Below are 68,889 nucleotides of genomic sequence, written 5' to 3'. Positions count from 1 at the left end.
AATCATCTTCCACTGTTTTCCCAGGCACAATAACAGGGAACTGGATCAACAGTGGAGCAACTGGGACTCAAACTGTCACACATATGGGATGCTGATGCTACAGGCAATGGCTTTACCTGCTAAACCACAACATCAGCCTCTTGGTAGGTCTTCAAATTAGCAGAGGGGTGAGCACGTGCAGCGGTTGGGAGAATGGCTCTTGAGACACCTGCAGTCTGTGGGATCCAGTGCTGGCTCAGCTTCCCATGCCAGCTTCCTGTTAATGCACAGCCTGGGAGCCAGCAGGGATGACTCAAGTACTTGGGTCCCTGCCATCCTCTTGGGGGTAGCAGATTGAGTTCTGAGTTACTTTTATCTACTCCAGCCCCGGTTACTGTAGGTCTTGGCGTAGTGAGTCAGTAGACAGATCTCTCTCTGCCTCTCAAATACATTTTTAAAAATTAAAACAAAATTAATAGAAAAACAGAAAGGACAAGAGGGTTCCAGGCAGTCCCAATTCCAGGCAGCCTAGGTCTAGATGGAATGTGTGCAGCCATCTCCCCTGCATTCATTTGGCGCATACTCCCCAGCATCCCGTTAGGCAGTGGTTCTCAACCAAGGTTGACCCTTTCCTTCCGGGGCACATGCTTATATTTGAAGAGACTTTGGCTAATCTCCACTTGGGTGGAGGCTGTTATTGGCATCTTGTGGGTAGAGGCCAAGGACACTTTGAAACACCCTACCTCCACAAGACAGCCCAGCACAGCAAGCAATTCCCCAGCCCAACAAGTCGGGAGTGCCAGGGCTGAGAAACCACGCCGGTCAGAGGGCACACTTGGAGGTGGAGTCTTCAAAAAAGCACACTGTGGGAAAAAAAAAATGTACATGGATTTCAACTTTTCCTGCACCAAAATAAATGTATCTTTTCAATTTCTTTTCTTTTTTTAAATCAGTATATTTGCAAACCAGAAGGACAGAGAGAGCAAGAGAATCTTCCAACTGCTGGTTCACTCTCCCTAGAATGGCCGCAGTGACTGGGGTTGAGCCAAGTGCATCCAGGTCTCCCAGATGGGTGGCAGAGACCCAACCACTTGGGCCATCGTCTGCTGCTTCTCAGAGTGTACACCAGCAGGGCAGCAGGATAGCTGAGCGCTCGACCGTGCTCTGACCCTGCTGCTCCATGTGGAATATGTACATCGCAAGTGGAGGCTCCACCTGCAGCACCCCAACACCAACCCTGAGTTCCTTTTCCTGTGGATCTTTCTGAATACCCCCTATCCATCCAGCCTTAACTGCGAAGAAGACTGAGGGTCAGAAAGTGCAGCCACTTACTAATTTGGCTTTGGGCAAATGAATCTCTTCGTGCCTGAGTTTCCTCATCTAGAAAGTGGAGATCACAGTGCTTGTGTCAGTACTTGGCATAACCACTAAATAAGTCATGCTGGCAACACACTTAGAACAGTGCCCAGTGCAGAGTCAGAGTTCCATGAATGTTTCCTAAAAATATCTAAATAAATGAACACTCTTGCTTGGGATACGCAGCAAAGGGGTGGAGGAATAGGAATGAAAGCCTGGGTTAAAAAAAAAAAAAAGAATCTGAGGACATTTAAGGATACAGGGGCTGGAAGACAAGAAGCCTTCTGGGGCTGGAAGGCCCTGTGCACAGCTGAGCCACATCTGCATGGCATCCCAGGTCTCCTGGGCCATGAACTCCTCTCAGATCCTGCTCCCTAAAGGCAGCTTCATCTTTCCAGGTTCCAGCGATAGGCACTGCCGCCCACTTCTTGATAAGCCTGCCACGGTAAGCCCTGATCAGCCTTCGGTGGTGGCTCAGGACCAGTTCCCAGCTCCCACCCAGACGATCTCCCTCTTTGAAGGCCAACTGATCAGCAACCTCAATTCCATCTGCGGCCTCAGTTCCTCCCTGCCATCCAGTGTGTGCGGATTCCAGGGCTTAGGACTCAGACATCTTCGGAGTAGGAGGGACTGCTACTCAGCCTGTCACACTCACCAACAGGGAGCAGTGGGGCCGTGACACCACCTGCCCCCCCCCCGCCCCCCTCCCGCCTCATCCCCGCCACACACAGACATAGCAGCACATGCTCCCTCTAAAGGGTCCAGTGGCCACTCTACCCCAGTTGGTGTCATCACGCACGCAGTTCCGTGTGACTGGCTCGGCCACTATTTCAAGTGAAGCCAGAAAAGCAGATTTTCAGGTGAACTTTTCTAATTCTGAAATTACTGGGGCAGGGTTAAAAAAAAAAGTCACAGGCTAGATTTGGCCTGCAGCCATGCAGGTGTGGCCTCTGCGTCCACCTGCACCCCATCAATTGTACTGAGATAGTCCCAGGCATTTGAAGGCCCTCAGGGATATCCACCCAGCTGGGTCTGGGGGTGGGAAGAAATTTGGTCAGGGGGTATTGGGTACTGGAGCGTACACCTTGGGGGAAAGTTCAGACGGAGAAGGGACCTGCCATCTCCCTAAGGGACCAGCCATCACCTGCAGGAAGCAGTAGTGCATCAAAGGGAACAGGAAGTCAGGCTGGGGCAACCCGAGGAAACCAGGCAATGCATGGTGGGCCTCACGCCTTGAGTGCTTGGGACAGCTAAGTGCAGCCTTTCTCATTTCAAAATGGGTCTGGTTCTTCTGCTCCCGCGGGGCAGGGAGGACTTGACATACGGTGGGAGGCCGAGCTTGAGAAAGAAGCGCATCACCTTAGGCCTTTTCCTGATGTTTGACTTTTGAACCAGGTGCAAGTATTTCCTATTGAAAACAAGAACTTGAAATCCTTTCATGCACTTAGAATCTTCTAAAACACAAGATTTGGCTGCAGAGATGAAAACATGAGTGCAGCTGTCCTGGTGACTGTACTGCCCCTCCCGGAAGCGGGCAGGTGCGATCTCGCACAGGAAGGTTTGCAAATGGTGAGTGAGATGTGCATCACGCTGGCCGTTACTCTGCACCAGCCAGCTATGCCCAGGGTCACGTCCCTTAGCCTCACGTGGCAGGACCCCAATAAAACGTGCAGGCAGGGCCCGGCGCGGTGGCGCAAGTGGTTAAAGGTCCTCGCCTTGCACGCCCGGGATCCCATATGGGCGCCGGTTCTAATCCCGGCAGCCCCGCTTCCCTTCCAGCTCCCTGCCTGTGGCCCGGGAAAGCAGCAGAGGACAGCCCAAAGCTTTGGGAACCTGCACCCGCGTGGGAGACCCGGAAGAGGCTCCTGGCTTCGGATCGGCATAGCATCGACCGTTGCGCTCACTTGGGGAGTGAATCATCGGACGGAAGATCTTCCTCTCTGTCTCTCCTCTCTGTATATACGCCTTTCCAATGAAAAAATAATAAAAATAAATCTTTAAAAAAAAAAACGTGCAGGCATTGTCTTCAGTTCTGTACGGTGCCAAGCTAAGGCTCTGGAACCAGTTGCCTGTACCCTCTACACTGCATGCACACTTCTCTCTGAACCTCAGTTTCCTGACCTGTAAAATGGGAGGGAAGGTAACACCTTCATGAAGTTGTTAAGAGGATTAATGAGTGAATGTGCCCAAGGTGTTTGGAACAGTACAAAATCAGTGGCCACAAACGCTGATATTTGTTAGTATCCTCATTGTTTTCTTAACCTTGTTGTTCTTTTTCTTTTAACAAATTGAACTTGAAAGAAAGAGAAAAATCCTCTATGCACGGATTCACTCCCCAAACAGCTGCAAAAGCCAGGAGCTAACAAATCCATCTGGGTCACCCACGGGTGGCAGGAACTCAAGTTCTTGAACCGTCTGCCATTGCTTCCTAGGGATGCTAGCAGGGATCTGGCTCAGAAGCTGAGTAGCCAGGATTCATAGCGGCCCTGTGATATGTGTTGCATGTGCCCCAAATGGCATTCCAACCCATTGCACAATGCTATCCCTCCATTTAGCTTTTGAAGAAACTGTCAGACTAGGACCTGGTGCGGTAGCCTAGTGGATAAAGTCCTTGCCTTGCGTATGCCGGGATCCCATATAGGCACGGGTTCGTGTCCTGGCTGCTCCACTTCCCATTCAGCTCCCTGCTTGTGGCCTGGGAAAGCAGTCAAGGATGGCCCAAGGCTTTGGGATCCTGCATCCCTGTGGGAGACCCAAAACAAATTCCTGGCTCCTGGCTTTGGATCAGCTCGGCTCATGCTGCTGCGGCCGTTTGGGGAGTGAACCAACATATACAGAAGATTGTTGTCTCTCCTCTCTGTAAACCTGAATATCTGGGGAATGAACCAGCAGATGGAAAAATCTTTCTGTCTCTTGATCTCTCCATGAATTTGATCTGCCTTTCCAATAAAAATAAATATTTAAAAAGCCATCAGACTGTTTTCCAAAGTTTTATATTGTATTCTCACCAGGAACCTACGAGCTTCTTGAGAGAATTAACGAAGTGCTGACCTTGCACCTGATCATGGTAAACTCTCAATAAACTACAGCTAGAATGAATCGAAGTTTCTGTAGGATCAGGCACAGCCACGGGCCCCAGAGTCCTGCTGCTCCTGCCCCGGAGAGAGGGCATCTCAGCATGACCGTGGCACCAAAGCACTGATCAAATTCTCCCAGGCACCACCCAGTCATGGTCTCATTCTTATGCTGTTAGCCTGGCATTCAGTGCTCCACAGACACCCTGCCTCCATCCACTTACTCAATTCCTTTTTTTTAAAAAAAAAAATTATTTTTCTTGGAAAGGCAGATTTTACAGAGAAAAGGGAAGACAGAAAGACCTCTCATCCACTGGTTTACTCCCCAAGTGGCCACAATGCCAGAGCTGAGTGCTTGATGGGAGACGATTAGCCAATAGAGCCATTGCACTGGGGCCCTACCCAATCTTTTTTTTTTTAAGATACTGTTTTTATTTTTATTTTTATTTTATTATTTTTTAAAGATTTATTTTTATTTATTTTTTTTATTGGAAAGGCGGATATACAGAGAGGAGAGACAGAGAGGAAGATCTTCCGTCCGATGATTCACTCCCCAAGTGAGCGCAACGGCCGATACTATGCTGATCCGAAGCCAGGAGCCTCTTCTGGGTCTCCCACGCGGGTGCAGGTTCCCAAAGCTTTGGGCCGTCCTCCACTGCTTTCCTGGGCCACAGGCAGGGAGCTGGAAGGGAAGTGGGGCTGCCAGGATAGAACCGGCCCCCATATGGGATCCTGGGCGTGCAAGGTGAGGACCTTAACCACTTGCGCCACCGCGCCGGGCCCTTTTTATTTTTTTTTTAAAGATTTATTTTGTGGGCCCAGTGTGGTGGTAGTCTAGCAGCTAAAGTACTCACCTTTAATGCACCAGGATCCCATATGGGCACCTGTTTGTTGCCGGCTGCTCTACTTCCCTTCCAGCTCCCTGCTTCCGGCCTGGGAAATCAGTAGAGGATTACCTAAAGCCACCCATGTGGAAGACGTAGGAAGAACCTTTTGGCTCCTGGCTTGGGATTGGCTCAGCTCCAGCCATTACAGCCACTTGGGGAGTTAACTAGCAGATAATCTTTCCCTCTGTCTCTCCTCTCTGTAAACACGACTTTCCAATAAAAACAAATAAATCTTTAAAAAAAAAAGTATTTTTTTGTAACAGGTTAAGCTACCACCTACAACACCATCACGCATCCCTTAAGGCACCAGTCGAGGTCTCAGCTGTTTCACTTCCAATCCAACTCCTTTCTGATGTGCCTGGGAAAGTACTTGGGCCCCCACACCCACATGGGAGACCTGGAGAAACACCTGATCGTGTGAGGCAATGAAGCATCAGATGAAACATCTCTCTCTCTCTCTCTTGAGCAAGTTCTGCTCTTTCTTCCTCTGTCACTCTTTCAAATACATAAATCTCGTAAAAAAAAAAAATAAGCAAAAGATTTCTTTCATTTAGTAGAAAGAGTGACAGAGAGAGGGAGAACAGCAGAGAGATGCTCCCTTCATTGGTTTACTCGCCAAATGGCTGCCATGGTCAGAGCTGGAACACCACGTGTCTCCCACACGGGGAGAGAGCAGTCAGGTGCTTGGGCCATTTCCTGCGTCTTCTCGGGCACATGATCAGGGAGTTAGCATGGAAGTGGAGCAGCTGGGATTTACACCAACGTTCGGACGAGTGATGCCAGCATCACCGGCTGCACTATGACCCCAGCTATCACCTGCCCAGGCAGGGTGAGTGTCCCTCGCCTATCGCTTCTGCCCCAAGGAGCTGATCGGCACCTCTGTCCCTCCCATTCTGGGCTCTCCCCCTCCTGACTTGCTGCCTTTGAAAACCTCAGCTGACTTCAAAGCTTAGCCCTTCTCCTCTCTCACGTTGGCCCTGATTTTATTTCTTTTTAAATGGTTTTTATTTATTTATTTGAAAGAGTTACAGAGAGGGCGAGGCAGAGAGAATATCTTCCATCTGCTGGCTCATTCCCCATTTTGGGGAATGGGGGGCCAGGAACTTCATCCGGGTCTCCCACATGGGTGGCAGAGGCCCAAGCACTTGATCCATCCTCGCTGCTTTCCCAGGTGCATTAGCAAGAAATAGGAATGCATGCGGAACATGCATGGGACTCGAACTGGCACACACATAGGTTGCCAGCTCTCTAAGCACTGTCTTAACCTACTACACCACCTCATCAGGCCCCCATGCCTTGAATCTCCTTCACTAACCAGGTCAGCAATGTCCAATCAGTAGCAACTAACCATGTGTGTCTATGGAGCACTTGAAATGTGGTTAGTCCAAATTGAGAAGTGCTGAATTATAAAATGTACACCAGATGTCAGGAATTTAGTATGAAAAACAGTGTCGAAATAAGGGTTTTCAGGATTGATTACATGATGAAATGGAATCACATGATGGATATTATTGGGCTAGGTAAATAAATTATTAAAATTAACATGGAGGACCGGTGTTGTAGCCTAGCAGTTAAAGTCCCTGCTTTGCATGTGCCGGGATCCTATATGGGCACCGGTTCTAATCCCAGCGGCCCCACTTCCCATCCAGCTCCCTGCTTGTGACCTGGGAAAGCAGTTGAGGATGGCCCAAAGCCTTGGGACCCTGCACCTGCATGTGGGAGACCCAGAAGAGCTCCTGGCTTCAGATCAGTGCAGTTCCGGCGCTTGCAAGGAACAAATTTAGCCAATGAGCCATCACGCCGGGCATTCTAACATGGGAAGCTGAAAGGTAGGCATCCTAGTCAGTGTCTTAAGTGTGGTATCAGGCGCTTGCTTGCTTCACAAATCAAAAAAATCTTTGTCATTTTTATTTATTCGAAAGGCAGAGTGAATGAGAGATGTTCTGTGGCTCCCCCATGCCTTCAGCAGCAGTGCTGTGCCAGACAGAAGCCCGGAGCCAGGCACTCTGTATGGGTCTGACACATAGATGGCAGGGTCATCTACTATGTTAGTAGGGAGCTCCATGACACAGTCTGATAGGACAGGCAGGATTCCCAAGCGGTGGTTTCACCGGCTGTGTCACAGGGCTCACCTTTTCACAAACTTTTTAAAGTAACCTCTTATGTATTTTTAAATTTTCGGATAGCTACATTGTTCAGAAAGGTAGTGAACGTGGGGCCAACGTGTATAACGGGGTAACAGACCATGTGAGGCGCCGACATCCCATACCGGAGGGCTGGCAGGAGTCCTGGCTGCTCTGCTTCTGATCTAGCTTCCTGCTAAGATACCTGGGAAGGCTGCGGGCGATGGCTCAAGCCGCTGGTGTGAGACAGGATGAAGCTCTCGCTTCTGGCTTTGTCCTGGCCCAAGCCTGGGTGTGGAGAATATTTGGAGAGTAAACCTGCAGAAGGAAGATATCTCTCTGTCCTACTCTCCCTGTCACTTTACCCATCAAGTAAATAATTCTTAAAAAATGAAAGATAGTGAAATTATTGTTTTAAAACATTTATTTGTTTGAAAGGTAGTTGCAGAGAGAGAACTTCCATGCACTGATTCGCTTCCTAGATGAATGCAGTGGCTGGGGCCAGGAGCCAGGAACTCCATCAGAGTCTCCCACATGGGGGGCAGGGACCCATATACTCGGGCCGTCTTCTGCTGCTTCTCCGACATACTATCAGGGCACTAGGTTAGAAGCAGAGCAGTGAAGACTTGAACTAGCACTCTGGCCAGTGTCATAGGCAGGGCTTAACCTGCTGTGCCAAAACGCCAGCCCCACACTTATTTATTTTTAAAAAAGATTGATTTTTATTGAAAGGTAGATATACAGAGAGGAGGAGAGACAGAGAAGATCTTCCGTCTGTTGATTCACTCTCCAAGTGGCTGCAACCACCACAGCCGAGCCTATCTGAAACCAGGAGCCTGGAACTTTTTTTTTAAGATTTATTTTATATTTATTACAAAGTCAGATATACAGAGAGGAGGAGAGTCAGAGAGGAAGATCCTCCATCTGATGATTCACTCCCCAAGTGAGCGCAACGGCTGGTGCTGCGCCGATCCGAAGCTAGGAGCCAGGAATCTCCTCCAGGTCTCCCACGTGGGCACAGGGTCCCAAAGCTTTGGGCCGTCCTTGACTGCTTTCCCAGGCCATAAGCAGGGAGCTGGATGGGAAGTGGAGTAGCCGGGACATGAACTGATGCCCATGAGGGATACTGACCCTTGCAGGCGGGGGCTTAGTTAATGAGCCAGCCATTTCTCTGGACCATTGCATTTCTATTGGACAGTCCTGGTGATGTCACGGCCACACTGACAGCTTCCACACCTATTTCCCTCTCTTTAATGTCTGTTACCTGCAGCAGCGCTCATCACAGTCCTGTGGGTGGATGTCATGAGCTTCTGCTCTTACAGATGAAGAACAGGAAGGGGTACGTGACCACCACAAGGACACAGTCCCTGCACGGCAGATCCAGGATTCAGATTTGAGCTGTCTGACCCCAAAGCCCCTGCTCTTCCACAGAATTCTGCTGCACAGTCTAACGAAGCATGGAAAGATTTAGTGTGTTAGCTGGCTGGGACTGGGGTGACTGGGGCACATCTCTGTTCTATTCTGTTTGTTTTTAAATATCTGTTTACTGTTTGAAAGTCAGAGTTACACAGAGACAGAAAGGTCATCCATGGGCTAGCTCCCTCCCCAAATGGCTGCAACAGTCAGGGCTGGGCTGAGCTACAGCCAGGAGCCCATCTGGATCTCCCACATGGGTGCAGGGACCCAAGCACTTGAGCCAGTCTCAGCCACTTTCCCAGGTGCTTTAGCGGAGAGCTGGCCTGGATACGGAGCAGCCGGGACTTGAACCAATGGCCATATGGGATGCCAGCATTGCAAGCAGCTGCTTTACCACTTCTGCCAGAGTGCTGGCCCCAGTTTTTTGAACTAGACCAGTGCTGTGCGGTAATTAATCATGCTAATAAGAAACTGACTGAATGCTTTCACAAATACAGAATGAGGAGGCCAATTATTGCATAGAAATAATGCATTTGGAATAAATCAGATCTCAGGATCTGTGAGAAGCCTGGCAACCACAAATCCAAGCAACCACTTCATCTGACAGGTAGGGAGACTGCTCCCCTACCCCAACCCACCCCCTGCCAGAGGAAGCCACTGGCACAAGATTGCGGTCTGGTAGCAGTGCCAAGCACCCAGGCTGGGTTTCCAGATCCCCGCTGTACTTCACTTTCCCGAAGCTGAAGGCCTCTACCCTCAGCCACCTGGAAGGCCTTCATCTCCACCCACTGCCTTCCTCCCCCAAGCCCAGGTCCCAAGGGCTGGAGAGGGGGGCCCGGAGACCCAACCCACTTCCCATCAGTATCTCAAGGCCACTCTCCGGTCCTGGGCCAGAAATCCCTTTCCGAGATTTAAACGGAGCGGAAATGGTTTCGGAAGACCTGGAAGTCTTCAGGAACTCGGAGTTCTACTGGGGGTCCCAAGGACTTCCCTGTCTGGCCTCCTCTGTGTCCCCTCTGAACCATCTTCCCGGGTTCCCGCCTTCCCTCCTCCCAGCCCTGTCTCCTCACAGGCAGGAGAGAGAGCGACGGCGTAGGTGCCAAGTGCCTTACTCTTGCGAGCCAGCCTGGGAAGCCAGGGCCGGGGGCGCCGCTCAAGAGCTGTAGAGACAAAGGGACGCGGGGCGCGCGTCCTAGAGACGAGGAGGGAGGGGAAAAAATGAGCAGCCAGCGCTGCCCAGGGAGCCCACGGGCGGCCAGGGCGGCTCGCGGAAAGCCAGCAGTTGGAGGAAGGGCACAGAGGCACCCAAGGAGGCGATGAGAATCTGAGAAACCCGATGGCGCGATTGGGGGAAGAAACAGAGACCGCGGCGGCGCCCGACAGGCGCTCAACGCCCAGGGTGCGGGCGCGGGGGCGCCAGGGCCGCGGGGGGCGCGGGGGTCCCGGGGGGCGGACCCTCCTCCCGGCGCCGGGCCCCGCCGCGGCGTCCGAGCAGCCACATTCCTCTGGGTTTCCCACACACTTGCCATCAAAGAGTCCCCAAAGCCCCAGCTCGCCGCGCCCCTCCCCCGCCAGCGGCTGGAGAAGCTATTTTTCACCCCCTCCTGGTCTTTAATCTGTTGTGGGGGAAAAGAAAGCAGCTTTTGTTGAACGAGGGGCTGCGCGGGGGGCGGGGAGGGGGCGCTGGCGATTGTGTGTCCCGCAGCTGCGCACCGTCACCGCCGGGGGTGGGGGGCGCGGGGTGCAGGCGGGGAAGGCCGGGAAGGTCGAGCAGGGCCAGAGTGGGGGCAGCCGGGGCGCACGGGCGAGAGCGTGGCGATGGGCGAGGCGATGGAGGCAGCGGCCACCCGGGCGCTCTTGCGCATTGTCCTCTGGGTCCTGTCCTGCACCTGGTGGATTTGGCCAGGGAAGGACAGAAAGGAGAGCGCTGAGGGGACCGCACCTCTTAGGGAAGATCGTGCATGTTCTGCGGGGGCTTCCAGAGAGACGTGTATTGTGACAGGCACAAGTCTGCAGAATGCACCGGTCACCCGTCACCCGGGGCCTGCCACATGCATTCCAGGAGGGCCCCTCGCCGAGCCCCGCTTACTCAGCGAAGGAGATACACGCGCACAGCCGGAGCTGACTTTAAAATATGAGCTTCCTTCCTCTCCCACCCCCTCCAGCTGGTGGCATGACTCATAAACTCTGCACTCTGGCAGCCCTGTTGGGCCGCTCCACAGCTGTGTGACCTTGGACAAGTCACCTTGCCTCTCTGGTCCGCGGTCGATGTGAGGATAGAGGGAGTCTGCACCTCAGATCCCTGGTCGCCGGCGCTCAGTGGCTGGGGGCTCCTTCTCAAACAGGTGCGCACTTGGGCCACCAGCAGGATGCTGCCGGATTGCTTGGCTTTGACCAGCAGGACGTGGGTGCTCTCTGGGACAGCTGGGTTCCAGCTCCAAAAGGAGCTTGGAAGTGAGGGAAATCCACCTCTCCAGCAGGGTCAGTGGGGCCCCTGTCCAGCTCTGTCCACTCCTCTCACAACCCCTTCACCCTGGCAGGTTTTCACCTGCGGTTAGGACACAGGCCAACCCAGGACACCACCTGGGCTGGGTAAACATGGTTTTGCAAGTTTGGGGGTCTTTTCTTGCCCTAGCTCCCACTGCCATTCTAAAGGCTTCCCTGAGCTCCCAATCCAGCTGTCTTAAGCAAAGAAACTTATGGAGGGGGTGGGGGTATACTCAAAATTAGAGTTATCCAGCATAACCCACCCCACCCCTGCACAATGTGGTCTCTCGCGAATGATTGCAGGGCTGGCCCTGAGTTCTGTTGGTCTTAGCTACCTGCCACCAGGGGCCACAGCACTCAAAGACACTGGGACTAGAGAATCAAACAGGGCTTGATTGCAGAATGAGCTGGCAATAGCCCTCACAGGTGGCAGGAACTGTTCAGTGGAACCGAGCATGAAAGGGCTTGGGGACACAGTGAGGCCTCCACAATAGATTCTCCTAGAGCTGTCCCGCCACTGTTTGTGAACTCAGAGCTAAATTCTCACATAACCTGCTGATGCCCTCCAAAGTCTAGACATGCCAGACAATTTGCTGGACCAAGAAAGGAGGCCAAAGCCATCCTCAGCCTGGCAGTACAAGGGCAGGGATTTGGGTGTACGGACTGGGAGCTGGTACAACTTCACCATCCCTGTCACCAGCAGTGCCTGAGCCATCAGCCCAGGTCAAATCCCTATTGTGGGGTCCCCGACAACCACCAGCTGTGTGAACAGATGTTTTTGAACTTTAGTATTTTTGTCTAGAAAATGATGATACCATGCACCTCAGAGAACTCTGCCAACAGAGTATGCCAGCTAGAATGTAGAAGGCACACATCATGGAATGGCTCCTCCAAACCAGTTCCCTTCCTGCTGCCCTGTGGGGCCCGCCCCTCCACTGCAGAGCAGAGGCCAGGGCAGCCATGGCAGCACCATGGCCAGAAGGAAGGGGCTGGGTACCTTCATGGAGTTGCTGCGTGGCCAAGCCAGGCCTGCTTTGGGTTGAACGAGAAGTTCCAAGCAGGTTTCTAAACACAGGAATAGCCATTCTGATCTTCGGGAACAAACATCCCCTAAAGCATGGGCCGGAAGGGTCTTGATGGGAGTGGGGTAGGAGTGGGAAGGACTTGAAATTTCTAAGAAATGCCCAGTGCTTTCTGAGTCTCTTTGCATAGAAAATGGTGCTTCCTCTAGTATCGCCAGCACTGTGTACGGTCTTCCCACCTCAGAGCTATCCTTCCTTTTTACTACTGTTCTTGTTGTTGCTATCGTTTATGTGAAAGACAGAAGGAGAGCGCCTGGGAGTTGGGAATGCAACCCAGGGCTCTCACGTGATCTGCAGAACCGGGTCATTCGAGCCATCACTGTTCTTTGTCTCCCAGGATTTGCACTGGTCGGCAGCTGGATTTAGGCACTGCTGTATAGGATGTGGTTGAATTAACTGCTGGGCCAAATACTACCCAGCTCCCCACTGAACACACACACACACACACACCCTTGCTTCTCTCCATATAGATTAAAACTCTCTGGGTCCACAACACCATCCCAAGAGGAAAAGCAGAGATGCAGGAGGACCCAAGCTTTGGGATCAGGCAGAGCAGGAGGTGCATCTCAGATCTCCCACCTACTAGCTGGCAAATCTCAGACAGGCACACTAGCCTCTCTCAGCCTCCATCTGCCTCGTCTAGAAACCTGGTCAAGGAGATGATATCTGAGAAGGTGGAGAACTCGGCAGTTTGGATTGAGCGAATGACGTGCAGAGTGACAGCACTGAGGGCTTCTGGGCTGTCCCCAGAAAACCTCTAGAGAATTCATGACACTGTTCACACTCCCGTTTGGATCAGCCTCTGCTGGAGCAGCTCGATTCACCTGGTGTCACCAAGCCCCGCCGGCAGAGGCGGGATCACGTTAGAGCACAGAAACATAAGTGATCTAACGGGAGGTGTGGAGACCCAGCTGGTCAAGCCACTGCTTGGGGCACCTGTATCCCACAGCACAGTTGAAATCCTGCCAAGGATGCTGGTTAAATAAAAGATTAGGGTTCCAGCCACCAACAAACTAGACCAGGATAGGGTTCCTGGCTCAGCCTCGGTTGGCTCAGGCATTTGGAGAGCAAACCAGTGGATGCAAGATCTCTTTCTCCATCTTCCCCGCCCCCACTCCTATAATTCTGCCTTTCAAATAAATCTTTTTAAAAATGTAACTAATTGCCTTCCAACGCACTTCCTGTCCCTTGCTCCCTTTCATCTGTTCAACTATGAGGCAAGTGGCTGGTTACTCTCATCCCAACCGTCCAGAGGCGACAACCCAGGCATAATGAGGGGTAGGTGGCCTGGGCAAGAACAGGAGCCTGGTCTTGTCTGTCAACCCCCTGTGTGTGCCTGCTACCATCTGGACCCCAAGCAGGACTCTTGGGGTCCCACTCACCAGGGAGAAGGGGTGTGCTCCAGGCACACACACACTTTGACACGCACCTGGCACCTGGCAGGCAAACAGGTACATACTAATGCTAATGAGGCTAGGGAAATGCTAATGAGAGTTCCCTAGGGCAGGTGGGAGGGTGGTGTCAAAGACTGGGTTCTAGCCACTTCTCAGCCCCAGGTGTCCCAGGAACGTGGGCAAGTTTCTGAGATCCCGGCCATCCCCACATCTACATCATAAATAGGGTCAAGATGCTACATACATACAGAGCTAGGGAGATAAAGGCTTAGCAAACAAACAGCTTCGAAGTCAGCAGCAAAGACCCAACACACCAAAAAAAAAAAAAAATGCTTAAGACAAAACAGTGTAACTGCAACAGTTCTGCCAACTTTTCAGACACTCAGAGAGCACAACATTGACTTAAAAAAAAATTGGCAAAAGACGACTCGGTTCCTGGAAATGCTTACAAAATGATTCCTGCCATTGGGAGGAGATAGTTAAAAGGACTTTAAAAAGAAGAAGAAAAGTTATAGAGATCGATAAAGGGGGCCAGTAGAGAGAAAGGCAAAAAAACAAAAGAGCTGAGAGCGAGAGGGGGCGAGGACCGCGGAGGCCCCCGAGTGAGGGCTGAGAGCGAGAGGGGGCCAGGACCGCGGAGGCCCCCCGAGTGCGGACGGCGCGGAGCCCCGGCGGCTGCAGCGCACAACCGCGGGCGGCGGCCCGCCCCGCTCTCGGGTGTCGGGCGCTCATTGGCGGGGGCGGCCGTCGCCGGCCGGTGACTGCCCGAGGAAAGGTTGCCTGGGGCACGCATCCCTGTGTGAACGCATGACGTCCCACCCTGGCGCCAGGCTGTCTGGGGCTGAGTCTTAGATCAACACAGCTGTGGGACCGGGACCCACAGCTGGGCAAAGGAGCGGATTCCTCAACAAAAAATAGGATTGTGAGAAAAGTTCTGAAACAAAAACAGCGCAGACAAAAGCCTTAATGACATCCTTTCATAAAAATAAAAAATGCAAGAGGGGGGGAAAAAGCTGGTAAAAGGCGCAGAAGTGGGAACAGAAAGTTCATAGGCATTCGGAATCAGGGGCCGAGGCCCTGCCACCGCCAGACGAGTTGCAGAAGGCCTGAGCTGGCCAGGGCAGCAGCCATTGGGAAAAAGAAGGCTCTGGAATTTGAGCTCTGTAGTGTGCCCCATCGAACCCCGCTGTTGCTTTCAAAACTGGATCTTTCAGATGAAACCTCCTGGAAGGCTTGTCGCCACCCTCCCCCCCCCAACTATCTATCCTCCTCAACACCCGGAAAGCAGAACCTTAGCAAGGAAGTGGGTCTTTTCTGTGCAAGCCCGAGGCAGCCCCAAAGGAGTAGAGGAAGAGGGATAAGAGAATCTGGGTGGAGCAAGCCCCTACTACACTCCTGGCCCCACGTTTGGGCCCCCCAGGCTTCTAGCAGAGGAAGTTGAGTTGGGGAGAGGCTCTCAGTAATTGCCAGAATGAATGAGGTTAGCCGGAAACTCCATTTCAAAGATGGGAAAACTGAGGTCCAGAAAGTTCACAGTCAATAGATGCGAAGAACGGGGAGTTGAACATGCATCTGTCTGTTCCTGAAGGCCGTGATTGTTCTAGAACCCTCTCTCAGGCTTGGCCAATTTGCACATATGACTGCAAGGCAGAACCAGAGGGTCTTCCGCTGGAATCCCCATAGCCACATTCCCTGTCCCGTGACCAAATGGCCGCCGCTTGACTTGGGTGGCATGTAAAAACTGGTCCACTCGGGTTATTTCCCCTCCTTGTGTTGCCATTGCAGGAGGAGGGCTTCTGAAGCCCTCATTCGTGGGACACACACAGTGATACGACTCACGGCAGAGGATAAGGCTCTGCTATCGGCAGTGTGACACTGAACTTGTTCTACATCCTGTCTGGGCCTTCTGCCACCTTACACCTGCCTATCCCAACCTCACAAAGCCTAAGACTTCCAGAGTCGGAAATCACTTGGCAGCTAAGGTCCCGGTCCCTGGGGGCTCATCCAAGATTACCTGACAAGGGAGAGCCGGTCCTCGGAGCCAGCCCGGGGCTTCGGGTTTCCAGGGAACTGTCCTACCCGCTGTCAGTGTTTTGAAACCCTCCAGGCTCTGAGCTCCCATTGTCCTGTTAATCAATGCCACACACTATTGAACTCTTCATTGTTTCCTGTGTTAATCTTGTCTCCTCAAATTGTGACATCCTTGAAAGCAAGGAGCCACTGTCTTTGAATCAAGTCCATCGATGTTGACCCATGAAGAAAGACACCGCTGGGGTATGGGGGAATCCTTCCCAGGGATTTTCCAAGATGGAAACCAGCATTTTGGAAATACAGGCTCCCCAAAGGGGTGGAAGGTGGCAGGAAAGAGCAGCTGAGGGTGCCCCCACAACATCCTATCTCGCACTGCTGCTGGAGCGGCCGGGGCTTCAGCTGCTGGCTGGGGGCTTCCTGCCCTCGCCCGGAGGGGGCAGAAACAGCCCTAAAATCACCCAGAGCTTGCAGAGGTGTGTGCCAAGTGGGGGGAGGCGGAGCAAAAGTTAAAAGAGATTTGCTAACCCCATGGGCGCTCCTGTAAGCCCCCACCCCATTGAAAACCCTGTTCAAAATTCTCATCAGACTCATTTCCAAAACACAACCGGGCATCTGATTCCTCAAGGAGTTCATGGGGGAACAAAGCCGTAGCTTTTTTCTTTTTTCCCAATGCACAAAAAAAAAAAGAAGAAGAAAGAAAGAAAAGAAAAGGCACGGATTGAGGCTGGCTCCTTTTTTCCCTTCTTTTCCCCTGTTGCTCAAAAGTGTTCTTCACTCAAGCCCCTTTCCCCTCCTCCTCCTGCAGTCTCAGCGCCTAGTCCAAATCTGTTTTCTTCATTGTAACCTCAGCTTCACCGCAATTAATTTTTTTTCCCCCTCTGGTCACAAGATAATTCCTGACGCCAGTAAGTCTGGAGGTCAGACGAACAGCAAATTGGGGAACAAGGCGGCACTAATTCCTTACAAGTTTCCCTTGAAAAAAAAAAAAAAAAACTTTTGCTTAGGAAAAAAAAAAAGCCTTGCTGTTCAGCGATTTATGACCTCGGAGGAGATGCGGGTTCGAACCGCTGGTGGGTTAAGGGTGGCCTGGCAGGGGGCAGGGGAGCTCAAAGACGTGGGGCGCTGCCAGGAAAAGGCAAATTCTTGAAGTTAATGGTTTTAAGTGATTTTTTAAATCCGTGCTGGCGAAGAGGCCCGCCTCTCCCCAGTATCAGCCCTTCCTCATTCTTTGAATCCGCGGCTCCGCGGTCTCCGGCGGCCGACCAGCTCGAGGAAGCCTGTTAGCAATTTAAGCGGCCCGGGAACGCCCAGACCCGGCGGGGCGGGCAGAGGCGCCCTATTTGAATATAGGGGCGTTCCTGCACGGCGGGCTCTATAAAGGGTCGGCGGAGGCGGGCTTGAGCGCATTGCAGGTTTGACTCTGTGCTTGGCGGGTTGCATCCTTCCCTCTCTCCCGTGCGCATTTCTAACCCTCGTTCTCCGACATGAAGGCGCTGAGCCCGGTGCGCGGATGCTACGAGGCAGTGTGCTGCTTGTCGGAACGCAGCCTGGCCATCGCGCGGGGCCGTGGTAAAGGCCCAACAGCCGAGGAGCCGCTGAACCTGCTGGACGACATGAACCACTGCTACTCGCGCCTAAGGGAGCTGGTGCCGGGCGTCCCGCGAGGCACTCAGCTTAGCCAGGTGGAAATCCTGCAGCGCGTGATCGACTACATCCTCGACCTGCAGGTGGTCCTGGCCGAGCCGGCCCCAGGACCCCCGGACGGCCCGCACCTCCCCATCCAGGTGCGCAAAGGGATCCGGGGCGGGGCGGAACGCCCCCCGGCTGGGGGATGCTGCGGGGACCCTGGAAGTCACCGCGCGGCTTATCTTAACTCTTCCCGTTTCCCTTAATTTTCTCAGACAGCCGAACTGACTCCTGAACTAGTGATCTCCAACGACAAGAGGAGCTTTTGCCACTGACCTGGCCGTCCTGGCACCTCCAGGTGGGTCTCCCCTCCTTCCTGGGGGTGGGTTGAGTGTTGGGGGTGTTAAGAGGGATTGGAGTCGGCCGGCCTTCAATAAAGTTAGAGAGTGAGGCTGGAGGAGGACGCATGGGTGACCTGTTCCAGCCAATGAATGACAGGACCAGTCTGCACCGAACGTACATTTCCGTCTGGGACGCAAACGCACGTTGTCCCCTGGCAGCGTGCAGTGGCCACAGACCCGCCCGATTAGGCGCAAGTCCGACTCCATAAAATAGCCTTTCTGTTGGGAGCCGTAAAGGCAGTAGTGTCTCGGCGCCCCCCGCCCCCCAGCCTCGCCGCCCAAGTCTCCTCTAAGGAGGAGGGAGGGAGGGGGCGCGAGCTCCGCCTGTGGTCCCCTGGTGCCAAGGGGTGGGGGCAGCGCGGGGCGCGGAGTTATCGCTGGAGGTAGCGACCGAGTTTCCTCCCTGGCGCCGGCCAGTCTGCGGGCGGCCCCCGCCTCGGCGCGCTCGGCGGAAACTGACTGCTCCCTGCTCTTCTCCCCCGCCCAGAGCGCAGGTGCTGGCGCCCGTTCCGCCTGGGACCCGGGGACCCGCTCCGGCCGGAAGCCCGAGGGCATGGATGGGCCCCAACCTCACTATGCCTACTTCACTTCCCCAAACCCTCGCCTCGAGGCTGGACCTGACGCCTGGGAGCGAAGGACTGTGAACTTGGGTGGCCGGAAGAGCCAGAGCTAGCGCGGGTCACCAGCTGGGCGACGTCACCCTGCCCTCACCACACCCCCAGTGTTGTAAAAGACTGTCCCACGTGTGGAAGCTGGGGGAGGGAGGGCGCTCCCCAAGCTCTGCCAGGGCAGCTGCAGAGCTTTCTGGTCTCCGTAGAGAAGCCTGTGGTGCTCTGATGATGAACTCTATAATAGAGTATATAGCTTTTGTACCTTTATATATATATATATATATATACAGGAAGGGGACTTTCTGTAACCGTGCGATGTATAGTAAACTTTTTATAAAAGTTAACACTTTACATAATAAACGATTTTTAAACACTTGTGCAGAATCTCAGCTCGTTCCCCATCTCCTTAGTCCCTTAATCGTGTTAGTGGTGAATTTAGGGAAGTGGAGATTCCCTGGAACTTGGGAGAGCAAGTCTGGAGATGAGAAAATTCCTCGTGGACGGGGAGGGGGACGATGGCCAGACGCAAGCCCCTGGCCCATCGGGGTCCAGTGCCCAGACAGCACCTTGAGGTGTTAGACAAGGGGGAGTGATACCAGCTCAACTTGCTCCTGGGTTGCAGAGACTCACTGTTAAGGTCCCGATGTGTGGCTTTCCTCTGCCGTGTCCTGATTTAACATGCCTTTGTAGCAGGGAATGTGTTAAAGGACTCTTGCAAGAGGCTGCTGTGCCTGGTGCCCAAGCCTGCGTGATGGATAGACCCATTTCAGAGACGAATAAACTTGACTGCTGGGCCTGATTTCATTTTCCTCATGCTGGCTGCCTGCCTCACCAGCTCCCAAAGGAGTGGTCTTCAAATTGACAGCCACCTGCAAGATTGGGTATGGGGTCAGGAAAGCTTGAGTACTTGGTGTCTGACCTTGAAATTGAGGGGATGACCATCACTTCTTGGCTGTTCCTAAGCCCACTCCCTTGGGAACCCACTCTCCTGGTTCCCATTTCAGAGATGGGGATAAGGCACAAGATGCAGATGGGACCCAAGGTGGGGGTGACTGCTGCTGTGGTGTGGACAGGCCGTGGGCCAACCTGGGGGGGTGGGGCTGGGAGAAAAAGATCAAAATCGCAATCTGCCATCCCGTGTTGCACCCCCAAGCTTGTGGCTCCCTAGGTGGGCTGCCCCAGACGCCTGGCCTCCCTAGATTTCTGTTTATGATATGATCTCATCTGTGTGTTAGCCCCTGGCACGAGTTATTTCAATAGTTCATAACAAACAGGTCACGTCATCACCTTTTGTGCCTTAACCCTGGTGAGCTTTTGGGGTGAAGATGGGCACCTGGGAGGAGGAGTATCCTCTGTCCTTGCTCCTTGTCCTCCTGGCTAAGCCTCTGATGACCCAGTGGAGGTAAGACTCAGCTCCAGAAATACACCCACAAGGCTTCTTAGAGCCTTAGGGGTCTCTCACTGCAACCCCCCATCTCAGTCCCCATCTTGAGAAGCTGTTGTTGGGGGTCTCCCCAGGATTGTTAAGGATGCTAGGATGGCAATGGGAACAGCCAGACCTCTGGATGATGGCTTGGCTGGCCATGGTGCCAGGCTCTGCCCGAGAATCGGTATAGGGGTGGCGCTCCCTAAGCCAGTCTGAGTTATCCCCACACACCCCAGCCTAGCCCTGTTTTTACTTAACATCCTGTACCCTTTTGCACCCTGCGGGGCGCTCAGAACTCGCAAGGCTCCCCTCTTCCCTCGCCTGCCTCCCAACACCGGATAATGGTGGGAAAGTTGTTTGAAATGCATCACACACCTACAAGGTATTATTAAGCTAATTCCAAGGAAATTGCCTGTCAGGACTCCCAGGACTGAGTTGTTCAGGTGGCTGGGACAAAAAGCTTAGACCAGCACGCCAATCCATTAGTCATGAGAGGGTGAAAGCAGTTTGGCTGCGAGTTGGAAAGCCCTCAAAAGCACGCAGCTTCTGTCATCATCTATGGAGTCCTTGCCAGGTGCCAGCCTGTTTTAATTGTTTTCTAACCCTCATCACAACCCAGCAAGATGGGCATCACTAGCCTGCTTTACCAGCAGAACAGAGAGGCTGAATAACTCAATCCAGGTCACACAGCAAGAGACGCCGAAGAACGCGGTCTTCTCCAAAACCCAAGCACTGGTTTTATTTCGGCCCCCCGAAATGGGTGGATGCTCCCAGACTCAAAGCACAGGGGCCACCGCACAGCTCCCCTCACCTAGCAAAGGAGGGGGATGTCCGCCCCTCCCTGACGGGCTTGTGGTCCTGCTAAGCCACAAGGCGCGCTAAGCATGCACCAGACTCCCCTGAAGGCTCAGCAATTGAAACCCAGGCCCGAGACACCACACTCGGCGCCCTTTCCCAACTGGGGACTCGCGGAGCAGCCTTGGCACTGCCTTCCCAGCCTCGTGCCCCGCGCGGCCGCCACCCGTCCCCAGGCCCGGGATGCACGCTCCAGCCTCCCCGCGCGCACAGCTGCGTCCAGGGCTTGGCGCTGCCCACTCCCCTCCCGGGCCGCGGCTTCCCGGCGCCCGGCAGGGGCGGGATCGGGGCCCACGTGGCCCGGAGCCCCGCGAGGCGGAGCCGCCCGACCCCGCCTCCGCCCGGCGCCCGCGCTCCCCCCCGCTGGCCCTGGGGGCCGCTCGCAGGTGTTCGCTGGCGCCCGGATGTCTGAGCTCTGGCTCCGCTCTGGCTCCGGCTCCCTCCGCAGCCTGCGGGCGGGGCGCACAGCCCATCCGGAGCCTCGCGGCGCCCCCGCCGCTCTGCCAGCAGCGCGGCCTCCCGGTTCCCAGCCTCCCGGCCTGGTCCACCCCCCACTCAGCCCTCGGAGTCGCTGACCTCGCTGCCCCCAGCTGCGCCCGGGCCGCGGCAGCCCCGGCGCGCTCCCACCCGCTTCCTGCCTCGGCCGCCCTGCCCGGCCCGCGGCCGCTCGGGGCGCACCCTGCTCCTCGCTCCACACCCTGCTCCTCGCTCCACGCTCTCGGCCCTCGCGTTCCTCGAGCGCCTGCGGCGCGCCCCGAACGGGCCTCCGCGTCCTCCCGTGGGCGGCCGCAAGCCCACGGCCCCTGTGGGAGCCCGGGCCGCCGTCTGCCCCGCTCTCTCCGCTGGGAAGTCCCTTTGCACGGGCAGCGGAGCTTTCAGAGCTTTCAGTCTGTCTCATCTTAGGCGTGAGAGGGGGGAGGTCGTGGAGTCGGTCTGGAAGCACAGTCGGGGGGTCAGTGTGGCAGGAATAGGGGTCCAGCCGTCCCTGGCGGGGCGTGAGGGGTGGCAAGGCCCAGGCCAGTGGGTCAGCCTTTTGGGGTGGGGGCAGCGGGTGGACAGGGTTGGGGTTGTTGGACACCCTGAAACCAGGCTTGAGGGGGCTGTCTCTGACTTGTCGGTTAAGCTAGCGGCAGCTGTTGGGTTCCGACTGACCCCACGCGGGCCGTGTTACTGGCATGCCCCCCCGACTTCCTCCCTTCTCCCTGCTGCTTTAGGGGGCCGGGTTGTGGTCAGAGGGATCCCTGGGGTGGAGGTGGGGGGACTATTGAGGCTTCCCAGAGATCCCCAGCCACCCTCGTTTATAAGGGGCAAATTGGTACTCTCACCGGGCTTTCCATTCCCAAGTGTAAAGGCCATAGGGGACAGGGGACCCTTAGAGGTCACAGAGGTGGCCCGGGCAGGGACCTGTGACAAGTTAGGAGCCCTGGGTCGGTTTCCTGCTGTACCCATCCTGAGCCCCACTGTCCTTCCCACTCCTGGCCAGCACAGTCGCTTCCACCCCCACCCCCGGGTCTGAGCAGTGAAGGCGGGCAGCAGTGACAGCTCCAAGCTTGTTCCCTGTGTCCCTGCCCACCTAGCCTGCCCGCCGTCCTCCGTAGAAGCACACTGAGCCAGGGTGGCAGAGGGTGAGCTGGAAACCCCGTGAGAGAGAGAGAACAGTGTGTGAAAACTGGGCAAGAGCTTAGCCGGGCGCTGTGGAGACATGTGGAACTCATTACCCTAAGTCGCGGTGGTCGCCGGCCAGCTGGCAGTGGGTGGGTGTGGGGCTAAAGGCGTGAGTTGTGTGGCATGAGGGTCCCTGAGGCCCAGCAGTGTCCTGAGAGGACCCGTCCGCTCACAGAGCCAGGGTCCTCCAAGATCTTGCTTTGTTTGCAGCCTGAGCTGCAAGATTTGAAGCCAGGGGAGAGGTGGGGTCCCAGAGACCCTCCGGTGGACAGCCCTGCTCCCTTGCCCATTAGCCCCAGAGGCCTGCCAGGTCCAAATTGGAGTTCAAGTGTGTGAAGGGTTGGTTACCAGCCTCCGTGGAGGGGCCACGTGTTGGTCCCACATTCCTGCAATTGCGGTGTCCATGTCATAAGCTGTCCACGTTGTCTAGGCAGCTTCCATTCTGCCTGGAGAGGGTGAGCCAGAAAAAGTGCTCTAAAGCGGCCATTCACTGGTGGGCTGCGCTGGACACGGTGGGTGCGGCGAGGAAGGCTTCCGTGTCACCCCATGAGGCTCATGGGTATCAGGGGACTTGTCCAAGGTGACCCTAGGGTGTCTGAGCTCAGGGCTCCAGTCAGTGCCTTTGATGTCTGCCATTCTGGTTGTAACACAATACCGTGGCCAGTTGGCCAGTTGTAGCACGGTGGTAGAAGCCTCCAGCTGCAATGCTAGCGTCGCATATGAGAGTGCCAGCTCTAGGCCCTGCTGCCCAGCGGCTGATCCAGCTTCCTGCTGATGCACCTGGGAAAGCAGCAGAGGATGCTCTAGGTGCTTGGCCCCTGTCATACATGTGGGAGACCAGGATGGAGTCCTGGTTCCCAGCCTCAGCCTGTCCCACATCTGGCTGTTAGGGAAGTCCAGCAGCAGAGGGAAGACCTATCTGGGCCTTTCTCTCTGTATCTATGCCTCTCTGTTGATTTGCCTTTCAAATAATATGTAAATAATTCATCTTAAAAGGAAACGATGCAAACGCATGCCTCTCAGAGAACTGGTTTCTCCCAGCCTAAACACTTTCCTGGTGCTGGTCTCAGCAGTTCTGGAGCTGGGGCAGCCTGCAGTGGAAAGCCCAGCTTGGTGCCATCATGGCCAAGTTCTCTTCCGTGAGCCTCGCACGCCTGACGGCATGGTGGCCTTGGAGCACGTATGGACACAGGTGAGTCCAGCTCCTTCACATGTGCCGGAAGGTCAGCCTGGGGCGGGGCCGGGGCATCAGCAAGCCATCTCCCGGTTAGCTCAGCTCGCAGAGATGCTGGATTCACACCATCTCATGGGTCTCTCCAAGTGCCATCGTGCTTGCCCATTTTACTTACTGATTAAAAAAAGTGGGGAGGGTGGGGAGAGCGGTGGCGCTGTAGCCTTGACTTGCATCTGCTGGGATCCCACGTAAGAGCCATTCGTGTTCTGGCTGCTCCATTTCCCTTCCAGCTCCCTGCTTGTGGCCTGGGAAAGCAATGGAGGATGGCCCAAAGCCTTGGGACTCAACACCCACATGGGAGACCCAGAAGAAGCTCCTGGCTCCTGGTTTTGGATTGGCTCAGCTTCAGCCATTGTGGCCACTTAGGGAGTAAATCAGTGGACAGAAGATCTTTTTGTCTCTCCTTCTCTCTACAAATCTGCCTTTTCAATTAAAAAAAAATTAATGTGTATTTATTTGAATGGTACAGTTATAGGGAAGAAGTAGGAGTGAGATCTGTCCTCCGAGCACTGTGACCAAGGTTTGGCCAGGAGCATCGTCTGGGTCTCCCTGTTGGGTGCTGGGGCCCAAGCGTCCTTGGGTTGTACTTCACTGCTCTTCCTAGGCCATAAGTAGGGAGCTGGATGGGAAGTGGAGCAGCTGGGACTCAAATTGGTGCCCATATGGGATGTTGGTGCTGCGGGTGGCTGCTTCATCCGCTATGCCACAACATTGGCTGCTTCCTGTCCATTTTAGGAGGAAACTGAGGCTGGGTGGGCCTCACTGACTTGACCATACACTATAAAATATGCATAAGTGAAAAATCAAGATAATCACTTGGGAGGAAACAAATGGATTTAAAAGCAATAAAGTGGGTTCATTATGTAAGACACGTGGGCTCTGGCCCTGCTTCACTGAAAAATATGCCAAAGATGGCTCTTACTGAGCAAAAAACAAGAACAACAAAAACAGCCCAAACCGGTGTTTTAGGAGCTCTTGGTTGTAGTGACAGCTGCACGGGTACCTCCATGTGTTTCTCTTTCCCTCACAGTGGCCCCCAAATGTGGAAACGGGGCCAGGTGCTAGCAAGTGTCCCGACACTGCTGGGAGCACCCTCCTTCCTTATTGGGATTCAAATCCCAGCTCTGTTTCTAATTCCAGCCTCCTGTTGCCTCACACTGTGGGGGGCATCCAGGGAGGGGTCAGGTTTTGCATCCCTGCCACCATATGGGAGACATGGAGCTCTGACCTTGGATTTCATTCAGCCTAGCCCAGCCCTGACTAAGGCAGCCACTTGGCAAGGACCTAGGGGATGGGAGTTTGTGTGTGTGTGTGTGTGTATTTGCCTCTGTCTCTCAAGTAAAATAAAAATAAAGAAATAAAATGAAAGAGAAGGGAGGCGGTCAGTTCCCTGTCCCATACAAAAGTCCCTGTGCCTGAAGTAGCAAGCCAGGGGGAGCCCCAGCCAGGCTGCTCCCAGGCCCTGCTAGGTGACAGCTGGAGCCCAGCTTTGTCCCAGGTCAGTGGTGCCAGGGAGCGCTCACAGCCAGGGGGCAAGGCCCCTCCACGCTTCCCTGCACCGAGCAACGGGAAGGAGCAGGAGAGTGGGCATTGGACCTGCCACGGAAGGGGGTCAGCTCCAGGCCAGGGGGGACACAGCATGGACGGATGTCCTCAAGGACATGGACCTGCGAGCATGCGTGCTTGCCTATGTGAAGCTGGCTGTGTGCCAGGCCTCCACACACCATGTGACAAAAATCTGGCATATTTCCTCCAAAATGTCAGTTTCACTAAAAAAAGAACATCGTGCTTTGACATATATTTATTTTATATTTATATTTTATATATTTGACATATATATATTTTAAGATTTTTATTTACTTTTATTGTAAAGTCAGATATACAAAGGGGAAAAGAGACAGGAAGATCTTCCGATCAGGAGCCAGGAGCTCCTTCCGGGTCTCCCACGCGGGTGCAGGGGTCCAAGGATTTGGGCCGTCCTCGACTGCTTGCCTAGACCAAAAGCAAAGATCTAGGTGAGAAGCAGGGCTGCCAGGATTAGAACCGGAGCCCATATGGGATCCCTGTGCGTGCAAGACAAGGACTTTAGCCGCTAGGCTACCACACTGAGCCCTGACATATATTTTTTTTTTTCAAAAGAATAATACATCTTTATTTTTGGGGGGTGGGGATTTATTTTTGTAGGGAAGGCAGATCTACAGAGAAAAGAGACAGAGAGATCTTCCATCCATTGGTTCACTCCCCAAGTGGCTGACATGGCCAGAGCTGAGCCAGTCAGGAGCCAGGAGGCTCTTCTGGGTCTCCCACATGGGTGCAGGGTCCCAAGGTGCAGATGCAGAGTCCCAAGACTTTGGGCCATCCTTGACTGCTTTCCTAGGCCACAAGCAGGGAGCTGGATGGGAAGTGGAGCTGCCAGGACATAAACTGCCTCCTGTTGGGCCCGGCAGCATGGCCTAGCGGCTAAAGTCCTCACCTTGAACCCGCTGGGATCGGCATAGCATCGGCCGTTGTGTTCACTTGGGGAGTGAATTACCCAACAGAAGATCTTCCTCTCTGTCTCTCCTCCTCTCTGTATATCTGACTTTCCAAATAAAAATAAATAAATCTTAAAAAAAAATAAATAAACTGGCTCCTGCATGGGATTCTGGCACACGCAAGGTGAGGACTCCAGCCACTAGGCTGTTGCACTGGGCCCAGTCCCTTAATTTTTAATGTTTAAGATTTCATTTAGTGGAAAGGGAGAGTTAGGGAAATAAAACAGCTTACTGCCCACTAGTTTACTTCCCAGATGCCCAAATGTCCAGCAGCCAGGGCTGGATATGCTAAAATCAACAGCCAAAAACTGCATTTGGGGAACCGGCGTGGTGGTGGAAAGTCAGGCACTGGAGGCGTGAGCTGCTGCCTCCCAGGAGACACAAACAAGAAGCTGGATTGGAAGCCAGGATCTGAACTGGCACTTGTGTGTCTCAAGTGGAGGCTTAAGATGCTGCTCCACCACGCCCATGCCAGGATACTATACAGGTGGTACAGATGGCTTGTGAAAATACAGACTCCCTACAGGGTGCCAGGATGGTGGGAAGCGGGTTCTTGGGTGACACGTGCTGATCTAGCGGCCCCGGAACAGCCAGCCATGGGAGGCTGTGCCAGACACCGAGGTCAAGAGCGGTGACTCATCCCATTCACACGGCGACCAAGCGGGAGTGAGCCACATACACGAGCCTCTGGTCTCCGCTGTGTGTTCACCTGAACGTTCATGACAAGCCTTACGCGTGAGGGCGAGGGTGCAGCCGCAGCGGGCTTCCCTTCAACTTCCTCTTGATGTAATTATATGTTAGGGCTGCCAGTCAAGGGCGTCGTCCCTGGGCCCAGGCACCCTCCTTTCCTGTCTTACTTGACTCCTGTGGCAGGGTGAGCATGGGGCCGGGTGCTCAGGAGCTGGGTGCAGACACCGAGGCTCCACACCCGTGGGTCCTGAGCAGCCTCCAGCCCCACCTGCAGCTCCTGACTCCGGTCGTCCTTTCAGGCAGACCCCAGAGGCTGCGATGCACAGTAGAGTCATCTGGCAACAACCGTGCACGTGGAGACCCAGATGGAGCCCCCGGCTGCCAGCATGGGCCTCACCTAGTGCCCTAGTCCCCCAGCTGTTGCCACCATTATGGAGTGAAACAGCAGCTGTAAGGTCTCCTCTGGCTGGCTGTCAAATAAGAATATAAAATAAAAGCTTAAACATTAACAAAAAGCAAAGTTATTCCTGCAGTGGCCCCGTGAGAGAGGACACTGGGAGTTCTATAGATGAGCCAGAGAGAAGCGTCACACAGCTGGTCACACTGCTCGGAAGCGACAGGGACAGGATGGGGCTCCGGGGTTGTGACCTCTGACCTCTGGGCTCTGCTCCCTTCAGGAGAGCGCGGTTTCACAGGCGAGCGGTGTCCGGGCACATTCAGACGAAGCTCTGTCAGAGCAGCCAGCTGTGGACACACGGGTCCAGAGAGAATTCCAGATCTGGTCAGGAGGCAGCAGCTGCTGGGCACTGACCGGAAGTGGGAGGCGCTGGCTTTTAAGCCGCAGGTCCCTGAGGGAATCTTTCACGGGACCTTGGCTGAGTCACTTCCCTGCTCTGGTACTTGGCTTGTCCACCTGCGAATGGGGTTGGTGACTTCCTGTCTCGGCCTGGTGGTCTTCTAGGGGCTTTGCCTTAGGCTCCCATTTACCTTCACCGTGGGTTTGGCACAGGCAGGATTCTGGTACCACTACAGGGGAGGGGGAAAGACGGAGGCTCAGGCAGGGGGAGGAGTTTGTTCAAGGGGACAGAGCCTGGGGGCGGAGACTCCGTGGGCCAGTGCATTCCATGTGACTAATCCTTCCTCTTTCATGCCACGCTGGATGTGTGGCAATAAATGAGTATGGCGACCAGAACCTTGGCCCAGCCCGGGCAGGAAAGGAGGCTCGAAAGGGGCTTAAAAAGTTTCGTTTCTCTGCTGATCATTTCAAAGAAAGAAATTGTTCTCTTCTCTTCTCTTGGACATGTTTTTATTTCCACACTGAGGATGAATTAACTTTATTCCTTTTGAAGATGTATTTATTTTTATTGGCAAAGTAGATCTACTGAGAGGAGCGACAGAAAGCTCCTCTGTCTGCTGGTTCACTTCCCAAATGGCCACAATGACCAGAGCTGAGCTGATCCAAAGCCTGGAGTCAGGAGCCACTCCTGGGTCTCCCACACGGGTGCAGGGTCCCAAGGCTTTGCGCCGTCCTCCACTGCTTTCCCAGGCCACAAGCAGGGAGCTGGATGGGAAGTGCAGCAGCTGGGACACAAACCATTGTCCACATGGGATCCTGGTGCTTGCCGGATGAGGATTTAGCCACTCAGCCAGGGCCCTTATTCCTGGTTTTTATACATTGTCTGCCCCCTCCCCCCTCCGCTCAGGTCTCCTGATCTAAGGATTGGAGCTAATGATCTCCTGGCTGTGTCCTATTCATGGGAGGTGACAGCAGCTCCCCTCCCCGCTTCCCTCACAAACAAGGTGCTGACACACTTGCAGATCTTTCTGGAGTAATTTCCTGATTCTGAGACTCTCCAAAGCGCAGCTTAACTCCTGCTTCTTTCAGAAGCCACCTCCCTCAGGCCAGTGCTGTGGCATGGCAGGGAAAGCCACCACTGGCTGCAAAGCCTGCATCTCTCATGGGCTGGTGTGTGTCCCAGCTGCTCCATTTCCAATCCGGTTCCCTGGTAATGGCCTGGGAAAGTAGCATAAGATGCCCCAAGGGCTTGGAACCCTACCATAGGAGAGACCTGGAGGAGGCTCCCAGCTCCTGGCTTCTGCCTGGCCGAGACCTGGTTGTTGCAACAATCTGGGGAGTGAACCCTAACATGGAAAATCTCTTTCTATAAGTCTTTAAAAAGCAAAAAGGCAAGACAAGCCCTGCTTTAATTCACTACCACTGCAGTCTCGGGAGCTGCAACTTCAGAAGTTTAAATGTTGGAAGGCAGGCAAGGCCCCAGGAGGTTCCACCTTCCCAAACACTTTCTTTTCATGCTCTCACTTCATCCCATACCAACTTCTCAGGGTCCCCAGATCTCAGACTGGGCAGCTGAGATTGTGGGATGAGGGACAGAACCAGTGGGCAGGTCACCCTGTGAACCTGAGCTCACTCAGGTCCCCTTGAGCACCTCTGGGGCTCTGCACCGTGTGCCTGCTCACCGCAGCATCAGAGGGCAGGCCCTGTGCCCACTCTGTGGATGAGAAAACTGAGACCCAAGCCGATGACAGTCCCTTGCCCAGGCCCCTCCACATCCTGTGCTCTTCCCCATAGTGCCCGGAGGCCTGGGCGGTGAGGCGGCCCAGTGGGACAACCTTGGGGACCCCAAAACCAGCAGCGGGGGGTCAGGGCTTCCCAGGGCAGTACACACAAGCCCCCTGCTGTGGCCTAGCGCTCCGCCAGGCGCCCCTCATCTGCACAGCCCATTGTCTCCCCAGGAGACAATACAGATAAAGGACCGAGCCCAGCGGGCCGCCTGCATCAATCTGTAACCATGGAAACCCCTCGGAGACAATCCCAAGGCCTCCCCGCCGTCCCTGCCGTCCCCGCGGTCCGCCCCCCATCCTGCAGCTGTGGCTCCAGGAACCAGCCTCTAGCAGGCAGGGAATTGCTCGTAATTGTCCTCCCCACCCCACTACCACCACCAAATGGGACACAGCTGGGTTTCCCCGCCCGCCCGCCTCAGTGCTGGTGTTGGGAATGGGGCCCAGCGTAGGTTTAAGGAGCAAGACTTTTTCTTCTGCAAGGGATGGCGCTTGAGCTGCTGCGCCAGGCAATGTCCTTGATGCTGCTGCTCTGCGGAATTCTTAATTCTCCTGGCTACCACCGGAGGACTGGACGGGCTAGGATCTCCAGCGCGCGAGTGCCCCCTGGTGGTCCCTGGCTGCAATTGTCGCGATTCGGAGCAGCCTGAAAAAAGTGTCTGTAGTGGTCCAGGTGCTCACACCTATTAGCTCCAATCCTCAAAGCACCTACGGATGCTACTGACACGTGCTGAAACCAGGGATTGTAGAGAATATCCCAGAAAGAACGGCAGAGTGGGTGGGAGAGTGAACCCAGGCAGCTCTGGCTCAACACCTGCTCTTCTATCACCAGCCCTGCAATCTTGGGCACATTCCCTGAGTGCTCTGAGCCTCAGTTTGTTCTTCTGTAAAATGGGAGTGATGTTAAACATGCTTCCTAGGGATTGTTTGAGGATCATATACATGAAGGCTTGTGACCAGCTCATAGTAAAAACGTAGCATCCAGAGCGATGGGCGGCTTTGGCGCTGTGCCTTCAGGTATATGGCACTGGGCAGGTCACTGTGGGCCTCAGGCGTTGTCACCTGTGCGGTGAGGCTGGCAGTGGCTTCCTCCTGGGGTGTTGTGATCCCACTGGGGCGTGAGCGTACTTGCTTGCCTGTCACAGGTGGAGTCTCTTGTCCAACATGCTTGGGACCAGAGGGTTACGGGTGTTACTTTTCCACAACACTAATAGTTGCCTATAGATAACGAAGTCTGTTGGGGAGGAGACCCAAGTGCAAACCCCAAGTGCAAAGAGTTCATTTATGTTTCTTTAAAAAGACAAGAAATATTTATTTTTATTTGAAAGATGAGTTACAAAGAGAAGGAGAGACAGAGAGGATTTCCATCTGCTGACTCACTCCCCAAATAGCTGCAATGGCCAAAGCCGGAAACAGAACTGACCCAGCAATTGCAACCACCAGCATGCGCATAAGCTGATTGGGGTGACGGACTGTGCTGGACCCTGTACTGGCAAGCACACACAGGTCTGGGATCACTTCAGACGAAGTTTCTTTGGGGATCCCTCCAACTGCACTGCTGATCTCAGAACCCCATCCATAAAGAGAAGTACAGGTTCCGTGATCTGATCATGGAGCGCATGTGTCAAAGCTGAGCCTCCTCAGAGGCTCAGACGGAGCAGTGGACAGCACATCCAGGGCACATGGAGGATGTAGCAGTCCATTGGAACCTGCTGCGGACACCTGGTACCACAGCAGAGGATGGAGGACAGAACACATCGATCAACTACCCCAGCCATGTGTTGGCAGTGAAAATCTGGGCAAACAGAGACCCTAAGGTGGACCATGTCAGCCAGTGGATTCTGGAGAGATTCCGTCATGCTTGGAATCATGAGACTGGCAGCAATTCAGAACTGTTGAACTATCAAAACCACTCGAGCAGGACCCTCAGAGCATGCCCTATGCAGGGGACCTGGGATGGGTAGGAGGCTGGGTGGGGCTTCTCCCTTTATCTCCCCTCTTATCCCAGATACAGAATAATAATAATAATAATAATAATAATAATAATAATAATAATAATAATAATAAAGTGGAAACAATGGTCTTACCTTCTCCCTCCCCAAAAAAGAAATGGAGCCACTGGGATTTGAACCAGCGCCCATAGGGATGTGTTAGCGCTGCAGGTAAAGGCTTAGGCTACTATGCTACACTACAGGTCCTGCATTTGTATTATTTTATTTTTGGTGATGTTTACACGGTGAAGAAGGATGCATGCCCATGTGGACCAACGATTAGGGTAGGAAGGGCCAAGGAATAGGAATTGGATGAGACAATTATTTCCAATCTTATTTTTCTTCTTCCTGTGTCTGGGGGAAGGAGGGAGAGAAGGGGAGAGAGCTGCACCCAGCATCCTAACTGCATCAGGACCTGAAGATGGGGGACAGCCACGTAAGGTCGTCCAGGGGTCCCCGATGCGGAGTGTGTTCTGAGGATACTACTTATATAGTTTGACACTTGTGAGACGGCGGTGATTTTGTTGCTCCAAGGTCCATTAGACACAGTCACATAGACACCTGCTATCAAAGATTGGCCAGGACAGTCGTCCAATTTGTTCTGCCCTCCATCTTCTACCATGGTGCTAGGTGTCCTCTGCACGCCTCAGTGAGCTGCGATGTCCCCCGTGTGCATCTGGGCTTGCCATCCACAGCACCGGCGTCAGCAACCAAGGAGGTTCAGGTCTGATACATGCGCTCCACAGTCAGACCACAGATCCTGTGATTTTTCCCTGTGGTAGGAGTTTTGAGTCCAGGGATCCAGTTGGGGGGACCAGGGGGTTCAGTCCTCAAAGAAACCTTGCCAGAGATGATCCCAGACCTGACTTCTGTGTGTGCCAGTGTGGATGCCAGCTCAGTCCATCACCCACATCGGCCTGCACATGTGGTAGGAGCAGTGGCCCAGCAGGGGAGCCCCCGTAGCCTCCCCTACCGGACTTGCTTCCCTGCTTCCCCATCTTACATGTGGCCTAGTTGGCCATGGCCTGCCTCACCCCAGCATTCACTGGTAGCCATTACAGCTTAGCATAGCTTGGCCTGTCCCCAGTTCCAGTCATGCTGGTGCGTGCTACAGCCTAGCTCAGGCTGCCCCCAGCCTGGCACTAATGTGAACTGGCTGGTGTTGTGGCCTAACCGGGCCTGTCCCATACTCCATCCTTGTTCATCTGCCAGTGGGTGCTATGAATTTACCTGGTTGGGCCTGCTCCCAGACTTGACCCACACTTTTGTCAGTCTGGCTGCTCCCAACCTCAGTTCTGTCACTTACCAGTTGTAGATCTCACACACAGGCAGGTTCTTGGCCCAGACTAACTTGGTCCCCCTTCCGTCCTGGCAGGTATAGCAGCCTTGCCTGACTGGCCCACACCCATTCCAGCCCTTACCATTGGGTGCTATAGCACAGCTCGACCTGGTTCACCCTTAGACACAGATCTCATGTGGTTAGCGGGTGCTGACACCTAGCCTAGCCTGTCTTACACTCACCCTGGCTCTCATGAGCACAAGCGGGCGCTGGGACCTAGCCCGGTCTGGCATATCCTAAACCCAGTCCACACTCATGCTGAGGGATGCTACAGACATATCCAGCCCAGTTTGCTGCTGCCATTCTGGCTCTCATGCTCACCAGTGGGAACCACAACCCAGCTGGGGTATCCCCTCAGCTCCCCAGTCAGGCCTGCTCCCAGCCACAGATCTTGGATGTGCCAGCTGTTGCTCTGAGCCAGCCTGGCTTTGCCTAGCCCACCTCCCGTCCCAACTCTTGCTGGTAGGTGCTACAGGTTAGCTCTGTGCAACTTGCCCCAATGCCTGGCTTCCTTGCAAACTGGTAGGTGCAATAGGCTAGTCCAGCATGGCCCGCACCCCATCCTGGCTCCTGCACATGCCAGTATGCTATGATTTGGCCTGGCTCTGTCCAGTCTGTCCCCCGAGTCAGCCCACACACCTGCTAACAAGTGGAGCAGCCTGGCCTGGCCTGGCTACACCCAGCCCTGACTCATCTGTTCACCAGCATGAGCTACAGTAGCATGCCAGGGGAGTTCTCCAATTTATTTCACTAGGCTCACTTCCACACCCAGATCTCACACGTGCCAGCAGGTGCTAGGCCTCTACCTGGCACAGTCTGCCCCCTTTATGTATACTGGTAGATGTTGTGGCCTCACCTGCCCTCACCTCAGTTCCTGGGAGCACCTAAAGGTGCTGTAGCCTGAACCAGCCCAACCTATTCCCAAACCCAGTATCCACAAGTGTAGGTATGTTCCATGGCCGTACCTAACTCAGCCTGTCACCCCACCCCCAGCTCTTGAGCAAACCAAGGGTGAGCCCATATATCCCCCACAAAATCTGCTCTCAGACCTGGCTCTCTCTCATGCTGGTTAGTGTCATGGTCCAACCTGCCAAGTAGGAGCCCTCCATACACACACACAGCCTAATTTTGTGTGCACTGGTGGGTGGTGGTAGATACTGAATAGCCCGGCTCATGTCTCTCACGTGTGTGGACTCATTGGTCTGACCCAGAAAGACACTCCAATTTCCCTTCTCGAAATCACTCAGTCTCAGCGCCTCTGCTTACCTGCAAATACAGTGGCCGTGTCGGTGGAAGTGATTCCTCACCTGCAATGTACTCCATCAGTGGTCTCCCCTCTCCCATGCCCTTCCCCTGAGCAACTCACTGCGCTCACATCTGCAAGCACTTGGGCTCCCCAGCCCAACCTCTGGCGGAGTGGCATGCCGGCCTGAAGCCCTGCCCACCCACCCAGAACCCCAGCACACCCACCCAGAACCCCAGCACACGCTTGACTTCCCAGACTGATCCTCTGGCATGTATGTTGGCCCGGAACCCTACCCCTCCACTCACCTGGGACCTAAGCACTTACACAGGACCCCATCATGTGCACAGATCTCCAAGACCAGTCCACCAGCACACCATACCAGCTTGCTAGCCTGGGACCCCACACCTCCTCACCCTCGCCCCTGCACCTGCCCGGGAAGTGAAACAGATGCGCAAGTCCCAAGGCCCAGGGTTCGTCTGGCCCTGGAGTTCCTTGGCCCCCAGGAAGCAAGCCTCCCAGGAGGAGCAAGAAGCCACCCGGTCTGGGCAGCAGAAAGAATAAGTCTGTGTTTGTGTTTCATACAGGTCTTCTACATAAGCTCACAGCCATGGCCAGTGTGTGCTCCTGTGTGTTGACCGACGCCACACATAAGGTCAGGTGTGGAATGTTCCACTTTGCAGTATCATGTCCCAACTCAGCAGAGTTGAAGAGAGAGCAGACAGAGCTCATACACTTCCCCGAGATGGGATTGTGACATCTGCACTCCTTTCACTGAGTCTAGTTCAAAAAGCGATTCTTTCAAAACCGATATTTATTTACATTGGTGTTATTTGAAAAAACAGAGAATTTCCATCCACTGAGTCACTGTCCAAATGTTATCCACAGCCAGGGAGGGCTGGGCCAGACTCAAACTAGGAGTCTTTCACGTGGTTGTAAGGAGCCATCACCTGTTGCCTTCCAGGATATGTGTCAGCAGAGAGCAGGGTCAGGAGCTGGGACTCCAACCCCAACACCCTGACGGGGGAGTCGGGGGTCTCAAGTAACTTCTGAACAGCTGTGCCAAAGGCTCGCCCCTCGAAAGCTGGGGGTTGTGTGTGATGAAGATGGGGAGCAGCTTCAGTGAGACACGGAAGCCTGGTGCTGAGGGCGGACCGGTGTTAGGACCACGATTCCTAGCAGATGGTGGGCAGCTTTGGCAAGAGGGCAGCCGCAAGCTATCCTGCGATCACCAGTCCTGGTTTATGTCAAGAGTTCCGACTGTCCTTTTTTCTTCTTTGAAAGAGCCCCTTTGGGAAAACCAGGAGGTGGGGGTGGGCAAACTGACATTGGCAGGAGCGGGAGGTGGCGTTTCTCCAAGCTGCTCTGGGCCCTTCCCTCAGTCCATGAATCTGATGACCCTCCTTCCACGTGGGGCCACTGTCATAGGACCCAGCATCTGTGGAAAACATCTGCAAGGGCTGGAAACATCTAGAAAGAATCTGGTCCATCTGGTAGCTCCCGCCCCCGCGGTGGGAAGGCATTCCCCCATCCCCAGAGGGGGTGGTTAACTTGTTGATAAGATCAGTGGCTGCTGCCTGCATCTCAGGCAACCCACGTGGGTGCTGGCGGGAGTCCCAGCTGCTCCACCTCCCACCCAGCTCTCTGTTAATGGCCTGGAAAAGCAGCATGTTCCAAGTGCTTGGGTGCCTGCACACACGTGGGAGACCCAGAAGAAGCTCCTGGCTCCTGGCTTCGGAGCAGCCCAGCTCCAGTCATGTGTGGCCATTTGGGGAATAAACCAGAAGATGGAAGATCTCTCTCTCTCTCTCTCTCTCTCTGTAACCCTGCCTTTCCAATAAAAGTAAATCTTTTTTTAAGTTCTATAAAAAACAAATAAATAGGGCCCGGCGCGGTGGCGCAAGTGGTTAAAGGTCCTCGCCTAGCACACCTGGGATCCCATATGGGCGCCGGTTCTAATCCCGGCAGCCCCGCTTCCCTTCCAGCTCCCTGCCTGTGGCCCGGGAAAGCAGTCGAGGACGGCCCAAAGCTTTGGGACCCTGTACCCGCGTGGGAGACCCGGAAGAGGCTCCTGGCTTCGGATGGGCATAGTATCGGCCCGTTGCGCTCACTTGGGGAGTGAATCATCAGACGGAAGATCTTCCTCTCTGTCTCTCCTCTCTGTATATCCGCCTTTCCAATGAAAAAATAATAATAAAAAAAATAAATCTTAAAAAATGACTTATTAAAATAAATAAATAAATAGAGCCTGGCATGAGGGCTCAACTAGCTAATCTTCCACCAGCAAGCACCAGGATCCCATATGGGCGCTGGTTTGTATCCCAGTTGCTCTACTTCCCGTTCAATTCCCTGCCTATGGCCTGGGAAAGCAGTAGAGGATGGTCCAAAGCCTTGGGACCCTGCACTCGCGTGGGAGATCCGGAAGAAGCTCCTGGCTCCTGGCTTGGGATTGGCTCAGCTCTGGCCATTGTAGTCATTTAGGGAATGAACCAGTGGATAGAAGGTCTTTGTCTCTCCTTCTCCCTGTAAATAAGTCTTTAAAATAAATACATAAATGAACTTGGGAAAAATGGACGGACAGCCTCACAGGCTGTGTCCAGTGCTGCACTATTCCTCCAGAGGGCAGCCTTCTCCTTCTAACCCGTCCCGCAGCTGCTGCCTGGCAGCCAAAGCAGGCGGCTGAGGCTCCCGGGAACGGCTCGGGCGGGCGGCTAAGGCTCCCGGGGCTCCCGGGAACGGCCGGGTGGGCGGCCGAGGCTCCCGGGAACGGCCCAGGCGGGCGGCCGAGGCTCCCGGGAATGGCTTACAGGTAGGGGTGGCAGGTGCAGTTGTGCACCTTACTCTCCCATTTCACAGCTGGAAAAAGCAAGGTTCCAAGAGGTTCCAAGGTCCCTGGCTGAGAGCCACACAGATGGGTGGGTGTGGGGCAGTTTGCTTCTCTGAGCTCCACTTTCCTTAAAACACACTGACCCCTTAGAAATTGAATTTCTGTGTTTATAGACTGGACTTTATGCACACCGCACATCCCAGTCATGGCCTCACAGCAGACTTTTTTTTTTCCACTTAGCTTGAGGCCTGCTCAGGAACACGTGTTCCCTTCCTTGTCACGGTTGAAAGGTGCTGTGTTGTCACATTTGGTTCACCTGCTCGTGAGCTAGCAGGGGCGCGGGGGCATCTGAGGTGTTTCTCCCTTTGGTGAGTAGGGATGATGGTTCCAGGAACGTCATTTTTGTGTGCACCCGGTTCCCCTTTCTGGGGTATATACCAGGCGTGGAATTGCTGAGTCATGTGGTAACTCTGTGTGCCAGTGTAATTTTTTTTGAGAAACTGCCCAGCTGCCCCAATATCTGCCTTCTCGAGCAATGTAAGAGGCCTACTGTGTGCCCAGGCCAGTGCTTGTTACCGTCCATCTTTTTCACTAGAACCATTCCAGGGGGTATGACTCATCGTGGTTGTCACTTTCATTTCCCCAAGAACTAACTAATAGCGTTGTCTGGTCTTGTATGAGATTTCCAATATTGCTGGAACATTGAATGAAAAGATGGAAGTTCCTTTTTGATGCAAAAGTTTTGAAATGCAAGCATCCATGGGCCTTCAAGAAGTTCACGGGATGGGGACGGTGCAATGTTATAATACAGTGAGTTAAGCTGCAGCCTGCAGTGCCAGCAACCCATATGGGTGCTGGTTCGAGTCCTGGCTCTTCCACTTCGGATTCAGTCCCCTATTAATACACCTGGGAAAGCAGCAGTGGATGACCCAAGCACTTGGGCACCTGCCACTCACAGGGGAGACCTGGCTCGAATTCCAGGCTCCTGGCTTTGACTGGTGCAGCCCTGGACACTGCAGTTCAAGTGGGGAGTGAACCAGTAGAGAGATGAGATCTCTGTCCTTCCCTGCCTCTCTGTAACTCTGCCTTTCAAATAAATAAATGAACCTTTGAAAAACAAAAAAGTTCGTGAATGGGTAAGCATTTAGCCAGGAGGTGAAGACCCTCATGGCCCCCATGAGTGTTGGACACCATCTTCAGCCGCTGACCCCAGCTTCCTGTTGATGGGAACTCTGGGAAGCCACAGTGATGACTCAAGTGGTTAGGCTCCTCCCACACACGTGGGGAACCTGGGTTGAGTTTCTGCTCCTGTTTCCTGGCTTTGTCTCAGTCCAGGCCACCACTGGCATCTGGGGCGAGAAGCAGTAGGTGGGAGTTCTAGCTCACCTGTCATGGGGTCAACATGGTGGCTTCATAAGTTAATCCTCCATCTGCAGCACCCATTTGTATCCTGGTTGCTCCACTTCTGATCCAGATCCCTGTTTATGACCTAGGAAAGCAGCAGAGGATGGCTCAAGTCCCTGGACCCACGTGGAAGACCCAGAGGAAGCTCCTGGCTCCTGGCTTTGCATCAGCTCAGCTTTGGCTACTGCAGCCATTTGGGTAGTGAACCAGGGGATGGAAGATCTCTCTTTCTTGTCTGTCTCTCCTTCTTTCCAAGAAATCTGTCCTTCAAGTAAAAATAATAAAATCTTAGAAAATCATGTGCATCAAAATAAGCTTATCTTTTAATTTTATTCTCTACACACTTTAAAAAACAAACCTTACTTGCATTTTATTTGAAAGAAATGGATAGCTAAGATTAGGCCCATCCCTCTGGGAGAGGAGCAGAGGCCTACAGCATTGACCTGCCTAACAGCACAGGGCTTAGGGAAGGAGTGTTAGGGCTTGGGATTCCATCTGGCAAACATTTGGGGATGGGCGGTTGGCACCCACATGAAAGACTTGGATGGAGTTCTGGGCTCGTAGCTTCAGCCCTGGCTGTTGAAGGCTTTGGGGAGTGAATAGCAGTTGGAAGGTCTTCATCTGCCTCTCCTTCCAACAATGAAAATACATGAATACCTACACTTCCCATCAGTGTACATAGGAGCCAGATCTGGGGCAGATCTGGAAGTGGTCCACAGGGGATGTCCCCTTGATTAGGCCACAACACCTGCTAGTACCGCTAGGAGCTGGATATGGGAGCAGGCCTGGCCAGGCTGCAGCACCCACTGGCACATGTTGAGGCTAGATCTGGGAGCAACCTAGTCCTTCTTGACTAGACTGTAGCACCCACCAGGACAAGTAAGTACCAGGTCTGGGGATAGACTGGGACAGAACACAGCACCTGCTGCTCCACCTAAGACTGGGTCTTGGGGCTCGCTGGTCTGGGCTGAGCTGCAGTGCCTGCTGGCATACAAGAGAGCCAGGGCTAGGGACCAACTAAACAAGGACTCTTAGGAGTCATCCCAATGGGTGGCTCCAGCTAATGGTCAACCTTAAGGACATGGATGTCTGGTCTGGCCACGGAGCTCCTGTTGCTGACTCCATCTAAGGAGAGACAACATCCTGGGATGCACAGGAAGGCAGGACAGCCAGCCCTCTGATTCAATGTTGAATAATGCTACAGGTCAAATTCTGCAACAAGCATCTGAGGCTACGGATATACCAGACAGACATTGGCAACCGGCAAGTACAGGAAGTGGTATCACATTTGGCACAACAAAGCCAACGCCATCTCAGAACAATCAAGACTGCTCAAGTAAATTCTTTCCCCCATCAGAGTGCCTGGAACAAACTCAGAGGACCATCTCCGTGCCCTGGCACTGATGTGATCTGGCAGCAAGGAGCAGCATCCTCCCTCCTCCCCCTCTACCCTGTGGTCACAGGAGGGAGGGAGGGGGCTTTTCCCTGGCTCACCGGCCCCCCACGCCTTCCTAGCCCACCAGAGACCTGAATGGTTTGCAATCCTCTCATCTATGTAACAAACATTTAAAAATAAACAAATCTAAATTAAAAACACATGAATAAAACTCTACAAACATTTTTCATAAAATTTACTATGAGGGCTGGCACAAGGATATAGCATGCTACGTCTCAGCCTATAGAACCAGCACACTGTATGGGTGCCACTCGGTGTCCTAGCTGCTCCACTTGTGATCCACCTCCCTGCTAATGGCCTGGAAAAGCAATGGACAATGGCCCCAGGGCACCTGCACCCACCCAAAGCTGGTTCTCAGCTTTGAACTATCTCTGGCCATAGCGACCATCTGGATGGGAGATCTCTCTCTCTCTCTCTCTCTAATTCTTTTTTTTTTTTCTTTTAGGATTTATTTTATTTTTATTGGAAAGGCGGATATACAGAGAGGAGAGACAGAGAGGAAGATCTTCCATCCGATGATTCACTCCCCAAGTGAGCGCAACGGCCGATGCTATGCCGATCCGAAGGCAGGAGCCTCTTCTGGGTCTCCCACGCGGGTGCAGGGTCCCAAAGCTTTGGGCCGTCCTCGACTGCTTTCCCAGGCCACAAGCGGGGAGCTGGATGGGAAGAGGGGCTGCCGGGATTAGAACCGGCGCCCATATGGGATCCCAGGGTGTGCAAGGCAAGGACCTTAACCAGTGCGCCACCGCGCTGGGCCCTCTCTCTAATTCTTTCAAGTAAAATAAACAAATCTGTTTTAAAGACTTATTTTTATTTTTATTGGTAAGACAGATATACAGAGAAAAGGAAGTACAGAAAGAAAGATCTTCTGTCTGCTGGTTCACTCCCCAAGTGGCTGTAACAGCCAGAGCAGAGCCGATCTAAAGCCAGGGGCCAGGAGCCAAGAGCATCTTCTGGGTCTCCCACATAGGTGCAGGATCCTAAGGCTTTGGGCCATCCTCGACTGCTTTTCCAGGCCATTAGCAGGGAGCTGGATCAGAAGTGGAGCAGGTGGGACACAAACCAGTGTCCACATGAGATGTTGGCACTTGAAGATAGAAGATTGGCCTATTGAGCCATGGTGCTGGTCCCGTTTAAATAAATAAATCCTTAGGAGAAAAATAATGTACTATGGCCAATCACTGTGAGGCGTCCCTGAGACCCATAATTTTTCATCACTAATAAAACTTTTCCACAGGCAACAGCTTGTCTTGTTTTTTCGCTTTTGTCCCCACAATTATCAGAGTGGCACATGGAGAAGGTAAGTGGAGGCTAGCCTCCCTTCGTGCCGTGGCTCTGGTCTAGCTCTCAGCAATCCTGGCTTCCTCAGAGCTGTGGATGCAGTGGTAGGCCCAGAATCCGGGGCCCCAGGCAGGCGATCTCTGCTTATACGGAACTGGTTTTACATATTTTGCATTCAGGTGAACAGAAGGGAAACTGAGGCAGCTCTCAGAAACTTCACCAGGAATGAGGTGCAACAGCAGGACTGGAAGTGTGCTTGGTCCTCTGGACTGTGTGCGTCTGCCTGGGACAGAGGTGGTGTCACTTACTCAGTGGTGACCTTAGGCAGGTCGCTCGCCAGCCCTGCAGCCATCCTCCACCACCACCCCAACCCCTCCAGTTGTGGGGCACACACGTCCCATCCCTAACCGTGCCCACAGCACCCAGATTTTTGGTTGGCTGGCAGAATGCACTCTCCTTCACATGGAGTGTTGGCCGGAGCTTTTGTGTAAAGTGGAGTTCTGAGGGAGAGATGCTCTCTTTGCCCTTTTTTTCCCCCTACTTCATCTGAAAGGTAAAGATACAGGCCTGGTGCGGTAGCCTAGTGCTTAAGGTCCTTGCCTTGAACGCGCCGGGATCCTATACGGGCATCGGTTCTAGTCCCGTCTGCTTCACTTCCCATCCAGCTCCCTGCTTGTGGCCTGGGAAAGCAGTCGAGGAAGGCTCAAAGCCTTGGGACATTGTACCCGCGTGGGAGACCCAGAAGAGGCTCCTGGCTCCTGGCTTCAGATCGGCGCAGCTCTAGCCATTGCGGCCACTTGGGGAGTGACTCATCGGATGCAAGATCTTCCTCTTTGTCTCTCCTCCTCTCTGTATATCTGCTTTTCCATTAGAAATAAATAAATTAAAAAAAAAAAGAATTCATTCAATTTCATACATCTACCCCCATGGGCAGGCTGAACTCAGAAGCCTATAGTCCAGTCAGGTTTCCCACATAGATGGCAGGACTCCAAGTACCTGAGCCATTACCTGCTACCTCCCAAGGTTTGCATTAGCAGGGAACAGAACTGGCACCCTGGGACGGGGTGCAAGCCTTCCTAACCTGCTGTGCCACGATGCCTGCCCCAACACCTGCCCCTCTGCTCCCCTAGCTCTTCCCACTCCCCATCTCCCAGGCTTTGTTGATAAGGTTCTGTATGTACCAAGCCTCGCCTCCCTTGGCTCTGCACCTGCCCAGGTCTGACCCCACACGGCCCCGTCTTCACCCAGCCCTACCTGCTGTAGGCGAGCGGGCAGTGAATTTGCAGGTGAGAGATCTCTAGCTCTTTGTTGTGCTGCCTTTCAAAAATATTAAAATCAACATTTAAAATCAAAAAACCAAAAAGCCCTGCAGGGGCTAGCACTGTGTCTTAGTAAGTTAAGATACCAGCTACAGTGCCAGCATTCCATATGGGCACTGGTTCAAGTCCCAGCTGCTCCACTTTTAGTCCAGCTTCCTGTTAATGTGCCTGAGAAGGCAGTGGAAGATCACCCAAGTGCTCAGGTCCTTGTACCCACGTGAGAGACCAGGAAGAAGCTCCAGGCTCCTGGCTCCTGGTTCCTCGCATTAAATTGACCCATCTATTATGGCCTTTTGGAGAGTAGGCCAGAGAGAGAGATTTCTCTTTCTCTTCCAACCTCTGGTTAATAACTGTCTCGCAAATATGTAAACAAATCTTAAAACAACCTCATCAGTATTTTAGGTTGATCGTATGTGGCAAACCCATGTCACACCTATATGTTAGCTAAGATACCTGAAGTCCCCACTGGGTGCCTGGCAACCATGCCGGGTCTTTGTCCCCCACACCCTCCTGGGTCCTCCTGGTAAAGGCAAAAACCCTATTTCCAACTCCACTTATGAGGTTCAGGCTCAGAAATGTCTCCTGACCTGGCCAACTTCACAGTGCCAGAAACTGACTGGGCAGGAATGCCACCTCCGCAACCTCAGGTGTGCACCACACACCTCCTGCAGCAATTCCTGGTTCCCAGGCAGCGAAACTGCAAAGCCAGCCCCAGCTACCCGAAACTCAACGGCAGCGAACACGCTTAGTCCCCTCGCTGGCTCCCATCCTTCCGCCTGCCCCACCCTGCCACCCCCACTGCCCTCCAGGGCCCTGGGGCCCTGCTCCGACCTCAAACCTGCTGGGCCACAATTCCTTCCAGGTTCCCTCACCTGTGAAGTGGGGATAATGATAGTGCCTCTCTCTCTCTCTCTCTCTTTCGGCTTGTAGGTAAAGTGCCTGCTACCAGCAAGTCAGTGTTCAGGCTGCAGGAGGAGGCGCTGACATTGGGCGTAGTAGACCAGATGGCAGCAACATCTGTCGCTGTGGCAGGGGACACCAAGCTAGGAGACAGTGCTGCAGCAGCAGCCTGCAGCCGCCCAACTCGGCAGTGGAGAACAGACCTTAATCTGGGCTTAGGCTCTGACTTGGTGTGGTTAACAGAACCTACTTGCTCTCCACTGGGCAAATGATATATCATAAAAAAATATTTCATAAAACATATGTGTTTATTTATTTCTATTTGAAAGGCAGATTTACAGAAAGAAGGAGAGACAGAGAAAGATCTTCCATCTACTGGTTCGCTCCCCAAGTGGCTGCAACGGCTGGAGCTGAGTCAGTTCAAAGTCAGGAGCCCAGAGATTCTTCCTGATCTCACACACGGGTGCAGCGGCCCAAGGACTTGGGCCATCTTCTACTGCCTTTTTCTTTTAAAGATTTATTTATTTATATTGCAAAATGAGATATACAGAGAGGAAGAGAGACAGAGAAGAGGATCATCCATCTGATGATTCACTCCCCGAGCCACCACGGTCGGAGCTGAGCCAATCCGAAGCCAGGAGCCAGCAGCCTCTTCTGGGTCTCCCACACAGGTACAGGGCCCCAAGACTTTGGGCTGTCCTTCACTGCCTTTTCAGGCCATAAACAAGGAGCTGGATGGGAAGTGCAACAGCTGGGATACAAATCGGCACCCATATGGGAGTCTAGCACATGCAAGGTGAAGATTCAGCCACTGAGTTATCACGCCAGGCCTAATTTTTTTTAACATTGTCCTTTTTTTTTAAATAAAAATTTTAAATTTTATTTATTTATCTATTTATTTATATTGGAAAGGCAGATCAGATTTATGGAGAAGGACAGAGAGACTTTCCATCTATTGGTTCACTCACCAAATAGCCTCAATGGCCGGACCTGAGCCGATCTGAAGCCAGGAGCCTGGAGCTTCTTCAGCGTCTCCCACATGCGCACAAGGTCCTGAGGCTTTGTGCAATCCTCTACTGCTTTCTCAGGCCACAAGCAGGGAATTGAAAGGGAAGTGGAACAGCCAGAACACAAATTGGCACCTATATAGGATCCTAGTGTTTGCAAGGTGAGGATTTAGCCACTGAGCCACTGTTTTGGGCCCATAAAACATTTTTTTAAGATTTATTTATTTTTATTAGAAAACCAAATGTACAGAGAGGAGGCGAGACATACAGGAAGATCTTCTAATGATTCAATCCCACATGGCCGCAAGGGCCAGAGATGAGCCGATCCAAAGCCAGGAGCCTGGAGCTTTGGCCAGGTCTCCCATGCGGTTACAGGATCCCAAGGCTTTGGGTTGTCCTCTATTGCTTTCCCAGGCTACCAGCAGGGAGCCGGATGGGAAGTGGAGCCATCAGGACACAAACTAGCACTCATATGGGATCCTGGCACATGCAAGGTGAGGACTTTAACTGCTAGGCTACCATACCAGGCCCAAAACATATTTTTTAAAACAAAATTCATTCATTGATCTGAAAGACAGAGTTACAGAGAGAAAGAGAGAGATCTTCTATCCACTGGTTTACTCCCTTAATGGCTGTAAGAGCTGGGGCTGGGCCAGGACAAAATCAGGAAGTGGAACTCCATCTGGGTCTGCCACTTGAGGCCCTCAGCGCTTGGACCACATGCAGTGGCAGGAGCTAGACCGGAAGTGGAACAGGCAGGGCTGAAACCAACACTCATGTGGGGTGCCCCTTTGCAGGCCCACACACAGGCCCCAGTCAGGGTCATTCATAGGAGGCACTGACCTGGACCCATGTGGGAATTAGATTCTACAAACAAGGCATGAGGGGTGCAAAGAGGCCTGGAGATACTCAGAGAGGGGAAGTGGGCTGGAAGGCTTCCTGGAGGAAGTGAGGTTTAACCTGGGCTTGGAGGACCGGGGAGATTTATAGACCACAGAATCTGTGTCCTGGAGCGGTGTCCAGTGGTGTGGTCACAGCTGCCAATCCTTTCTGAGCCACATTCCACGCCGAAAGCCTCTCACATATTATCATGTCACGACTTCCCTCCATCTTCCGCAGTCAGTGTGAGAGGGGATGAGAGAACCAAGGCCCAGCAAACACAAAAACCCAGGGTGGGCAACTGGCACGGCCATTAAATGCTGCTTGGGGTGTCTGCAGCCCAGGTTGTGGGGTCCACCTCTGCTGCTCAGCCAGCTTCCTGGACAGGCAGCAAGCGATGGTGCAAGGACATGGGTCCCTGCCACCCTGTGGGAGACACATGGAGCTCCTGGCTTCTGGCTCCCACCTGCTTCAACTCCAGCTATCACAGGCACTTGGGTGAGTGGAACAGTGGATGGAAAACCTCTTTCTTTCTGTCTCTCTCCCTTTAAAATAAATGAAAATAAACACGTTTTTACATTTTTTTTCTAAAAAAATGTAAACATGTTAAAAACAGGCATGGGGTCACACAGCTAGTAGGTAGCGGAGCGTGCATTTGATCCCAGGGCTGCTGGCTACAGCATCTGGACTCAGTCCCCATGCATTCCTCCCACCTTGTGCCCAGTGACCTGTGAGGCATGAAGCTTTTTAATTTACTTTTCAATTTAAAACACTTATTTAAAAGATTTGTTTATTTGCAAGGCAGAACGACAGAGAGGGAGAGACAGAGATCTTCCACCTGTTTCACTTACCAAATGGTCGCAATAGCGGGGGCTGGGCCAGGTTGAAGCCAGGAGCCTGGAGCTTCTTCCAGGATGTCCACTTGGATGCAGGGGCCCTAGCATTTGGGCCATCCTCTGCTGCTTTCCCACGTGTGTTAGTAGGGAGCTGGTTGGGAGGTGGAGCAGCCAGGACTGGAACTGGTCCCCATATGGGATGCTGGCGCTGCAGGTAGCAATTCACCCGCTGTACCACAGGGCCAGCCCCTGGGAGGGGCTTGAATGCCAAGGCACAGAGAGATCGCAGAGGCCAGGCAGGAACCCGGCAGGCAGGAACCCGCAGGCAGGAACCCGCAGGCCGACAGTCCAGCAGTAACTTCTAGCAGCCAGTCTCAACAGGACAGACAGGAATGGCAATGCTTATCAGCCAGGGAGGCTTTTGAATGACAGAGGGTCATGTGATGGAAAGAACTGTTTAAGAAAAACCTGGAGATGTTTACTGGGAATATTGTTGCGAGTTCTGGACGCCCCCCACCCCCCGCCATGGGCCTGGCTGGCAAGGGGCAGGGCCTGGTTTGGGAACCAGCAGTTTAGAGAGCTGGGTAATCCTGGGGTCCACGCGGGTTCTCAAATCAGCGACGCCCATGTGGTTGACCTTGGGCGAGTTGGCCCACCTCTCGCCATCTCCAGCGCGAGGGCCACGGCTCCCTTTGGCAGGGTTGGCTGAGTTAGAAAACGACAACGCCTGCCCGATGTCCAGGGCGCCTAGCCCTCCTTCAGTCTTCTCTCGGAAGAGGAATAAACACGAGGATCCGCCCTTCGCCCCCCTGCCAAGAACAGGCACAGGTTCCCGGCTTCCATCCTTAGGGAACCGGGATGTAATGCAGCAGAGACCAGCTAGCAAACGCACGCACAACCCAGTGGCTGCTCAAGCCGAGGTCCAGGTCGGACACCCGGCTCAAGTGTTCCCCCAACGCCCTGGCCTCGTGGCCCTCTTCTCAGCTCCCCTTGGGCCTCTCTGGTCGCCTCTGCACCCTGGAACCACGTTCTCCGGCGCCGGTTCTGCCGGCTGCTAGCTCGCGGCCCCTTTAAGCGCGTCCAGGTGGTGCTGCAATCGCCGCTCAGAGGACGGATCCTTTCCGGGAGGTGGAGCCTGCGTGTGTTGCAGCAGCCAATGGTGGCGCGGCATTTTCCGCGGGAGATCTGAATTTCGCGGCACGCAGTTTGGCGCTAAAAAAAGAAGAAGGAAAAAAAAAAAAAAAACAGGCCGAGAAAGGTTCGGAAACCGGAGAGCCAGCCGAGCGCCACCGGGGCCATCGGGGCCCCCTCCCCCGCCTGCGCGCACCCGGCCAGCGCCCGGAGACCCCTGCTCCTCGCCGGCCTTTGGGGCCGCCCCGCGTCGCGGCCGCCCCTCGGGGCGGGCCAGCCCCTGGCAGTGCCCCCGCCGTCCCCCAGCGGGCTCGGCCGCGGGCCAGGAGGGGAGGGTCCGGCCTTGCCCCGCCGGCGTCCATTGGCGGCTTCCCCCGTCTCCGTGCGGCATGCCGCACGCCGGCTGAGCCGGAGCCCGCAGGTGTCGGCGGGTGCGCCCCGCCTGCTTGGGGAGGGGGTCTCGCACTCGCCATGCTGCGCGGGCCTGGTGCCCCGGCTCCGGACGCTGGGCAGCCCCCAAACGGGGTGTCAGCGATGAGCCCCACCGAGCTGTGGCCGCCCGGGCTCAGCAGCCCCCAGCTCTGCCCGGCCACCACCGCCTACTACACCGCGCTGTACCCGCAGACGGTGCCTCCGGCTGCGGCTCCCGGCACCTGCCTGGACGCCACCCCGCATGGACCCGAGGGCCAGCCTGTTCACTGCGTGCTCACGGGCCGCCTGCCGGTAATGCTGTCTCCCTCTGTGCTTTGGGGCGGTGTAGGAAAGGAAAGAGGGGGTGCTAAAATCCTGTTCGAATTGTGGGGAGGGGGTGGAGATGGATTTTCAGTGTCCAGAACAATCCATTTCCTACAGTGTCTCAGTGGAAGACCCATTCATTTTCAGGCTTTGGGTAAAAGACAATCGTGTTCCCTATAGTGTGGTAATGTGAGCTTGGACTGGGCGTCTGGAACCCAACCCGTGACCCTGGGTGCACCGGGTGACCTTGGGGACATCCATAAGACACCCTAAGTAGCCCCCGTGTGTTATCAGAGCCAGACACACACTGGTTGCTTTCTAACTTCCCACCCAGCACATCCATTCATTCTTTCATTCTTTCATTGTTGGGCCCCCAAACCAGAACCAGGCACCTGCAATGGTCCTGGCCCAGGCTTGGCCCTGGGGACACCCTGGGGACTTTAGCAAAGGGGAATGGGTCCAGTCTGACTTGGACAGACTCCAACCAGCCGATCCAGCCAACACCTTCCCCAGTCTCCACCCCAGTCCTCGCCCCAGCCCAGCCTTCTAGCCATGGCTTGCCCCTGTGGGAACACCCTCAGGCGCCTGTGCAGATTGGCTGCGCACTTCACCCCTCGGGCCTGCTGCCAGGAAGGTCCCACTGTGGCACCAGGCTGCCAGCCCACCTCCTTCCTCCAGGGAGGGCTTGTTTTGTGGGAGCGGAATGCCTAGAGCCCAAGTGAAACGCATCCACAGAAAACAATGTGTGCAGATTTCAGAGGGTTTTGGTTTTTTTTTTTTTTTACACCAAAATAACTTCATATATTTCTGGTTTGCCTTGAACACCTTGAGGTACCCTCATAGGTGGCATTAGTAGGTTACAGGGGGAAATGGGCTCAGAGAGGGGGTTGGGACTTGCTCCCCGTGACCCGCGGAGACAGGCTGGAACCAGCTGACCCAGGTCCCTCCTCTCGGCAGCTGTGAATTGCCCCCAGTCCTGCCTGATGTCCCCCAGGCAGAGGGCTGGTGGTTGCCGCCCCTCCTCTGGCCAGCTGCTTCTACACAGACTTGCAGTGACAGCTGTGCTTCCGAACAGCTCTGAGCACTCCCAGCGGAGCCCGGCTGCATCTGCCTGGGCCCCCCTCCCCGAGGGGCACGGAGATCTCAGCAAGAATAGCCCTCTGACAGCACGCTGCTCGTGTGCCAGGCACTGCTTGGCACCCCTCGTGTTCGTTATCTTGGTCAAGATGCTGAGGATGAGGTTCCAAGTGAGCAAAGGAGAGACATCATTTGCTCAAGGGCACTCACGGAGAAGAGGGTGAGTCCCCTTGCCCCAGACCACCCTGATGGCTTGCAAGGCCTGGAGTCCCCCTCTCCTGTGGGTTCCCAGATGCCCGGGGCCTCTCAGCCCTCTGCTTACTCATTTCAAAAGGGTGTGACCTGGCACAGCTCTAGACCCAACCCTGGGTGTGCCACTTGCTCTGTGGCCAGGCTGCAAAGTGCAGAGGGAGCTGCTGTTTAAAGGGGCCTTGGGCATTGAACAGGGATGGTGGCCAAGTTCAATAGCAAATGGGAAGCCAGGATCCAGGTGTCCTTGGTCCCCATCTACAGCTCTTCCCAGCAGCCTCTGCTAAGGGCTCTGGGGACCCTGTAGTTGGGGCCTGACTGTGACCAGCGCTGGCATTAGTCTGTCCCCAGCCTGCAGGAACCTTGGAGGTGCTGGGCTTTGGGGTCTTGCCTTGTCCTTTCAGTTGGCATTTTCCCCTTGAAAGGAAGCACAATGCTCTAAGACTGGAAATGCTGAGTCTCAGGCTTCCGTTAGCCTGGGGAAGGGCCGGGGTCCCCAAGTGGGGCTCACCTCCATGCCTTTTTCCTGGCCTCTCCCTGTCCACTTAGGGTGACCTTGGGCAAACCTCTTCCCTCTCCCCCCAGTGCTGGTTTCTTCTGGTTGCTGGCCCATAAAGAGGGCCATGCCTAGGAGGGTCTCTTCCTGTTAGGGGTTGTCAGTGGTAAGGGTCTTGGATCCAACCAGGTCTATAGGATCTAGCCTATGGGGTCTCCTAGGAGGGTCCAGGTGAAGGCCACACTGGCCTCCTCAGGTGTGGCCACAGGCCTTTTCTGAGCAATCACCCTCTCGTTTTAGCTTTACCCTTGAACTTGGCAGCTCCGTGCACAAGCGCTGGTCCCAGGCATGGTGCTGTGCTGCACTGTCCTGGTGATGCCCATTTTACAGGGGATCCAAGAGACCAGTGTTTCTTCCCAGCTCCCCTAGCCAAGAAGGGACACGCCTTCCTGTATGTATGTGTGTGTCATGTCTGTACGAGTGTGCATGTATTTGTCCATGTTTGCATATATAGTATATGTTTGTCTCTATGTGTTTGTGTATGTGTCCATGTGTGTAATGGGAGTGTCCAGGCAGAGCCAGGCCCTAGCCTAATCCCAGCAAGGCCTGGGGGAACATGTGTGGGCTGGGCCTTGGAGTTAGACCCAGCCCAGACTCCAGCTGTGCCGTTTTTGTGACCCTGCTTGGGGGCTAGGAGCAGTGTGCAATGGGCCCGCCTGGGGATTCTGTCCCAGGTCCCCCTCCCTGCTCTGTAGGTGGAGGTTCCTCAGGGTGGGTGTATGGAGCAGGCTGGGGACACTGGGCTGCACCACATCTGTATCGAGTAGGACCCAGCCTGACCCTCTTCTTCCTGCCCTTGGCGTTCCTTCTGAGGGCTGGGTGAAGGATCCGGGGTCCTTGGAAAGGCCTGATGGGGCTGAGCTTGGACCTTCCCAAGCCTCAACGAGTTAAGCTACAAAATGTGCCGGGAAGGTTCGGGCGGGTCTGGGGGTCCGGCTTGTGGACATTGTCATGTGTGGCCGAGCCTTTTTCTAGAGACAGGCTGGGGTTGGATCTAGGCTGTAGGATTTGCAGCAGCTGGCAGGGTAGATAAAGAACATGCATGAGAGACTTCCAGAACAAACAAGCAGGGCTGGTGTTTGGGTGGAGTCCAGGGAGGGGTAGCAGACAGCAGGTTCCTCAAACCAAGGCCATCAATCCAGAGAGACTTCTCGGAGGAGGCAGGCTTGCGGGGGGGAGGGGAGCTGACTGCAGGAAGAGCTACCACCACTGCCTACACCTGTCAGCCCAGCTGTGCTTGGCGGTTAGACGTCTCAGTCCAGCTGTGCATGACCTCACCAGCAAGTATTAAAAAAACAGGCTGCTGTGTCCAAGCCAAGCTGGGGTGTGTGTGCTGGGGAAGGGGAGGGACCAGCAGCCAGGGGAGGGGGAGTGGACTCCGGGGGTCCCAGAGGGCAGGCCAAGGACGAGGAGGCTGAGATTGGACTTTTAGGAAGGGACCCTGCATTTCCTGAGCACCCCCAGGTGCTGATTCCTCCTGAATCTTCAGTTTTGCCTCGGAGGGAAGGGGATTGGGCACCCCATTTTACAGAAGAGGAAGCTGAAGCTTCGCAGTGTCCGGCTGGTGGGTTAAGCCGGGCCCTCTGACCTGTGCCCCAGTGCCCCAGTGCCCCAGCCCTGCCCTGCCCTACCCTGCCCTGCCCAGCCCTGGAGGAGGGAGGCCCTTTCCGGACCAGTGCCGCTTAGGTCTCCTGGGGGAGCTGGGTGGTGCGGGGTGGGGAGCAGCAGATGGGTCTGTGGTTTGATTTCCCCAGCAGGTGTTTCCCAAGCTTGGCGGGAACGGGAAGGGGGAACAGTGGGGGGGCGGAGGGGGACGCCTCAGCTGCTTGTCCTTAAGACGGGAAGGATTCATTGTCTGACCCTTTTGGCAAAGAAAGAGTGGCAAATGGGGTCTATTCAGCAGGCAACCCCCCCCCCACCCCTCCAAGCTGGAGCCCAAACAGCCTTCTCAGTGTGGGTACCTCCCTGGGTGTGGCACTGTGCCAGGAAGTCCCCTGGGCCTGCCTGGGCGGGTGCCCAGCTCCACCCTGATAAGGGCCAGCTGTGGTGCTATGATGGGCACCCGGGCGGCTGGGCCAGCTGCTTCTGCAGTGGGGCCTTCCAGGCCTGGTGTGGTTTAGGCCCCACCCATGGTTTCCTCCTGTTTTCATCCCCTGGGCAGGGAAGGGACAAAGGTAGAGATGGGTGCTGTTATTAAGGAACCCTGGACCCAAGCACATAGGCCGTTGATTTGCTTCCTGTCCCCCCTTCCAGGATCACAGGTGTCTTCACCAGGCCTGGTGGTAAACTGAGGCACAGAAGGTGGTTCACGCTGGCCTCAGGGAAAGGCTAAAGGAGCAATGCTTCTCACAGTTGGCTTCTCTCTCTACCCCCTCTCCTCAAGGCCAAGAGAAAGCTGGACTTGGAAGGCCTTGGGAGGCCTGCAGTCCCTGAGTTCCGAATGCCCAAGGGGAAGAACATCCGAGTGGAGGGGCTGCCCAGCCCCAAGAGTAAGCGGGGCTGATGTGGGGTGGGGCAGGGCGGGCCTTGGCTCACTGTTTCCGGTTGACAAAGGTTTCCTGTGTATTCTCTCGTCGGAACCTGCCGAGCCTCATGCTGATGAGGCAACTCAGAGAGCTTGTGTGACTTCCACACAGCCAGTAAGTGGAAGTGGAAGTGGAGCTGGACGTGTCACCACTGCACGCTGTGATCCAAGCATGATGACCATCTTAAGTCAGGAGCCTACTATTACTTCTTAATTTTCATATTTTTTATTTTTTAATTTTCACATTTAGGTCAGTCTGAGGTGGTTTTTTGCTTTTTTTTTTTGTAAGATTTATTTCATTTGTTTAAAAGGCAGAGTTGCAGAGAGAGAGATTCTGCATCTGTTGGTTCATTCCTTCAAATGGCTACAATGGGCAGACCTAGACCTGCGCGAAGCCAGAATCCAGGAGTCTCTTCTGGGTCACCCACATGGGTGCAGGGGCCCAAGTACTTCCCTGGCCACAAGCAGGGAGCTGAATTGGACCAGCTGGGACTCAAACTGACACCCATGTAGGATGGCAGTGCTGCAGACAAAGAATTCTAAGGCTCTCACCAGCACGACTGGTGAGCAAGCGTGCTGATCCGTTAGTAATATCTGCCATGGGACAGACCTGACATGATGCTGCCTACCAAGCACATGCCATCTACAAGGCTACTTCAAAAGCTTTATGGAGGGAGGGCTGGCTTGTGGTGCAGTGGGCTAGGTTGTTACCTATGAAAGCAGCATTCCACATAAATGCTAGTTCAAGACTCAGCTGCCCCAGTTTGAACCCAGCTCCCTGATAATGCACGAGGCAGAGCAGCAGAAGATGGACCAAGTGTTTGGGTCCACGTTACTGTCCTAGCCTGGCCCAGCTCCAGCCATTGTGGCCATCTGGGGAGTGAATCAGCAGACAGATGGTCTCGCTGTCTCTTCCTCTTTCTGTGAACTCCACCTTTCAAATAAATAAATCATTAAAAAAGAGAAATTCACTGAGGGAAGGTGTTGTGGTACGGTGGGTTAAGCTACCACTTCGGATGATGCCCACATCCTAAATCAGAAGGTCAGTTTGAGCCTTATCTACTCTACGTCCCATTCAGCCTCCTGCTAATGGGCCTAGGAGGCAGCAGACGGTGGTTCAAGTGCTTGGGCCCCCTGCCACGACACAGAAGATTAGTCAGACTTCTGGAGTTTTAGTTTTTACCTGGCCGAGCCCTGGCTGGTGAGGGTAATGGGAGAGTGAAGATCTAGCTTCCTCTGCCACTCAGACACAGACACACAGAGAAGGAGATCTTCCATATGCTGGTTCACTCCCTGAGTGGCCACCATGGCCAGGGCTGGGCCAGGCCGATGCCAGGCTCTTCATCTGTGTCTCCTGGTACCTTCGCAGGGAGCTAGATTAGAAGTGGAGCAGCTGAAACTTGAACAAGTGTCCCTATGGGAAATTGGCAATATGTATAGTGATTTAACCTGTTGTGCCACAGCATCAACCCAAAACTTTAAAAAAAAAAAAAGATTTATTTATTTATTTCACAAATTAGAGTTACAGAGAAAGAGAGAGAGACCTTCCACCCACTGGTTCACTCCCCAGATAGTTGCAACAGCCAATGCTGGGTCAGGGTGAAGCCTAGAGCTTCTCCGTGGGTCTCCCACTGTGGGTGGCAGTTGCCCAAGTACTTGGTCTATTTTCTGCTGCCTTCTTAGATGCATTAGCAGGGAGTTGGTTGGAAATGGAGCAACTGGACACAAATCAGCAGTCATTTGGGAAGCCAACAACTCAGGCTGCACTTTGACCCACTACACTACGATATCGGCTCCAACTTTTTAATGTTTGTAGAAAATACAGTTAAGCCACATTTTTATTTTGTTGCAAAAGAATTTGAAACTCACGCATAGCTTTTTTGTTGCATGTATGTCCCCAAACTTGTAGAAGAAGCCCCTTTGTATGTGTCGTGAGGTTTTGAGCCCTCTAAGGAATCTCACACTTTGTAAAAGTCAGGCTCCTGAACCCGTATGGGCCCGTTTGGCCGCAGGCCTGCTGTGTGACTTGCAAGGCATTTGATTGCAGGAGGCCCCTGTGGTTTTGATGGTGTGTCTGAGAAGTGGTTTTGCAACATCACCCTCATCAAGAGCAGGGCTTTTTTTTTTTTGTAAACCTGCCTGATTCTAGGCCTGGTTCCTCTCAGATAATCATCAGGCTACTGTGGGAAAAAAAGCAAACGGGCATCTGATCCTCTCCTCACCTCCCTACCCTGATCCCCAATTCCTGACCTAACTGGCAAGGTCCAGGTAGGGCTGAAAAGGCATAATCTGGATTCCAGCCAAACTGCCCAGATTGGAATCCCAGCATGGCCAGCTTCCAGCAGAGCGAGTTGAGCACTTTGCAGAGCCTGCCCGCATCCCATGTCCTCATCTGTGGGGTGGGGGTGGGTGGCTGTGCGCCAGCCACGGGGCAGGATGTAAGGACTGACTGCTAGAGTGGAGACAGCCCTCACCGGTCAGGCCGGCGACTGCACTGTTACAGGGGTCACTGTGGCTGCCCCAGGCAAGTCACTCTGTCCTTAGGTGACAGTTGTGCAGTGGAGACAGTGGCCTGGAACTCCTCCCTGCCTCACATGCCCTGTTCATAGGGGAACAGGTGATGAAGGATGGCAACAGGTGTGCTCAAGCAAGCCCAGTGAGGAGGAGCTTCCCCAGGCTGGCTGACCCTCCCTGATGTACCTGGGCCCCTGTCTTTCTCAGCCCCCAAGTCCCCCGGGGAGAAGACGCGATATGACACATCTCTGGGGCTGCTCACCAAGAAGTTCATTTACCTCCTGAGTGAATCTAACGATGGAGTCCTGGACCTGAACTGGGCGGCCGAGGCGCTGGATGTGCAGAAGCGCCGCATCTACGATATCACCAATGTGCTAGAGGGCATCCAGCTCATCCGCAAGAAGTCCAAGAACAACATCCAGTGGGTGTGAGTGCTCCAGCAGCCAATGACATCTTCCAGAGGGGGCTTGGCGGGCGGAGCCAGGGGCCAGAGCCAATGGCATCTTCCAGAGGGGGCTTGGTGGGCGGAGCCAGGGGCCAGAGCCAATGGCATCTTCCAGAGGGGGCTTGGTGGGCGGAGCCAGGGGCCAGAGCCAATGGCATCTTCCAGGGGGGCTTGGTGGGCAGGGCCAGGGGCCAGAACCAGTTGGGGGTGGGTGTGTCTGGGTGAACTGAGTACCAGCCGGTGGGCACAGGAGCTATTTGAGAAGTGGGTAAAAGAGCAGGTGTGTAGCCTGTAGTAGTAGGAGGTGGGAAACTGGATGCAGGATGACTTCTAGGATGAGGGAGGATTACAAGGACCCCAGGTCCTTCCTTTTTTTTGTTGTTGTTGTTTATTTTTATTGGGAAGTCAGATTTACAGAGAAAAGGAGAGACAAAAAGATCTTCCATCTGCTGGTTTACTCCCCAAGTGACCACCAACGGGCAGAACTGAGCTGATCCAAAGCCAGGAGCCAGGAGCTTCTTCTGGGTCTCCCGTGTGGGTGCAGGTCCCAAGGCTTTAGGCCATCCTCGACTGCTTTCCCAGGCCACAAGCAGGGAGCTGGATGGGAAGTGGAGCAGCTAGGATACGAACTGGTGCCCTATAGAGTCTCGGCACATGTAAGGCGAGTACTTTTCCCACTAGGCTACCGCAGCAGGCCCAGGTCCTTCCTCTTGGTTCGCATCACCTAGCTTAAGGAAGTCCCTGAGAGCCGAGGACTCACTCAGCCTCCTCCGGATCTCCTCTCCCCAGGTTCCCTACAGGGCCCTGAGGGAACACGGGCAAGAGGGTCAGGACTGCAGTCACTTTAGTATTCTGCCGTTTGTGTGGGTATTGGGCATGGACAGAGTTGAGAGCCTCCCTGGAAGTGGGGTTCAGTTCAGACCTTGACTTGTTTCTTGTCCCTAGCACAGCCCACAACTCTCGTCTTCCAATCCCTGGCTGCTCCCTGAGGGTTAGGTGCTGCCACTGATGTGCAGGAACCAGGGGTGAATGGCCTTGACCTGGAGCTTCACCCTGCCCTCCTGTGCAGGCATGGAGGGGGCGGTCTCTGCATGCAGACTGACACTGAGGGGGCCGCTCTGTTTCCAGAGGCAGGGCGCTATCTGAAGTCCCCAGCCGGCCCGGGCAACAGCAGCAGCTGCAACAGGAGTTGGAGGAGCTGACGAGCACGGAGCAGGCGCTGGACCAGCTCATCCAAAGCTGTTCTCAGCACCTGAAGGAGCTGACAGAGGACAAGGCCAACAAGAGATATCCTCTCTGTGGGTTCGGGGTGGGGGTGTCTGGGAGCAGCTGGGCCTGTTGGGGCTTTGTAACCACGCCCCGTGCTGAGGGCTCTTCCTCCCTCTCAGGGTCTCCCCTCCAGCCTGTCAGGTTACCTTCTCATGATCAGACACGAGGCAGTGTCTTTAAATCTGGAAAATGGAGAACAAAGAAGAATCCGTGAGAGCTGCCACCCCAACACAACATCATTCCCTAACTAGACTTGGGGAGCCTGCTGCACGGGACATTTTTGTTCTGCTTTTCTCAGTATGTCACATTTCCACCTGCAGACGCCCATAGTTAATCACTGTTTACCCACATGAAAGCAACTTCACATGACTCAACTGCATCTTTCTTTGAGCCCCATCTGTAAAATGATGTCTGATGTCAGACTACAGTCTGTTGGTTGATTAGCCCCAGAGTGGGTCGTTTAATGCCGTTGTAGATTTCTGCTTTTATGAGTAACATCGAGCTGAGGATCTTTTATTTTGGATCTGGTCCGCTTGTCGCTCAGTTCGCTAAGTCAGAGTCCTAGGGTGGAAATGATGAGGTTGAAAAGCAAGGGCTGTGCGCTGGATCCTCCACACATTTTTCCAAGTACTTTCACATCTCAATGGTTGTTTTTTTTGGATCTAACTTGGTATTTTTGGAAGATTGTTAGGCATCATGAGAATTACAAGTAAAATATTTTCCTGTCTTCTTGGTTTCATGATCTTTTTAAGAGGACACCGTTATGTAAAAAAACACCAATAGAAGCCAATATTTTAAAAATGACATATATCCCGCTCTCTAGTGCAATCCAAAGGGCCTCATGCTAGCCAAAGAAGACGTTATGTGTTTTAGTTATTCCTAGGCGGCTAAAGGAGAAAGTGTTGGTCTCGGGCTTGGGAGGAATCTGACAGGCTAGGGCAAGGGGGCTCTGCATTTTGACCAAGGACCACTTTTCTTGACTCCTGTCCCTACACTGGCCTATGTGACATACCAGGACATCCGTGCTGTGGACAACTTTAAGGAGCAGACGGTGATCGCTGTCAAGGCGCCTCCACTGACAAGGCTGGAAGTGCCTGAGAAGGTTGAGGTGAGAGCAGGAGCGTGACCCAGGGAGGATCCTGGGCCCCTCTGTGCGCTCTGTCCATGGCGTGTCCATGCTGGTGTCTGCAGCAGTAGTGGTGATGTCCAAGATGGGGCAGACAGCAGAAGCTGGAACGGAGTGGAGACGGAGACTTGGCCTAGCATGCCTCTGTCGCTGGTGCTTCCGTCAGCCCGGGGACCCTGTAGGCCTGCTCATGTGGCCCCACTGGTGCCTCTGTCAGCACGGGGACCCTGCAGGCGTGCTCGTGTGACCCCACTGGTGCCTCTGTCAGCATGGGGACCCCGCAGGTGTGCTCGTGTGGCCCCACTCAGGGCATCCTTCACACTCACAAGATCCTTTCATGCTGACCATGCTTTCCAAGGTTACAGACCAAAATCCCTGACATGCCCCAAGAGGATGGTACCCGCTAGCCTTCCCAGCCTCCTCTACCATACCACCCTCAGCTATTTTTGCTTTGGCTGCAGATGCTGCAGCATACCAAACTCATCCCCAGGGCAAGATCTTCACATATGCTGTTCCCTCCAGCTGAAGTGCACTTTCTGTCCTCCCTCCCCCTGGTTTACTGCCATGCATCCTCCCTGTCTCACCTGAATACCATTTCCTCCTGGAAGCCTTCCCTGATCACTCCCAGGCTCATAACCCCCAGTTTCCTATCATGCTTGACTTACAGAATATTTTTGGCCCTCTTTTGGCTTCACCCATAAGGCTGCAAGCTTCCTAAGAGAATGTTCTAGTCTCTTTGTATTCCCAAACCGAGGGCTAGGCATATAGAAAGGGATCCAGAAAGAGTTTTTCCATGGAAGAGTAACATTGCAGAGATCCTGAAGGTCATGCCACTCCCTTGGAGAGGTTGACCCAGTGGAAGAGCGAGGTCAGTCAGCAGTGGTGCTGTTGTCTGTAGATTGAATTTGGACTTGGAGAGAGCAGGAGGGAGGGACGGTTTATCTCAGTCTTGGAAAATGCATAGATTTTGTCCAAAGGACACCCTTGGGAGCAAAGGCGTGGAAGCCAAACACATGTCACAGGGGTCTGTGGGTAGCCAGCTGTGGCGGCATAGAGGGGAAGGACAGGAGTGGGAAGGCTGAGCGTTGGGACTGTTGGTCACAAGGAACAGAAAGTCAAGTCCAGTTGGTTTAAGCTGTTGGGGGGTCAGGGACGGACTTGGAGATTGCTGGTGAAGCCAGATGCAAGGCTCAGCCCGGACCTCAGGTCAGCCTCATGTGTGTCTCTCACCTGCTCTTCTCGGTGCGGACTCCATTTCCGGTGTGTTCCTCTCACAGGGTCTTGTGTGACACAAACTGGCTGTCCCAATGAGATGGCAGCTTGTTTGCTCAGGTCCAAGGCCAGCAGCAGAAGTGACAAGTGTTCCCACCAGCCCAGCACAGGGGTTGAGCTTGTGCATGGTGACTCCTGGGTGTGTGTCCAGCTGCTCAGAGCAAAGCGGTGGCTTCTTTTTGTCCTGCAGGACAATCTGCAGATACGTCTCAAGAGCATCCAGGGGCCCATCGAAGTGTACCTGTGCCCGGAGGAGGTTCAGGAACCAGACAGTCCTGTCAAGGAACTTCTCCTTTCCAGCTCTTCCCTCAGCCCCAGCCGTAGCCCCAACTCCACCCAGCCCAGCAGTACCACCAGCCCTGGCATTGCAGAACCTGCAGCACCCTCAGGTAAGGACCTCAGGGCAGAGGGACAGCAGGTGAGAGCTGCAGTGTCCTCTCTGATGTCCACGCTCCTTGGGTGCCTACACCTGCTGAGCTGCTGGGAATTCGGCCTTGCTCCCCCAACTTGCACTTCAGGGCATCGTGAAGCTTGGTGCATACAGCCCTGGTCTTACTGGAGGGCTGTGCTTCAGGCCAAGGGGGCATGTATTTAGCTCATCTCTGCCCTTCTCCTCACAGTGGTGTGACCTTGGGCAAACACTTTAGCCTTGCTTTGCCTCAGTTATCTCATCTTTAAACTGGGTGCTGTAATTCATAGCATCTGAGTCACAGGTCATGCTACAAACAGAACTCCAGGCAGTTCTGTGTGTTAGCTTTTGTGGATTTGTCAGAGAGGTACAGAGTGACAGGGGTTTTTATTCTTTGGTTCCCGCTCCCCAGGAACCAGGGCTGTGTCAGACCAAAGCAGGGTATCTGGAATTCATTGGAGGTCTTTCCCGTGGGTGGCAGCAATCCAACTCCTTGACTCATCACCTACTGTTCCAAGGAACTGCGAGAGCAGGAAGCTAGAGTTAGGAGCCATCCTGGGACTCGAACCCAGACACTCGATGCAGCTGTCCCACGCAGTGGCACCACTGCAAAGCAAATGCCCTCCGCTTCACAGCACTTCGGGAAGCCGATTTTACCATTCCTGGGTTAGACAGCTGATCGGCCTTAGCCAGGGCCTCCCACCTGGAGGCAAGCTCGAGGTACACACACCTTACCGGTGCTCTCCCCATGGGCACAAAGCAACCAAGGCAGGAAGATGGTGCAGGGGAGAGCTGGCTGCACCTGGCTGGCAGTTGCCGGGGAGCAGAGAGGAGGAGAATCCCTGAGAGGCTCCTGGGAAAGAGGCGAGGGGGGGCCCTCCCCTAGCATGGTGCTCACCACCCACCGGGCAGCACAGGGCACATTGGGTACAAAGCCTGGGATTCCTGCAGGCATGTGGACCTGTGTTAAGGGGTGGAATTCCCTTAAGGCAGTGCTAGAACTGGTCGCTGGGGAGTGGCCCGCCCCTCACCACCTCCTACCAGGGTTAGGGTCCTACAGAGCACACGGGGTGAGGGTTCCTACAAAGCACACATTGGGTTCCTGTTCTCTCTCTTGGGTCAACTCTTGCTTATGGGCCTGGTTTTAGATGGCCTGAGAATGAAGAACACTTTTGTTTGTTTGTTTGTTTTTAAAGATTTATTTATTTTCATTTGAAAGGCAGATTTACAGAGAGAGGAAAAAGAGTAAGATCTTTCATCCTCTGATTCACTCCCCAAGTGGCTATGACAGCTGGAGCTGGGCTGGTTCAAAGCCTGGCGCTTCCATGTGGTCTCCCATTTGGGTGCAGGGGTCCAAGGATTTAAGTCACCTTCCACTGCTTTCCCAGATACATTAGCAGGGAACTGGATCAGAAATGGAGTAGCTGGGACTAGAACTGGAACCCATACCAACACCACAGGTGGAGGCTTAACCTACTATACTGAGGCACTTGTCCCAACTGAAAACACTGTTTACATCTTAATGTTGTAGAGGGAAAACCTCTACCAACTGTGACAGACACCAGAGGGGGCCCGCAAAGCCCCTCAGGTACCATCTGGACCTTCACAGAGGTTAACTGTGACCCTGACCAAATTCAGTTCTTCATTCAATACAAAGGACGTGGGGCCCAGAGAGGGCAGATGGCAAGAGGATGGCAGAGCTTGGACAGGAGCTCTCAGCTGCCCTCCAGTGACCTCCCTGGGCCTGTTTGCCTTGTCCTGGGAACAGGGTTCTCCCTTTGCCAGCCATCTGTCCCTGCAGGCACCGCCCTAGTGCTATCTCACACTCCAGGCGCTGCCTCACCCTCCCATCCCTCATCCCGCCCCTCCTTTTCTCTCAGTTGTCCACACACACCTCGCTCCCCCACATCAGGGCTGCCTCTCATCTGAGGTCCTGTGAGCCCTCCAGTGAAGGTGGCAGACCCTGCAGCGAGAGCCAAGGTGAGGGTCTCACCTGAGTTTGACTCTGCAGGAACAGAGACCCTGAGAGCAGTAGAGGCTTACACGGCGTTTGGTGGAGGGCCAGCCTGCAAGCCAGCCCTCTGGCCATAGCATGGTCCATCCTCCTGCTAAGTGGCATCACCGTATTGTCCCTGGTGAAGGGCTGAGCAGGCATTTTCCTGGAGGTTAGTGAATATACTTGCATACACACACACGCACACACACACACACACACACACACTCTTACTCATGTCCCATGTTCTGACCTAAAGCAGAGTGAGTCATTCTTGGAGCACCGGAGGCCAGGCCTAAAGAGGAAGCTGCTGCAGTGTTGGGACCCAGGTCCTGGCTCTGGCATCACCAGTGCAGTTGCTAACTCTTGGCTGCCTTAGTTTCCCTCATCTGTATCCAAAGGGCCACTTCGCTCCAGGCCCTGACATCCTGAGATGAACATCAGTTGAGCGGGAAGTGTCTGCGGGGGAGCTGGGAGATCTGGTGCCACTCCAGCTCCTCTCAATCCCTGGTGATGGCAGCTCTGGGGCTCACGCCTCCTTGAGCCACTGGGCCTGGCCTCAGTGTCCTCACCTCTAAGATGGGGACATGGATTGAGTCCCTTGTAAAGACTAAGTGTGTTACAGGGGATGCTTCACGGATGTGTTTCCTTAGTATTACTTTTTTTTCTTTTTAAACACAAAGTCAAGGTGACTTCCGCACCTTTTGTGCTGGACCAGGGATGGGTTTGGAAACCCAGAAATGCTCGAGCCATTCCAAGCACAAGCTGTGGCAGGTGCTCCAAAGGGCGGCTCCCCCATGCCTGTGGGCGAGGCAGGGAGAGCAAGGTCCCACCCGCACCGGACAGTCCCATGGTACCCTCACAGCCACTGCTGCCAGCAAGGGTGGTTCATGCTTCACTTTCCAGCAACACAGAGGCTCCAACTTGCATGGCTGGCAAGAGGCCAGGTTGGATCCCAGCACCTCTCCTGCTGGCTCCCACGCCAAGCCTCCTCTCTAATCTCAGCAACATGCTGAACAAACCTGAGATTGGCAGCAGCGCAAATGGAGTTGGCTTCTCCAGACTTCAGGCTCCTTGTCTGTAAGCAGAGTGGTGGCACTGCTTCTTCTACCAGGGCCTCCTGGGGGTCGGGAGGGTGGAATGGGGTTCACAGCAACAGGAAGACTGGGATCTTCCCTCTGCTTGTTCACTCTCCCAACCGGGGCTGACTCCAGGCTGAAGCCTGGAACTCTGTCCCAGTCTCCTCTGTAGGTGGCAGGGGTCCAAGCATTTGAGCCACTGTCTGATGCTTCCAAGAGCATTAGAGGGGAGCTGCAATCCAAAGTGGAGCAGCCAGGACCTGAATTGACAATATGGGATATGGTTGCGGCAAGCAGCTTAGCCCTCTGTGCCATAGCCTGCCTTAATTTTAGTATTAACAAGGGCAATGTGCAGACTCTGTGGGATTTCTACACACCATCCCCCCCCCCCCCCCGCGTTCTATTTATGCATTAGAGAGAGAGAGAGAGAGAGAGAGAGAGAGAGAGAGAGAGAGCTGGATGGAGAGCTTCCGACCACTGGTTTACTTTTCAAATGCCTGTGACAGCTAGGGCTAGGCTAGGCTGAAACCAAGAATCAGAAACTCGGTCTGGGTCTCCCCCATGGGGAGCAAGGGAGGGGGGACCCGGCTACCTGTTGCTTCCCAGGGATCGTGGCTGATGGCAGAGTCGGGATTTGACCTCAGGCTCTAGGGAGGGGTGCACCTGCCCCAGGCAGTGTCCTGGGGAGCTGCCCAGCCCTGAGGAGCTGTTCTCTGCTTACACTAGTCACTGGCTTCTCAGCAGCCCCTGGAGGTACAGAGAAGGAGTGTGCCTGGAAGCATAAAGGCACTGGCCACACCAATGGCAGCCAGGAGGCGGTTCTCAGGCCAACTAGCTCCTGGCCTTTGTCTTTTCAAAGCACCGCTTGCTTGAAGTTCAAAGAATGGCTCCAACAGTGGGACTCTGCCTTCAAGCTATGTTTCCAGTGCCCCAATCTAGTTTCCTGTTTAGGAAATCTGCTGCCCCATACCTCTAGGTGGAAGTGACCTTGATGGGGGAGGCTGAGGGCTGGGTCGGGTGGTAGGGAGGTAGGTAGGGGCTGGATTACGCAGGTCCTTCTCAACCAATGCACAGCAGGCAATGAGAGCACAGCCTGGACAGGGCAAGGGTGAAAGCCGAGTGGCCAGGTGACAGGGGGAGGGGCCAGGGCCAGGCTGGGAGCAGTGGGACCTCAGACAAATGGCAGCCTGGAGAACGCATTGGATTGTGGATGCCAGACTTTTTTCTGGAATTCTGGATGATTCTTTGGCTTCTTGGCTTGGGCACCTGAGTGAGTGATGGTTCACGGACTACGGTGCGGACAGATGAGGGGAAGCATGGGGTTCAGGAAGGCCTGGAGTTTGGTTGTGGCATGCTCAGGTGTGCTGTACTTTAGCCAGGAGGAGTATATAGGACCAATCCCATCGGAGTCAGAGCGCAGAGGCGATCCACTTGGGAGCAGTGGGTCCAGCAGAGGGCACGAAGCCAAGGTTGAATGCACTCACCTGCGCAGGTGCACAGCTAGAGGGGAGGAGACTGAAGATGGAGCCCAGGGCCTCTGGGGTCTAGAAGCTGAGAAGAGGAGGGTCTGGCTAAGGGGACAACAGGCAGATGCTGTGTAGCCGAAGTCGAGCAAAGCAGGGTGGTCCAAGGACCAGGGTGTGTGGGACGGGGTCCGCTGAGTTGAAGCCTTGGAGCCCTTGTTCTGCGGCCTGGTGGGAGCAGACCCCAGTGTGGAGTGGGCTCAAGAGTGAATAGGAATGGGGAAGGAGAGTAACACAGGCAACACTTGAGCAAGTTTGCTATGAAGAGGAGGAGTGCATAGACCGGAAATTAGAAGGTCGTGAGATCAGTAAAGCTTTGTTTTCTGCTAGAGTAAAATACACATTTCACAAAATGTGCCTTCTGATCCTGGAAGTGTCCAGTTGGGTGGTCTGAAACACACTGCTGGTGTTTTGCTTCTCTAAAACTGAAACTTGACACCCATGAAAAAACTGCTGGGGCCAGTGTGGTGCTGTACTGGATTAAGCTACCACCTGCGGTACCAGCATCCTATATGAGTTCTGGGTTGAGTATGGTCTGCTCTACTTCTCATCCAACTCTCTGCTGATGTACCTGGGAAAGCATCAAAAGATAGCCCAAGTGCTTGGGCCCCTGCGCCCATGTGTGGGACCTAAATGGGGTTTCAGCCTCCTGGCTTTGGCCCTTGTGGTCATTTGGAGAGAGAACCAGTGGGTGGAAGACTTCTCTGTTCTCATAACTCTGCCTTTCACTTATTTATTTCTTTGTAACATTTATTCACCTGAAAGTACAGTTCCAAAGAGATAGATCTCCACCTGCTGGTTCATTCCTCTAGTGGCCATTCACAGCCAGCACTGGGCCAGACGGCAGCTAGTAGCTTCATCTGCATCTCCTGTGTGGGCACAAGGGCCTGAGTGCCTGGGTCGTCTCCTGCCGCCTTCCCAGGCACATGCATAGGGCACTGAATCGGAAGTAGGGCAGCCAGGACTCAAAGTGGTGCCCATATGGGCTAGCCTGCTATGACACAATGCAAACTCACTCTGCTTTTCTGATACATGAGTCAATCTTTTAAAAACACCAACTCTACGTGCCTGCTGCTCCAGACCCTGTCACCAGCACTCATAGGAGAGGTCTTCCAAATCGATTTACGCCATTGTGTATCTGAACCAATATGGCTTCTTTGAAGAAATGTCCACTCAAGTTCTTTGTTAATTTATGAATCGGACTTTTTCGCAGTTGAATTTCAGAAAGGCAGGTGATGTGAGAGTGTGTGTGCGTGTGTATGGAAACTGTCTAGCAGAGTCAGAGAGATTGACAGTGCAAGAAGAGGAAATGGTTTCAGAAGGTGAAGGGGTCCAGGAGCCAGGGGGCAAATCTTGAACAGGGTGCCCAACCCACTCAGAGGAGGTAGGGGAGAGGGCAAGGAGATGGGGGCGTGTCCCTGAACCCTGTAGTGAGGGTGGGATGCACAGTGAACCAGAGAACAGGTTGGCCATTCTGGCTACCGAGGGACCTGGGCACCAGGGCCAAGCATGACCAGTGTCTCTTTGTCCTCAGCGCCAGCACCAATTCCCCAGCAGGATGTGCCGCTGCCACCATCACCACCGCCACCACCACCACTGCCGGCCCTTGTCCCCTTGGAGGCCGCTGACAGCCTGTTGGAGCTGTCGCACCCACTGCTGCAGCAGACCGAGGACCAGTTCCTGGCCCCAGACCTCACCTGCAGCTCTCCGCTCATCAGCTTCTCCCCACCCATGGACCAGGATGACTACTTGTGGAGCCTGGATGGGGGTGAGGGCATCAGTGACCTCTTCGACACCTATGCCCTTGGGGATCTACTGATTAACTGAGGGGCCCACCCTGGTGGCCCACCCGTCTCTACCTCCTCACATCAGACTGACGGGCCCCCTCCCGCCCGCACGGGCACAGCCTCTTGGGAGGTGTGATGTGGCAGCTGGGGGGTGAAGTGGGCACAGGGGGTGGGATCTGTCCTTCCTGAGGGAGGCGTGGACTTCTGACCTCTGACCTCACGAGGGATGACAGGTGAAACCCCCACTGCCACCCTTGTATTTATTTCAGGTTGAGTTTGATTGTCATCCCTGGGTTTTAGCAGGGAGAGTGTTTAGGTTCTGGCAGCACCTGTCCTCAAACAGGCTCTTCCTGGAGCTCGAGCCACCTCGCTATTTCTCCCCCCACCCCCCGTGTTGGGGACCAGGATTCAGGACTGCAGCCCGGCTGCCAGGACACTGATGGCACTTAGACCTGGCGAACCTCATGAGTGCCAAGCCCCAGTCTGGGGTTTCAGGGACCACCCCCTGACAAGGCGCTGAGGTGCCTGTTGAAGTGGGAAGAGCCAGTTAAGGAGCCCCATTCCTATGGAGTTCCTCTCACCTGCTCCCTTCTCACTCCTTCCCACTCCCCTTTGAAAGCCCCCTCCAGAGACCTCTCCTCCCGATCTGCCTGGGCCAGTGGCCACTTTACACCGAGGACCTGGAGGAAGAGGCAGGGCCACCATGAAGCCAGCAGCTGCCAGGGAGGATCTGGGGCTTCCATGTGTGTGAGGGGGATGACTCCCCTTCCCCAGCCCACACCCAGACCCCCAAGAGCAGAGATGGCATGATGGTCTTCGCTCCTGTGGTCCCTGGAATGCCTGTTAGGTGATAGGGAGGGGTGTGCCCTGCAGACCAGGCTGTGGGAGGTAACAGGGAGGCAGGCTCTTGGCACCTTTTCGGGGCAAGGGGCCTCTGAAGGAAGTCCTGGTTGGTCCTTGTCCCCTGCCCCCACCTCCAGGCTGGTGGGACCACCCTGTCCCTGTGGTCCAACTGAGGGCAGCAGGGCGCTCAGGGCTGAGCCAAGGCTGTACCTTCTGGTGAGTGCCAGTCAGAGGTGGTGGTCCAGGAGGCCCACCACCCACCCTCAGGGATGCGGGATTCCCCCAGCACTCAGCTGGGCAGCACTTTTGTTGTGTGAAGTTTGTAGCATTAATATGGTTTCAATGAAGTGGGCACCACAGGGTAGCTCCTGAGTTGACTGACAGCCACTAAAGTGGCAGCCGATGCCCAGCTGCAGGTGGCGGGGGTGGGCAGTCTTGTTTGCCTTGTTAGTGGCTTCACCCCCTGGGTGCCCAAGTTTGCCTCCTCCCAGGAGGGTCTGCAGGTCTCAGCCGTCCCTGCTGTGCCAACAGGACTGATTGTCTCAGCTTTACCGCAGTGCCTCAACCTCTCCCGGCCCCTGCAGATCCAGCTTACCCAGGAGACAGGTGCAGCTTGCCATTTCATCTGGGGCCGTGGGACTGCAGGTGGCAGTACTGTCCAGTGGACAAAGTCCATCTCTGAGAACAGAGGTGTTAAAAGCTTCTCGCCTTGGGCTCTGGCTGGAACTTTTGCCTTCAACCAAATTAGAGGAGAGGGCTGTGGATCCCATTGGGAGAAGTTTAATGCCCAAGTGTGGTGAAGTTCAAGCTCATTGCCCATGTGCCTTGACCAGCCTCTGGGCTAAACACAGCAGCTGCCTCTACCCTCCTGGGCAGCAAGCACCCTGCCTGGCTGAGGGCCCGCATATCCTCAGCCACACTCGGGCTCAGTGTGGGAAATAAGTGGGGCCTCCTGGCCGGGCCACTGTTAGCCTCCCGGGTCACATGCGCACTATGACGGCTGTGTTTCGAGCAGGGGTTCCCTTTGTGTGTGTGGAGGGGGCGTGCCATGTAAACTGAACTGGGGCTGCAGGAAAGCCAGGTTCTTTCTGAAGAAAATGACTCCTGTTAGGAAATTTCTCAGCCCCATTGGCAGCCTCTGTGTCCTGAGGGGCCCCAGGGAAGCCAGTAGCATTAAATCTAAGATGGCGATCTGGCCTGCTCTGAGTGCCTCCACCAGCTGCTGGGGGCTCCCCAAGCAGAGCGCTGGGAGGAGGAGGGAGTAGAGCTTGGAATGGGAGAATGGACTTGACGTCACAGCCTAACCCCGGTGTGTGAAGCCTCAGTTCTGCAAGTATTTAGCTTAGTGAGAGCTTGCACATTCCAGCCTGTGTGGCTTAGCGCGTTTGTTTGGAAGCAGCTTTCTGGTCCTTGTTGTATCCTGAGGTCCCTTCTGGGACCCTATTTCCCACAAGCAACTTTGGGACCATGGCAGTCAGCCTGGTCAGCTTGCTGGCTGTTAGGTGGGAAGAGGTTGGAAGTGTTAGCACATTTGTTTTGGGTAAGTTGGGCCAAGGGAGCCAGGGTTCCGGGCCGGGCCTCCATACGGGTCATTTACATCCTGCCTGGCTTCACCCTGGATCCTGCCTTGCCAAGCCCTAAGAAGCCTTGTGTTGTGATTTAAAAAAAAAAAAAAAAAGCATTAAATGTTAACTCTGGGTGTCTTATACTTTCTGAAGTTCATGGCTGGCTGGGTCTGGGCTGCCTCAGAAGAAACAGGCGAGTGGCTACCCAGACTGAACTTGAAATTTGCTGATTTCCCCGCTTGGCTCTTGCCGTATCTGAGATCTCACCACAGAGACACGGAGCTGCGAGCCCCACCAAATGGACCCTGGGGTCTTCCTGGGCTGCTTCTCAGCCCTGCCCCCACTCCAACCATCTCCATTCCATGCACATTCATCAGCTTTTTGCTACTGTGACAAAATGCCTAAGAGAAACTGGCTGGGTGAGTGGTCTTTAGCTCATAATACAGGCGGTGCAAGACCAAGATCCGCCCCACTGGCCTCTCAGGATGGCAGGCAGGTTAGCAGAGCCCACCTATGGAGGAGGAATCATGGATCATGAGTTGAGCCAAAAAGCAGAGCCCTGGGCCCCATTGGCTTCTCATTAACCCTGTCCCAAGAGCCACCTTCTGTGGGCGTGCCCCCAGTACCTCCCCCTAGGCTCACTTGCCCGGTGAAGTTGGTTTCTGCCTTCTTACTACCTGTATGAGTCAGCTGTTGTTGCTGCAGTGAGCTAAGACAAATACCTTAGGATGGGAAAGAGGTTTGCAACCTGGTGGTTGGCATGGTGATGGCATTCTTGCTGGCACAGTCCTTAGCCAGTACTGATCCTCATGCCGCCAGACTCAGCACACAGAGAGCATGTGTCCATCTGTCTCATAAA

The 68,889-nt window shown here is 54.3% G+C and overlaps 2 protein-coding genes and 1 long non-coding RNA gene across 8 annotated transcripts; 2 read left to right on the top strand and 1 right to left on the bottom strand.

Moving 5' to 3' along the window:
- Positions 1-17,245: 17,245 nt before the first annotated feature.
- On the top strand, positions 17,246-18,840 carry ID3 (inhibitor of DNA binding 3, HLH protein). Of its 2 annotated transcripts, none has more exons than XM_040979531.1 (3): positions 17,246-17,613; positions 17,731-17,813; positions 18,344-18,840. In XM_040979531.1, the coding sequence occupies exons 1-2, from the start codon at positions 17,314-17,316 to the stop codon at positions 17,788-17,790; spliced, it is 360 nt and encodes a 119-aa protein (XP_040835465.1). In that variant the 5' UTR covers positions 17,246-17,313; the 3' UTR covers positions 17,791-17,813; positions 18,344-18,840. The 2 variants fall into 2 exon arrangements, with proteins under 2 accessions (XP_040835465.1, XP_040835466.1); XM_040979532.1 differs by having other exon boundaries at positions 18,339-18,840.
- Positions 18,841-40,959: 22,119 nt separating this feature from the next.
- Positions 40,960-45,986, bottom strand: LOC121156140. 2 transcript variants are annotated; one of them, XR_005883803.1, is made up of 3 exons: positions 45,949-45,986; positions 41,415-41,538; positions 40,960-41,275 (listed from the first exon to the last, which is right to left on the bottom strand). It is a non-coding gene; the product is annotated as an uncharacterized LOC121156140 (long non-coding RNA). The 2 variants fall into 2 exon arrangements; XR_005883802.1 differs by lacking the exon at positions 45,949-45,986 and adding an exon at positions 44,180-44,350.
- Positions 45,987-47,377: 1,391 nt separating this feature from the next.
- Positions 47,378-68,157, top strand: E2F2 (E2F transcription factor 2). 4 transcript variants are annotated; one of them, XM_040979528.1, is made up of 8 exons: positions 47,378-47,787; positions 52,065-52,170; positions 54,927-55,146; positions 56,293-56,451; positions 57,427-57,541; positions 59,022-59,220; positions 61,831-61,836; positions 65,370-68,157. In XM_040979528.1, the coding sequence occupies exons 1-8, from the start codon at positions 47,536-47,538 to the stop codon at positions 65,660-65,662; spliced, it is 1,350 nt and encodes a 449-aa protein (XP_040835462.1). In that variant the 5' UTR covers positions 47,378-47,535; the 3' UTR covers positions 65,663-68,157. The 4 variants fall into 4 exon arrangements, with proteins under 4 accessions (XP_040835462.1, XP_040835461.1, XP_040835460.1 ...); XM_040979527.1 differs by lacking the exon at positions 61,831-61,836 and having other exon boundaries at positions 65,376-68,157; XM_040979526.1 differs by lacking the exon at positions 61,831-61,836 and having other exon boundaries at positions 47,380-47,787.
- The last annotated feature ends 732 nt before the right edge of the window (positions 68,158-68,889 follow it).

This window comes from Ochotona curzoniae, unplaced genomic scaffold, assembly GCF_017591425.1.
Source record: "Ochotona curzoniae isolate NIBS_2020 unplaced genomic scaffold, NIBS_Ocur_1.0 contig_3255, whole genome shotgun sequence".
Taxonomy (NCBI): domain Eukaryota; kingdom Metazoa; phylum Chordata; class Mammalia; order Lagomorpha; family Ochotonidae; genus Ochotona; species Ochotona curzoniae.
The sequence above is the reverse complement of the archived record's forward strand: the minus strand, read 5'-3'. Positions and strand labels throughout refer to the sequence as shown.

What these genes read in the sequence shown, in the direction of transcription:
- ID3 (XM_040979531.1), top strand. Translation starts at nt 17,314, where the DNA reads ATGAAGGCGCTGAGCCCGGTGCGCGGATGCTACGAGGCAGTGTGCTGC. An exon ending in GCCCGCACCTCCCCATCCAG is followed by an intron (nt 17,614 to 17,730) that starts GTGCGCAAAGGG and finishes TAATTTTCTCAG; the next exon opens with ACAGCCGAACTGACTCCTGA.
- E2F2 (XM_040979528.1), top strand. Translation starts at nt 47,536, where the DNA reads ATGCTGCGCGGGCCTGGTGCCCCGGCTCCGGACGCTGGGCAGCCCCCA. An exon ending in GAGGACAAGGCCAACAAGAG is followed by an intron (nt 56,452 to 57,426) that starts ATATCCTCTCTG and finishes TCCTGTCCCTAC; the next exon opens with ACTGGCCTATGTGACATACC. An exon ending in AAGTGCCTGAGAAGGTTGAG is followed by an intron (nt 57,542 to 59,021) that starts GTGAGAGCAGGA and finishes TTTGTCCTGCAG; the next exon opens with GACAATCTGCAGATACGTCT.